The sequence below is a fragment of the Protopterus annectens genome, chromosome 14.part0, assembly GCF_019279795.1.
Source record: "Protopterus annectens isolate FY-2018-M chromosome 14.part0, PAN1.0, whole genome shotgun sequence".
Taxonomy (NCBI): domain Eukaryota; kingdom Metazoa; phylum Chordata; order Ceratodontiformes; family Protopteridae; genus Protopterus; species Protopterus annectens.
This window is the reverse complement of record NC_056748.1, coordinates 746,560,934-746,633,022: the sequence shown is the minus strand read 5'-3', so window position 1 is coordinate 746,633,022 and position 72,089 is coordinate 746,560,934.

The following is a 72,089-nucleotide window of genomic DNA, read 5'->3' as shown; positions in this document are numbered from 1 at the left end:
GTTTTATATCCATATTCAACAAAATATAAAGAAAACCCACCAAAAGTTAGGTATGCTTTACAGGAACAATCTCCTTCTCTCAAACTCTACTAGTCATACTCTGGCTACTACTTATCTTCTTCCCTCCTTATTATAAGGAGCCCCTCTTCTAACTAACCTGTCCTCCTCCTCCATCACCTCCAAACTAGAAAACTGCTATAATAAAATCTCCAAATTTGCCACCAAATCCAAAAATTCCACCCATCACTGCCTTACCTTTCAATCTCTGAATTGGCTAGAACTCACAAACTACCTAGACTACCTCCAACTCACCACTGCAGACAGACTTGTATTTCACCCAACAAAATGTCCTGCTCTAACAAACATCCTTCCCCCCTACACCCCTAACAGAACTCTCAGATCTGAACACCAAAACTTAATTACTATCCACAAACCTAAATGACCTGCTGGCCAACTTCTCCTCTCTTTCTCACTAGGCAAGAAATGGAATTCTCTCCCTTCCACACTAAGAACCATACCAAACTCAGAAAACTTCAAAATCCAGCTTTTCAAATTTCTGTCCACTAAATGGAAATGTACCTGCCTTCACCCTAACTAATTCTATGTAAGTATATGCCCCCAGGAGATTTTCTCCCAGGTTCCTAACCTCTATATAACTCTCACAGCTATTTTTCTAATGAATGGATCTGAGCTCTTTGCAATTCCTATAGCTACTAATCACACGATTCCAACTTTGTAAATATTGTAAATAGCATCTCACTTTAAATGAGTGCATGTTAAATGTTTCCATACTTACTTTAAATGTGTGTATGTAAAGTGTTTCCACACTTAAAATATAAGAATGTATGCTCAAATTAATCTGTACAGTACAACCCTTAAGAGCAACCACAATGACTTTTGTTGATCATGCATGACATTGAATGTACATATTTGTAAACTGTTCTATATACTGTATCTTTTATATTTTGTATCTCTACTGTAATATGTATCTTGGAGCTTTTCTCCCAGGGCCTCCATTGAAAACGGGACATTTGGGCCCAGTGGACTTCCCCGGTAATCAAACTGGAAATAAATAAATAAATACATATATTTATTATTTATTTTACATTTGTTAACTGCGAGTCTCTGACCGAGCCTAAAAGGCCCTTTTTCAGCAGAGGCCCTGGGAGAAAAGCTCCACATAGAAAAATTAAAGATACATTTAGATATTTAGACATGATCAGTCTACACACAAATTACAATTGACATGTTTTTACAGTGGTATGCAGCACATCAACAGTTACAATGGAGAGAACAAACAAGAAAATATTAAATTAAAAATAAAGGTAATTAATAGATTTGTTGTGTACAGCTGATATATATCTATATATATATATATATATATATATATATATATATATATATATATATATATATATATATATATACACACACATATACACACACACACATACACACACACACACACACACACACACACACACACACACACACACACACACACACACACACTTGTGCTTTGTTTTCCAGTCTCAAAGAACCTTTGCCTCATAACAGATAAAACCTGTTAGCAAAGGCCACTAACTGTTGCTTTTCATCCTTTACCTGATTCAGAGTTACTCCTAGGTCTACTTGTTATGACTTCTAGTGTTGTTCTGTTTTGTACATCAAAATGTAACATGGCTGTCACTGAACAAATTACTTTCTTTAACATCTTTTTCCTAAGCATTTTCAGTAGTGCAGTGATTAACTAAGGCATTTTCAAAAATCAAGAGTTGCCCAGACACACCTATTAACTTCTTTTGCATTTCTAGGTGATGATATGTTTTGCATGACCTTTAACAGGGTTGTCTGCCATTTTCTTGCCTGAGAATATGAAACTCTAAAATCCAAGCATATATTTGTCAAACTTCCTTTTCTTTCAGCATATTTCATTGACCATCTTCCAAACATTTAATAATTTTATCTTTATATATAGAATGTTCTAATCACTGTGCATGCTTGAATATATCTAATGTAGTGTTCAGAACAAATATCAGTTTTCTGTATCTCATTAGTTCTCTGGGTGTGCACACGTGTTTGTGTGTGTCTGTGTAGAAAGTTTAGCAATGATTCTGCTGTCTAAATACAAGTAAAGCTAATAATATCAAAAATTCAAATCCAGCTGCCGAATATCCATTATTTGCTCAATTGATATAACATCAACTACTTCTGGAGTCAAATGTTTCCATATCTTACTCTCTCTCTGTATAGCTTTGTCAGCTATCCTCTATTCCTTACTTATCTTAAGTTCTCCTGGCTTCCTTGGTATTGTGGCTGTAATATGAAGTGTATGATTAAATACTTTTTCAATTATATGTACCTTTTCTAACTCTCTAGATCCTACCCTATTTTTTTATCACGTAAAATGGACTCTTCTAAGTGTGTGGACTATGGGTCTTATACCAAGGTCTGTGTGTTACTTTATATGATGGCTCTTCAGCTTCCTAATCTATTCAAATAAGCTTCTGTATTCATTTAACAGATTACGTCTATTTTCTTACTGTCAGTGTATATGTTAATTGGTATCCATATCACCCATAATGATTATTTTGTAGCATAGCTTAAGAGATCTAACTTTGATCCTTAATGTGCAAAGAAAATGGCTTTAATCTCTTTTTTATTCACCTTCTCTTCAGCCTCAAAACAGACTTGAATGACTTGAAGCACTGCTGAGTTACATTACTGTACATATGTTTTGCAACTTAACCTGTGGCTTTAGGTTTTTATAGGTGTCATCAGTCGATTTGTTAAGCTATGCATATCTTTAAACATCTTGATCTCTATGTTTATTATCATTACCATTATGTTAATCACTTGGCCTCTTGTCATATTCATTGTGTTTGAGCAGGTATAGTAATAAAATAAAATAACATTTGAACTAGAAAACAATAGTAAAATAAATACAATCAGAAATAAACTGATGCAAAAATAAAATAAATTTAATGAACTTTACAGCAATATGTGTTTCCTGCAAGTAATATCCAAAAGTGATCTTTCGAGAAAAAAGTTCATCCACCCTACATCCATATTTAAATTATGAAATTAGAAACAGCACATGAACGAAATCAGTTTATTGCACTTTAATTATATAACTTAATCTTCCTCATATCCATCTTAAGAACTAATGAAAACTTTTCATTCGCATAACTGAAATGTGATGTTTTTTAAACATGAAATCAGTAATGAAAAAAAAAAACTTTTTTATTTTACTTTCTCAAAACATATGCTAGCATGGGTGCATTCTTATTGTTGCTCTCTTTTGACACATTTCATATCCATAACACTTTATTTTGCCTGACTCTTTCTCTCTCTCTCTGGTAATATTTTATCTTTGTACTGTGGACAACAACTTCTTCTGCAAAATCTTGCAAAAAAGTTTTGTTTTATGCACTTTACATATCTTTCCTTTTCCTGGATAAAGGCCTCAGTGTAGATATTTTCTTCTCTAACTTCTGCTTGTTACTTTGCTGCTTTCTATCTTATCTACTGTATTTGCATGTCTTTTCTTTCTCATTGTTTACTTTGTTGCTGTTAATTATTTTGTTTTGTACCCCTGCATTTTCTTTTCTAGCATTTCTGAAATTATAAGTGACCTCACAGAGTCATGAATGCTTTCTCCCATGTTAAGTTATGATGCTGCCATTTTTATAGGTTCATAGGTTGTACTAGGCTATCGGCCCTAGGTCCTATACAAGCCTAGCCATAACAATTCCCTGGATATTTCTTCCCACGATATTTACTTCTCCAGGCCCCTGTCTAGCAGGGCGACTGACATGATCCCTGGGGTGAATTTCCTATCTCCTATCCAATCATCAAGGTTCCTTTTGAAGAGGGCCAAGGAGGGGCTTTGCTTGACATGTATGGGCAGTCTATTCCAGAGTCTGGGGAGTCTCTGGGTCAGGAACCTATCCCTCCAGCATGTTGTGTTCATTGTGATGACAAGGTTTAGATCCCTGGAGCGTGTGGCTCTGAGAGATTGGGACTTCTTTAAGTGGAGCATGTCCAACAGCTCAGGGTTTGTCATGGACTTGTATGTTAAGTAGAAATCACCTCTGAGTAGACGATATGCCACAGAGTATAGCTGGAGTTTTTTTAGACAGTCAGCATAGGGCATCTGCTTTAGGCCTGTGATTCTTTTAGTGAGGTATTTCTGCGGCCTTTCCAGCTTTTGCAGATGTGTTGTGAGGTACATACCAAACTTATTTATTACTATTATTATTATCTTACTTATTCTGACTCAAGTATTTTGTCTATGTAAAAATATATATGGTTTCTTGCTTGATATGTTACCCCAACATACTATAAATTAATGAATTCCTTCTCACACTAAACAGTACTTCTGAATTCCTATATTTCAAAATGCACATTCTTCTTTGGCTGGAAATGGTTGTCCTTATTTTCTCACATTTAAGCTTATCATCCATGTCTGCCATAGCCTAATTTATTATTTTTTGTCAGGTATAGCAATAGTGTTTAGTCTTTCATCAAAGGTTATGTTGAGGGCAATAGCATAGTTGCTGAACTTAGCTACCCATTTCTTTTAGTTTAGCCATGTGCTGTATATATCATAGCCATCATCAAATATTGTCAGCTCAGGTACATGAAAATACAATTTTTATGTCTCTCATTAGTTTTACTAGTACTGACTGCCTTTAGTTTTACTCACTGTGCTCTCAAATGCAGTGTGTATCACTTTTCTCTTTGTGTTTTGCTTTTGTCTTGTTAAATTCAACTACATAGTTACATAACTGAAGTAGTTTTGCTTATTTTCATGTTCCTGTGCATATTTCTTTAAGAAAAGGTTTATTTTTTACTTTAAAATAACAAGCTGACACTGTTTCTTTAAAATGTTTAAAGATAAAACAATTTCCATGTTTTACCATCTAAATTCCTTTATTCCTTCAAACCAGTTTTATTGCTATCATATATGCATTTACATAAAGATATTTAGAGATCTTCAGTCGTAAGGTGAATTGCATGCCCCATAAATAATTCAAAGTAGTACCTCGGAAAGGGAAAAAAACAGTGCTCTCTCACTTCTAAAGTCTAAACTTTAATATAGGGTAATCCAGCACATAAATGCTTTACAGACACTGCATCTTCATCCCTATTACACAGACTTCCTTAGATGAGATGCAGACTTTACAACATCACCTAACTTTTATCCCCCTTCCAGTTAATCAATTACTTAACCAAAACCAATAAAAATGCATCCATAACCAACATGTGTTAATAGTTAAAAAGACTGATAAAAACATTGCTAAAAAACTTTTTCATAAAAAAACTACACTTTGAATTTTTTCTCACAGCACTGTAACATTTCTGTATGTTTATTTTAGAAAAAACAGAATGTAAATATGTATTTTTAATATGGCACGTATTGCACTTTATCTCAGTTTCTCAGCAAAAGTTTTTAATAAACTTTGTTTTAGGGTACATTTTAGATAATTTAAGATGTTTTAAATGTGTGTAATTTTCTAAAACAAAACACAACACACAAATGCTTTCTCTACCCCATTATGTAGAAATTATAGCCAGTTAAGAAATACTATGCTACAAATAAATTATGATGTTATGACAATCTGCATTGATGTATACTTACACGTTATCCTTTTTCCTTGTAATCACTGCAATCAGTGCTTTGTAACTGTGTATACTGTCTTTCAAAATATTTCTGTTTTACTACGCTTTGTGGTTGACATTTCATCTCAAAGCAGTTACTAAAATGAACCCCTATGCACAGGTCTATTACCCTAGTTAAACATTAAAATAAAAAAGAATGAAAAAATACACACAGCTGCTTGCTGGGCAGGAGAGAAAGTAAAGAGAAGGCCTTGATAAGACAACAGCTGAACAGCTTTACTTTTCTCCCTCTCACTTCAGGCCACATATTCAGAAATAATTTGCACTACTTAATGATAAATGGTACCTTATTATAAAGATTACTGAAGCAACCCTACAGAAGACCACATTAAAAGAATGATAGTCAAACTGCCACAGACTAAGAAATTATAACACAGAGATGAGTCAAATGTTCCAAGACTGTATCCCATACACACGTGTCACGATTACTCTCCTTAGCTACGTTCTCATATGATGGGACAGCAGCAAGTTCAGGCATGGAATGTAGAGCCACTGCAGAGGCAATGATTTTGCAGTTCTGTTACTGAAGTGATGGCGCAGAGTGTTATATGTGATAATGGATGAATAAGAGAGAACCTGGGATGTGTCTGGTAAAGAGATGCTTTACTTCAATCCCTGGAGAAATGCACGTCCGAGCTGGAAAAGGTATGCTAGAATGCTTATACCTGTAAACTGAAATGGAAAACTGAAATAGAAATGGAGAGGGAGTATGAAAGCTGCTCAGGGCAGCAAAATAAGGTGGCAAACCTTTAGAGGAGAAGGTAGTTAGATGAGCAGAGCCTGCTGGTTAAGGGACTTCACAAACCATGGCTGAAGGTAGTACAGATAGCTAAGGCATCTATTTGCCATTGCAACTCAGCCACCGCCAGCCCAGATCATGATGCCAGAAGATCATAGCAAACCACTCTAGGTTCTTCTAAGTAGATGACCCTTTGATAACTCCCAAATGTAGAGAAGAGGTCATGTTAAGCACCAGTGTGCCCTCCATATTAACTCCAGGAAGGGAACTTTTTGGCCACTGTTGACCCAGGGCAAGATGCTTCAACTGACATAGACAGAGGTGAGCATGGCATCACTTTCTCCTGCACCACAAATGAACCTGCAGGAAGATGACACAATAGTAAAAATGATTGCAGACACATGCTAACAACACAACTGCAACTGTCTAGGGCACTGGAATAGACCACATAAATGCAGCACCATTGAGAGAGTTGATGTTGTTTTCTGTGATATTTAGACGTGTTCAGTTCTTCTCTTCCACTACTTCAAATCAAAGTATGTATGGCAAAATATATGTGTAAAACAGATGAGATACTAAAATAAACTACTGTTGGAAGGAAATTAAAAGAAAATGATTACACTACATGTCTGTCACCCCTAACCCCTGCCTCCTATTTTTCAAGAAGGTCTGGGTCGGACATTCATCACCTCTTTGCATCAATGTCAGCACAGCTCATCAGAACTGGTGAAGAACGCGGTAAAATTCAGCATCCTAGCAAGTTAATTACAAGCACCTACCAGCTACAGTAGTTGATCCTATAGACTTATCTGCCAGTCCTGCGGTCCATCTGGAGGAAGAAAAAAAATCTTGCATTTTCTGGCACATCATGCCGAATATTTACACTCCACGGCATCAGATTTAGCCATGGCTAAAACTTCAGGACAGGATGAAGAACAAAAATAGTAGCTTATTTGGCATAGGCATGTTTTAGATCAAGTGCCATGAGCACAGCACTGCATAATCGAGAAATTATAGTGCTGCACTGTGGTGTGGATGAGCAAAACAGTCATATAACTTGTGGTCACTGTGACATTGATGGCTATCACTACCATGTCTGAGTAACACAGTGTGCTACAGCAGTGATTCAGAAACACTGGCACTAAACACTCAAATTAGCATACCTGCCATCTTAAGTGTATCTTGTTAGCATGATATATGAAACACCAACATCACCCTGTACAACCTCATTTAATACCATAGAACTGCAGAATACAGGAATTTTTAAGAAAGAGTCTGAATGCTTGCAGCAGAGTCAGGGAACAAGTTACAGAGTTTATGAAGGATTTCCCCTGGTAAAGCACATCAGCAAGACAACAAATGTTGTAGTGGATGTCAGTCTCATTTAAGCAGTTGCTGTGATGTACTTGTCTCATTTAAGCAGATATTGTGGTATACATATAACTGGCAGCCCAGGGCAGTAGCATGGAGCTGCAGTATTTACCTGTGGTTTTGGAAAGCAACCATGTACAATGGAAATACTGTGAAAGACATGACATGGGGGTGGGGGTGGGGATTCCAGGGACACACATTTGGGCATGGCTACAGTCTACAGTAGGAGGAAGCTTGTGTTGACAAACAGTTGCATAATGTTGGGGAACTGGTTCAGGATTTGAGAGAATGAGCTTTGCAATATCTCTAATGTGTCCCCAATAAGTTGATGAAAATTCCCTGCAGCTAAGATGGTAAAATGGCATAGACCTAATTAGTAGCCACAGGAATGGGCATCACATGCATCCTCATCAGCTCCACTTGCAGGTGACATAGTTTGACAACGTCCTATATAATCTCCCTATCAACACAGAAATGGTTTGCAATTTGCTGGTCATTCAGGAAGAGGTATGTCAAAGCTGTCTGTACTGCACTCTGTTGGTAGAGAATGGGTACAATGTGCATCCCTTGAGGTACCATATCTGAGTGCAGACATTAACATGTGCTGTTGGGCTGTAGCTGCTTCTACTGTAAACATAATTTCTCTCACATACGCCAAAAGTCTTAATGTAAAAAAGGGTATGCACCATAGTGCAATTTGCCTGTTTTATGTAGTAGTAGTATCTTTCAGCTTTTCCCTGTTAGGGGTCGCCACAGTGGAACTCCGGTCCGCTAATGATTGGCAGTAGATTTTTACGTACCGGGTTGCCAGACCTGATGCACAACCTTCAATGAAGGTACGCCCATTCACGCATGTCTACACACAGAAGACGCTTTAGCTGAGAATCAAACAGAGCAAAGTCTTACTGTGAGGTGACAATGCTACCACATTACCACAGTAATTTTCCTATTTCATACATTTTTGAATTGATCTACCATCTGAATGTGTGTATGTATGTATATCTATGTACAGATATATATAAATACATACATACACACATTGTTTGTGTGTGTGTGTGTGTGTGTGTGCATATGTATTTGATATTATATATATATGGTTCTACCTGACATAGTCGAAACCACACAACACCGACAACCACACTAACACCCGTTCACACCACCGTCGTCATACTACACCACACACTTTCCCCATCCCCGGCGTTGCATCCCGGTTGGTGTTGTCATGTCGGTCTTCTGCATCTTCGAGTGTTCTGCCACTCTTTCGCGATTCGCGTGGTCTTCTTCGATTCTTTTCTCTTGGAGCTCTGTTCGATGTCGGTCTTCTGCGCTGTCATGAGAGTCAGGTAGAACCATATATATATATATATATATATATATATATATATATATATATATATTGATTTTCACAAGTCAGAAATTAAAAACATGTTACCCATATCGCTTTACAGCAAGAGGCAAAACTAAACAATAAGCGAATAAAAAATACCTTTGAAAAATCAAACAAGACCTTGCAGTCTTAGTAGCTCCACACAAGCCTTTCATGTTGGAAGATCAGAATGCTGTGGGATCTATTCTCAACTAAGTAGGTGAATTATTTTCCAGTACTGACACTGCAGTGCAGTATGGGGGGTGCACGCCTGAGTGTGCATCTTTCAAGTGAAATGTTAAACCAAGACCCATCTACTTGAGCCAGTGGGAGATCAGGTGGGTGTAAAAAAGGAGGGGAACCTCTCCAATACCCTGGTCAAATTTCTCTTTGTTAGTATGAATAAGACCACAGGTCTCCACTGAAAAGAGGCATTTGGCCTAGTGGGACTAACCTGCGCAACAAAGTATAAATGAAATTAAATAGATTGCTTTAACCCAACATTCACTGTCCATACAGCTCACCAAAACACTGCCACTTGAGTTGGCATTAAGGTTGCAAATGTCTCAGACTAGGAGAACATAAGCTGTCATACACAATATGACTGAGGGGACCCCGCTGAGTGTGACCAACCTACTAGTGTCCAGCACAGGGGTAGATGACAATCTGAATGGGGATGTAAAATAGACACAGGCAGACTGTGAACTGAGCACCACTTATAGGGAAGGTGAGGTTGACAGATGTACTCATGTACAGGTAATACTGACTCTGGAACAACCTGGCTCAGAAGAGTGTACGAGGATGCACGGGGTTCATATGTACCATGTGACTCACAGAAATAGAAACTGTGAACAACATCAGTGGTGTGACCTGTCTCTGCAGAAATTTTATAAAGTCCAGTACAAAACTGCTAAGGGCAGGCAATGAAGGCTGGCTTAGTGTGGGAACACAAAGGCTATCCAAGGTGTGTCATGCATGACTGGCACATTACAGGATGATGTCCAGATAAATAAGTGCTTAGATGTACTGATCAGAAAAATCATGCAAGATAACACATGTACCATCCAGATAACCTTAGTGCTTATGATGATTCAAAGAGACAGCATCCTGACAGTTGCAGGCTATCCACAGCCACAACAAGCTTTTCTTAGCTTAGGTAGTGCCATCCAAGATCTATTGCCTGTCTTTGTATGGGTGTGTGTGTTTTGTATGTGTGTGGGGGGCATTTTTACAGCATTTCACAGAAAGACTGTGTTTCCAGGGCCATCTTCTGAGAGGAATGCACATAATGGATAACCCTTGTGATGCCAGACTGAGCCACCAATAGCCTACCCAGTACTGCAGATGTCTCCTGCAAGACCTGTGGCATCAAGACACAGACACTTCCCCAAGCTCCACACTGGACTTGTGCACACTGACACAGTTATCTCATAGTGAAGTATTCCATTGTACTACTCCTGTGTGACAGGGAGGTTCTGACACACAAGTATGTCATGCTGAAGGGGTGTATGTCTGTCATAAACCTTGACACATGAGTCCTACACAGTGTGGACTCTTCAATGTGTCATTTGTTGGTGCTGTACATGTGGTGCTGCCTTATGCTATGAAACATCTTATCAAATATGGTGATGCCTTATGAGTGGTGTACACAGCACATACTCTGATTATCTAACACTGTTCCTGTCATATCATTCCAACACCTCAGTTTTATACCTCATGGTGTTTCTAGATGCAGTCTGAACATATGGCCATTGATGTTGCCATAGTCATCTAATGTTTAACATATATCCCTACAACATCAAAAGCATCACCAATTAGAAACACGTGTGTGTGTGTGTGTGTGTGTGTGTGTGTGTGTGTGTGTGTGTGTGCGTGTGCATGTGTGTGTGTGTGTGTGTGTGTGTGTGTGTGTGTGTGTGTGTGTGTGTGCGTGCGCGTGTGTGTGAGTATACATATATATATATATATATATATATATATATATATATATATATATAATTATGTCATGAAAGGTAGAAAACTCAAAAAAGAGAGAATCACAAATGATAGAACAAAAAAAAAATCTCTGAATGACCCATAAGAGTAGATCACAAAACACTGAATATTTTTCTCACACTAAAAAAGTCTAATATCAGTAAACCCCAGCTACAAAACCAAGATCAAATAACATCTTGGCAGCGGTACAGTTGGGGAGAGGGTGTAGAGTTAAGGTTATTACAGTTAGATTTAGCAGATGGCAGTAAAACGATAGGCCAATTTACATATAAGCATGTACAGTTTGTGTCTGTCTTTTGGCTTATCCCGGTTAGGGGTCGCCACAGCGGAACTCCGGTCTGCTAATGATTGGCAGTAGATTTTTATGTACTGGCTTGCCGGGCCTAACGCACAACCTTCACACATGTCGCCACACAGAAGACGCTCTAACTGAGAATCGAATGGGCAATGTCTAACTGTGAGGCGACAACGCTACCACAGCACCACCATATAAACATGTTCAGTTTTCTATGGGAATCTATATCGTCATCAAACTAATTTCTTTGCAACTACAACTAACAAAAACACATAGTCAGGAAGTCTAATCAGCAAACCAATTTCAGTATTAAAAACACATAGTTGGCAATACATGTCATACACTAAAACAAACAAATGTTTTTGAAAGGGGGCAAACCCACTTGCCCTCAATACCTCCGCATTTCCAAATGTAGTAACTCTGAGGCTCACAGAATCATAGCAGGTTACTAGGCTAACGGCCCCAGGGCCCGTACAAGCCTAACCAAGTTCAACCTGTGTTCCCAAGGGTGTCTGGTTCAAGCAGACACTAAAATCAGCACCTATTGCCCCTGTCCAAGAGGGACATAGGTGGAACACCTGGGGTGAATTTCTGGTTACCCATCCTGTTGTCCAAATTACACATAAATAGGGCCAATGAGAGGCTTTGTTTAACATGAAAAGAAGGCTTGTTCCAAAGGTGGGGCAACCTCTGTGAGACAAATCTGTCTTTCCAGCAGGTTCTGTTGCTGTCACATACCTGGTTAAGGCGCTTTGAATGAGTGACCCATGTGCTATTTGGCTTGTGAATGGGTACTATTTCCATTAAAGCTGGGTCAGAGATTACTCTATATGCAAGGCACAGGTTTGTATGACACAGAGTAAAGTGGCAATGATTTCAGTCTGTCTGCATAAGATGGATCTCGAAGACCCTGAATTTTCTTTGTAAGGAACCTTTGTGGTATCTCCAATTGCTGCAGGTGTTTGGAAAGGAACATACCAAAGGGAGCATTGTACTCTATTATTGGGCTGGTGAGGGAAGAGTACAGGGGGATTATAAGCTCTTTTTTCTGGAGGCAATGCCCCTACTTATGAGATGAGCAATTTAAAATGCCCTTCTTACCACTGTGGAGACATGATGTTTGAAGTTCAGGTTTCTGTCGACCTGTGTGCCCAGATCTCTCACTACTGACTGTGTGCTTAGGGTATTTGTTATTGATGTGGTAGTTTGCAGGAATGTCACCCTTGCTGAAGGGGATGATAATGCATTTTTTGCATTAAGTTTAAGACCGTGACTTTGGCACCAGTTATTAGTCTATATAAGACCTTCTTGAAGGATGTTGACATCTCTAGAGGTTTCAATGATCACTCCCAGTGTGCAGTCATTAGCACACTTTGTCAACCACAGTCTTTAGTTGTAGCCTGCACTTCAGAGAAGTAGGTTCCTAACAGTAGGGGTCCCAGAACTGATCCTTGTGGAATACCACTGGTTACAGGTCTGCTTGAGGAGGTAGAATCCCCTATTGTAACCATATGAGCTCTATCAGTAAGCCAGTTCTCAACCCACCTGACAATATATGGGTTGATACCCACGTGGGTGAGTTTATCAATGATGCCTAAGTGGGGGATTGTATCAATGCCCTTGGCTAAATCTAGGTAGGTTGTATGCACAAATTTGCCCTCATCTATGGCTTTGGTGACTGTCTCAAATAAGTGCACCAAGTTTAGCCAAACTGTGTGGGGTCAAGCCTTTGAAGATTACCTATATCTTTGCTAATAAGGTCCATAGCCTTGTAAAGAAGACTGGTCAGGCTAATGGGTCTATAGTTCCTGGGATCTGTGGATGCACTGCCTCTGTGCAAAGGGATGACGGTAGCTGTTTTCCATTCCACTGGGACAAAACCAGTGCTTAGACTGTGTTTGAAACATGTGCCCAATGATGATGTTAATTCCTGTTTTAACCCATGTAGAACACAGCCCGTGATGCTGTCTGGTCCCATAGAGGCTGTATTTTTGGTCTTTGAGAGGGCGATTAAGACCTGGTCCTCGGAGATACTAGGTGGTGGATAGGTGTTAGGGATGCTTTGAGGTATATGTGGTGGGGACATGGGAGTGAAGTTTTCAATGAACCTGTCAGCCAGTACATTTGCTATATCCACAGGTTTTTCTCTCTTTTTAATTTCACCAAATCTTTTGGGCTTCTAATACCATGACTGGAATGGACCCCATTCCTAAATCAAAGTATGATTAAAGTTCATGAAATTAGTATTGTTTCAATGTTTATGTTAGCCAGAAGTGTTCTTTGCAGCACCCGCAATGTCCCCAGTAATGACTCCTTCTGCAATTCGTACAGTTACACATATCGGTAATATATCTAAATACGATTGTAGATTCTTCTTTATAAGACCTGTTGCTCCTGCTACTACTAGAATTGTCTGGGTATCTTTCTTCCATATTGCTCTCATTTCTGCCTGCAAATCCTGATATTTTATGACTTTGTGTCTCTCTGTTAGCAAGACACTGTAGTTGCTTGGTGTTTTGTCTTCTTTTCATGGGCCACTATATCTGGTTTTCTCACATCTATGTTTTGAACTGTTGGTAATGGATGATCCCATATGATGTAGACTTCATTAGTTTCTATGATGTTTTGTGGCTCATGTTTCAGTGTTTTTCAGCTACTTCAATATTAAAATGTTTGCGCAATCCCCAGTGCAACAGTCCTGCCACATTATTATGCCTTTCAGTATACAAGTCCTTCTGCCATTAGTATGTCACAACCAGCAACAAAGTGTGTGACTCTTGAAATTCTGTTTTACTAAACCTACATTTGTCTGTTTCTCCCACATATTCAATGGACTTTGTAAACCAATGTGCATGTAGTCCACTATCTTGGGCCACCAATATTAACATTTCATCTTTTGGTTTGAATTTGCCTCTTGTTAATCATTCCTGTGTTCGATCCTGATCAACATGAGGTTGTTCCAGGAGTTTTCTATATTTGCAACTATATTTATGCATTTTCCACATTTCTTGTCTTGTCATCTGATCCTTCACTTTATATTCTTTCTTTTGTTTTTTGGCATATTCAGTTGCTGCCTGACTTACATCTACTTCTGGTTTGATTTCCATTGATGCCAATATGTTTCTGCTAGACTAGGCTTGGAAGTCATCTTAGATTTATTCTCCTCATCTTTCAAAACTTTCACTACATTTGGTTCTTGTAAGGTCATCAGATATGTATGCAGACCCACAATTGCAGATCTATACATTTAATCCATTTCAAGGAGGCCAATACTGCCTTCAGAACGGGGAATATATAACCTAGGTATGCACTGATTTTTATAAATCATTTGATGAGCATGAAGCATCCTTCTTGTTTTCCTGTCTAATCTATCCAACACCTTTGGGGCCAGTCTATCAGTCCAAAACTGTAAGTTAGAACAGGAAGAGCAAATTGGTATATAGCTTGAACTTTGTTCCTAGATGTCAATGTTGTTTTCACTATTAAGTTTTCTAAAATATTCCTTACTGAGTTTTATTTGCATTTGTTCATGTTTTATTACTGATCCTTCATCAATTCCCAAATATTTATACATTCCCTCTTGCTCAAGTTCTTTTATATCATATTCTTGTCTTGTCTTTTGGCTTTTCCCAGTTAGGGGTCGCCACAGCAGAACTCCGGTCCGCTAATGATTGGCAGTGGATTTTTACAGTGCCGATGTTCTTGTCCCAAACTGATATTTTCTTGGTGCTGCAGCTTTTCTGCTTTAAAAGTTGCTTTTGTACATTTATCAAAAGACATTTTTATATTATGTGAAAAAGTTTTGATTACTTGCAGTTGTGATTTCAGTTCCTCATCTCATGTGCTGTACAGTTTTCAATCATCACAAAGAGAAGATGAGAAGTCTTTACACTTTGTTGCTTTCTGGGAGCCAGATTATACTCATAACCTATTTTATTAAGCAGACAGCTTAAAAGGTTTAGGGAAAGACAAAAGAGCAGCAGTGACAGACAGTCACCCTGGAATATCTCCTTTGGATTTTTATCCCCTGGAGTAATTTGTCCTTTATCATGGCTCAACTGCAAAGTAGTTTGCCACTGTTTTATGGCTGTTGTGATGTAGTTTATCAGTGTAGGGTGTATCTTATACATTTTAAGCACTCTTTTATCCATGAATGTGGGACATTGTCAAATGCTTTTTTGTAGTCTATCTATATGGGTCCATATTAGTTTGCCAAAAGATATTTTCAGTGAACACCTCTTCATTGACACCTAATCAGCAAAAATCACTTCTGCAATTCGCAGAATTTTCCTAGGGCAATGAAATAGTTAGCCAACTATACAACTTTGTCCCTTTCCCCACTGTAGTGCGATCTCAGAGTTGATAAATATAGTTAGGGGGGTGTGAGGGTGAAGCCCACACTTTGGTGGACTTGATTTAGTGAGTTGTGGGTTCTGTTGTGCTGCAGGGAAACTGTTTTGTTGCCCTGGGAAAATTCCGCAAATCATGGAAGTGATTTTCACTGATTAGGTGTTGATGAAAAGGTGTTTGCCGAGAATATCTTTCTGGCGAACTAATATAGATCCATCTATGCCATACTTAGATTCTTCCCCTTTTTACAGTTCTCCACTATGACTTTATTTAGCAACAAATGATCCTTTGTTTCATATGACTTTCTTTTATTACCATTTTGTTCTATTGCCATAATTGAGTTTTCTGCTAAATGAGTATAAACTCTGTTGGCATCAATTCCAGTGTATCGTTTATACATTGTCGGAAATCATCTTGGCCTGGGGTTTTCCAATTAGAGGCTTTTCTTAACTTTGTTTCAACCTCTCTGGCTGTTACTTCATCCCATTTCATATCCTGTACATTTGAACTTCTTATTCTTTCTTTTACTACTTCTGTCCATTTAGCATCTTTGTTATGTTCCGCAGGATCTTCATAAATACTTCTCCAAAATGTAGCTACTACTACTTTTTTGGTGGTCTTTCAATTCCTTTTACCCTGTTTCTTAATTCTCTATAAAACATTTTTGGGTCATCAATAAATTGCTTGTTTTATACTTTTCTTTTATACTTATCTGTGTATCTTCTAAGTTTTTCTGCCTGTGCTGATATTTTTAGTTTATCATTTGCGATAGTGCATGATAAAACCTGATCCATTATAATACTGCACATTGCTTTTATCACTTCTATCTTTCTGAGTATTTATGTTGATCTGTTCCCTCTTCTATACTCTTCTAACAGTGACACTTCTTGTCTTAATTGGTTTATAGTTTTCTCTATTCAATACTTTCATGATGGCATTCAGTTTTTCCCCATCCTTTCCCTTACTACCCTGTGTTCTTGTGGTAGGACTTTGTTATTAATTTGGCTGAACAGTAATGTATCCCATTTACTTCTGTTATATCGCATGAATCTCTATGGACAGTCCTAATTACGGTGTTCATTTGTTTTATCAAACTTCCAACTTTTTTGGTTTTATTGACCTACTGCAGTCTATTTCTTTCATTGATCTTAATATGTCTATCAATCGCTGTTAAATCAAGCAACTCTTCTTTTAGATCATTTTCTTCTAAACTGAGGGCACATTCTTTGTTCGCTATTTCTTGTGGGCATTATATAAAAAGTTCCAGAGCTTCTTCCTGTGCCATTTTCTCTTCAGTTTCACCCTGTGCCATCCATTGCTCTTTCATATGGGAATTCACTGGCCTATCACTCTACCACAATAACTGTGTCAGAGTTGCCACAGTTTCCTGTTCTTTCCCTTGCTGTATAGCTCCAGTTGAATCTTTGTACTGGTTTCCTATGGGAAGCTCTAAACTTTCCTCACATGTCAACTGATTAGATGCTTCTTAATCCACTGGTGTCTCCTTAATTTTGTGTGTCCATTGCTCTATACTGTTCTGTTGTTATCTGAATTAAATTTTCTACACTAAATCCTTCACTTTGTAGGTACTCCATAACCTCAGTTTCTGTTTCATTACTAAGCAATCCTCTTTTCTTCTTTGTTTTCTTATTTTTTTGTATTGTAAAATTTTCCATAACCGTATGTCTTTGCCTGTATGTCTTTTCAAATATCTTTGGTGCTGCTTTTTTGCATTGATTAGTTTTGCGTTCTCCTTTGCATAAATATTGCACCACATTAAATCTCTTTTTCTTTCCCATGTACATATTTCTTCTTCAGGTTTCTCCTGCTCCTCTCATTTCTTCTTACTTTGGAGGCTAGTTGTTCCATCATGCTGTGATATTTATTTATTTATTTATTTTATATTTGTTTACTAGGATAGCCCAGATAAGCCCATTTTCAGGAGAGGCCCAGGGAGAAAGAAATACATAGGCACCGATATAACAGTAACAAGTACATTTATAGAACAAGACAAGTGCAAATGTACATTAAAATCAGTGCTCTCATTAATATCAGAGGATTAAGTAACATTATAAATTGACATATATATTATCATAGGCATTACTTACATAGTACTGAGTGTTTTTTTCTCCATACTTTTTTTTACATAGTTGGTATTTGAGGGTTGTTAGATATATGCAAGAGGGTGATAGTAGCTTATGTTTATAGAGAGCATTTTTTGATGATATTAAAGACTATTGCAGGATCAGTTTTGTTAGTCTGATTAGTATAGAATAAGAAAGAGTAGAGGGGGGTTGAAGAGGGAGAGATGTCTAACATAGTAGTAGGTGTTTTCGGAAGGAGATAGTTCTAGGTGGAAAGAAACATATGGGTCGGGGATACATATGACCTGTGTTAGACTTTCTACACTGAATCCTTCACTTCACAAGTACTCCACAACTTCAGCTTCTATTATTTAATTTCTATTTGACAGATCTTCTATTCTACATTCCCTCTTTGTGGTCTTATTTTTTATTGTGAAATTTTCCATATCTGGATGCCTTTGCCTATATTTGTCTTCAAATATCTTTCAGGTTGGCTTTTTTGTGTTGATTAATTTAGCTTTCTCCTTTGCATAAATATTGCACCATATCAGATCTCTCTTTCTTTCCCATGACCATATTTCTTTTTTATACCCTTCAAACATCTCTAAATTTTGTTATTTTTATTTTCACACTTCCTGAGTGACTTCTTTTAACAAATGGCACAAGGTTTCTTGGTCTTTATAGTGTTTTTCATGGATCTGTTGTATTAATGAACACAATTTTTTATTTGAAGCTGACAGTTTTTCTTGGTGAAGTATTTTTCTTTCCTCTAATTTCTTAATCTTTTCATATATCTTTTGTCTGGAAATTCTGGGCTTCTTGAATAATAGTAGCAATACATAAATGCTTTCTTACCCTCAGTAGTCCACTCTATCATCTGTATGGGTCTTATATGGCCTATCAGTTTTTGTGATTATTGTGGACTGCTACTTCAGTCCACAATGGGGGGGGGGGGGGGCATTCTTCAACACGTTCTATATATGTAGTACCATTAATTAGGAGTTCAGCACAAATCTGTGCCTTACATTTGATGTAACTGAATAATACCTTGTGGTTATCTTTAGTTAGGGAAGCTAATTTGGATTCATAGTTAGATCTGGATGACTTCACTAGGAATCTTATTTGCTTGTTTAAGTTGAGGAGAGAGTGTTTCCAGTTCCGAGACCTTTCCTTCCTACTCTTAGACAGCAATTTCTTTCTCCTATTGCATAGCCTATTAATGGCAGGTGACCACCGGGCAGATTTTTTTTTCCTTGAAGAGCTTGCTTTGGTTCTATCAAGTATGGCAGAGTCAATACAATTGTACAGGTGCTCATATAAAGCTTTGTTGTATAACTCAGCACAGGTGTCTGTTCCATCAGTGGGGGGAGGGGCTGTGAAGCTATTCATGCTGTCATGTAAGATGTTGTAATTGGTCTTGGAGATGTTTTTTTAGTCTAGTTGTTGGTAAGTGGGGGGTCTTGTGTTATAGTTACTTCCAGCACGACTGATTTGTGGTCAGATCTTACCAGAGATGGTCAGACATTGGGGGTGGTGCAGCAGTCCTCCATATTGGTGAACACTTTATCCAGGATGTTTGAGTCCCTTGTGGGTGTGTTAAGCAGCTGGTTCTGGGCGTTGGAGTTAACCAAGTCCAGGAACCTTTGGGCAAGTGAGTTAGAACACACATAATCTACCCAGTCAATGGATGGGTAATTAAAGTCACCCAAAACCAGGGTGTTTGGTTGCATCTTAACTGACTCAAGTACATCCAAGTAGGCTGAGTGGATGTCCTGATTCATGGAGGGGGTCCTATAACTGTCAATGACCAGAAGAGAGGTCTTACCTACAGTCAATTGCACCTGAAGTAATTCAAGGGAATCGTGCTGTTTAATTAATCTAGAGAGGTATTTATCTTAAATGAATATTGATACACAACCTCCTTTAGTTCTCATGCCTTCAGTTTGTGGTCTGAATATCTGGAAGGAAATGTAACCTGGTAAAAGTTGGGGTGATCTCTGCAGGCTTAAACCAGGTCTCAGTGACTGCACAAATGTCAGTATCTTCTAATGTGAGAACTGCTTCCAGTGAGTGCAGTTTCTGGTTTAGACTCCTAGCATTTAGCAGCATAACCCTGAGGTTGTTTTAGAGGGTATTTTTAAGTCGGGAATTTTATTCTTGTGACATTGCTTAAAAAAGGCTCTATGGGGGCATGACGATAGCAGGTACTGCCAGCCATGCCAGGAGGAGTAGAGCAGTGGATGAATGACTAGTGAAAGCACAGCTAGCTGGAATTTTGTAAATAATTATATGTCATTTGTATAGCAAATTGATTTGTACAGATGCTTGTGCTGAAAACATATTTGTGAAGTTAGCTTGTGTTAAAATGTATCAGCAGTGCACCCTGCTTGAATGAAAAGAAATGTACATGTATTATTGTAACTTAATTAAATGTATATGTTTTAATAGAGGATACTGGGATAGCAGAGGTTAACCAGCTAGCCTACTTTAAGAAAAATAAGGGAAATGGAAATGAGCTTTTAAACCATTAAAATGGCACCCCACAGTGCTGAACAGGAATGAAGATGGTGGCACTGGAAGAAGCCTTTGTTCATTACCTCAGTTAAAAGAGTGGAAGCCCCAGGCACTGCCATAAACATTTAGATGTATATTGTAGCCGTCTATACTAAATTCCTGTCGCAGCTTCAAAGGGGGATACTGTGAGAACCTAGAGTCAAATGACCAGATGAGGACATTCTGCAAGCCATCTTGGATATTATATTTTACAAGGAGTAATCTCTGAGTACAGAGCATTCTGTTTTGGGGAACCTGACTTGAAAGACTGTTCATGTATTTCATTGTGCCTTACTCTATCAAGTAAGTCATTAGGGAATAGTAATTTTCCTAGATTCAGTCAAGAATATAGTGAAGCTTAGTTTAAGTATTGTTTTTCATTTGTCTGTCCATCAATGTTGTTTTCAATATCTCCTGTGATTTGAACTCTGTGGTACTGTATATATATATATATATAGTATTTTCTTGTTTGTTTATTATTTATTATTAAATATATTTAAACTTTTTATTCTGGCTTGTCCTTATAAAAAGTATCTAACCCTTGAGAGTGCTTGTATTTATTTGGTGACACTGTGTGGGCCACTCCAGAAGGCCTAGCTGTCTTGGTCAACTACCACCATTTGTATTAGTATTAATATTACACAGTAAAATGGAATACCCTTTATTAAGGGCCTTAGAGCAGCTGACTGTGGAGTGTATGGTGGCAGTGGTAACTACCTTATACTCTGGGAAGAAGGGGGTAAAGCAGGTAGATCTGTGCCAGCCTTTCCCAGGTGTGTTTGTGTGAAAAATCAAATCTCTCAGTGTGTGTATGTGTCATCTACTTGGGGCAGGGACATGAAGCACTGGGTTTACAGAGAGGGTGCTGGAGGACTTGGCTTGGACACTTGGCTGAGGAACTACCTCTACAGCTGTACCAGTGGAGGAGTCTTATTGGGGACCTGGAGGGTGACAGATATAGAGAAATCCAGATCCCAGACTGAGTTTGTTCTCCGTGTGTGCTTAAGGGAAATTGTGCTTCATGCAGAGAGTTCTGCATCTGGAATTACTGAGTGTATCCATTTGTATTCCAAGTGTATGTCTTTCTCCCGTGTCAGTGGTGAGGATTTAAGCTCCTTGATTACTGGCCTAGTGTGTGTGGGGACATCACAGGGGGTGGCAAGAGCCTTAGTCATTAATCAAAATCCCAGGGGTGGCAGATGGAGATCATCTCTGGCAAAGTATCGAGGTCTGTTGACCATATCATCCCAGGCTGACAGATACGGGATCCCCTTTGAATGACACCAGAAACTAAGCCAATTGTTGGAAGACTTTTGGGAAAAGGTGGCCATTCCTTAACACCCCATTTTTTTATCTCAAATTTAAAACAGCCAGTGCTTGACAGAACACAGGATTTGATGACAGCAGTTGGAGGATTCCCCATGTTGCCAAATACCAGCCAATGAACATCCAGAATTCCTGTCCATAGGGAATAAATGAGAGACAAAAGTTAGGAGAAATTATATGACTGGGAGGGAGGTTGGCATAAGGGAGTGGGAGGTTGACATAATGGTTAAGGTGTTCACCTTCCAGGCACAGGGTGCAGGGCTTGATTCTCACATGAGGTAATTGGTTATGCTTAAAAATGGCCCACAAGGGCAGTTAGCCTAGTACTAATCTATGAGCCTATGAACTACTAAAGTCAGGAGTCTGAACAGAGAATATCTGAGAGTTAGAGAAAGAAGGTATACTGAACGATTACAGGGGAGAGAGAGGTAGATGAATTAGATGCAGTAATGAATTAACAATATAAAAGTGAAGACCTTTTTTGTAACTAGTAGTCATGACAGTACTAGTTGTGAATGCAACTAAGAATATTAACCAATTTGATGCTTTTCAGCTACCAATAATCACATAAGGGAGTATGCCACATGACCATGCAACTGAACTACAGTGACATGGATGGAAAAGGTCATATATTAAATGTTATACTAGGCAAAGAAGAGAGTTTATCAAAAAAAGAAATTTCCTGATGTGTTCTACTGATTTTGTAAAATTATCACATGCTACAAAACACTATGTGCTGCTTAAACTAGAAACATAAATACCTGCTTTAATGTGGCACAGTCCTACTATATTTTCTGACTGCTATACTTATTTTATTTAAACAAGAAACATCTTTATTAAATTATCACGTATGACATAGGCAATCTTATATTTATATAAATTAAAATAAACTACCAACACAATTTCAGTTTCAAACATTATACATTACAAACCATGCTGACACAACTATAGTTGCAAACTTTATACATCACTTATAATATATCCAGTCATTGTCAGTCTATTTAATTGTTGTCTTTAAATATGTTAAAGAGAGAGAGTCATCAAACAACCATATTAAACTACACCAAAGACTATTTTGTGTGTGTGTGTGTGTGTGTGTGTGTGTGTGTGTGTGTGCATACACGTGTGACAGACCATGTATCTATTTATATTCTTAAATTTCAGTGACTGGGCACATCTCACTGGCCCATAAACATTTTTTTTCAGAAGACACAGGAAGCTGAGCTTAGACAAATATGTAGTCAATAAATGTATCAGTTTTATAGTTTATACATTTAATTATTATTCTGCCAGCATTTTACTGCTATCTGTTATAAAAATGCCCATCAAACTCTTGACTGTTTCATTCAGGATGCAATTGGGGTGGCTATGTCTGAAATGGCAAAAACAGCTTAAGATAGAATAGGACGAGCCTTAGATAAGCAGAAAGAAGACTCCAGTAGTGACATTAATATTTTCTGTCTTCAGTGGTTCCTTTCTTTTGTGTGGATTAAATATGTCTTTGCTAAACTTAATGAAAATTGATTCGAATGATTCAGCAGTGCCTCATGGAAATACAATTTCTGAACTGTAGACTAGCTGATACAATGTTAGTTTCTTATTATAATAAAAAAAAATCAGATTCAGGAATATTATTTAGGAATGTTAAATAAATATGCCATAACTGCATGTTAAGGCATGCTAACAGTACATGTTTAGCTAACAAAATGTAACACATTTATGTCAGGGTATGTTTCTACTGCTTTCCGCAATTAGGTAGATGGGAATTTTCAGATGTTAAGCATCTTGTCAAGTGTTAAACAACATTTGGTCTAGCAGGGTTTGACGGAATTGTAATGTTTTGCAAGAATAAATAGTTAAATATGCATTTTGTAGACTGTTTATGGACAACTCTGTCAGCCTGTGTTATCAGTTGAAGAGCACACACGTTTAGACAGCAGCTGAAACTACTAATTTAAATAATGTGCCACACCTACTTGTGTGCCTCAGTGAAAACCTGCAAACCAGTCCTGCCTTTCATTTTGCTGTTATTATTCAGTGATCGCAATCTAAACGTTGTTTAACAGCAAGAGAACAAAAATATTGTAGTTAAGAAAGAATACCATGTATATTATATATAACAGCCTTTTAAGTGTTGAGACTACATGACAGCTGGTGTTTTGGAGGTTCTCTGACAGCAAGATCTCTTGTAGTGACGTGATGGCATAATGCCAGCTTGAAAGTGATTATTTATACAGTTTCTGCCAGTCATGAATTAATTATTTTCTATTTTAAATAACAGCATGCTTTTCTTTAGATATTTTTAGGTATTTTTCTGTCTGCATTCTATTAATTATATGTCCTTAAATCTTCACTACTTTCGAATCAGTAGTCATTTTAATAAGTTGCTTTACATATTTAGTCTTTTTTATAAGCTAACTTCATTTACAAGCTTCTTCTTTTATGTTTAATTTGCCCTTGACTGCAACAACTAGAGTTATAAAGACTCATTATAGCCATTTCTGGATTTTAAATCTGCCATGATATTGTCCTTCATAGGATCATAGGTAAGTACTAGGCTAAGTGCCTCTGTGGGCTTTTTTAAGGCTAGCCAGTTTTCCTCAAAGTTGGGAATCAAACCTTGTACAATATATATGTGTGTGTGTGTGTGTGTGTGTGTGTGTGTGTGTGTGTGTGTGTGTGTGTGTGTGTGCGTGTGTGTGCGTGTGAAGAAAACACAATAAGCACTATGCCGCTCCCCTGGCCTTCTGTACTATCAATGGCAAAACATTTTTTTAATACTACTTTATTGAGTTTACAGTTTTCCAAACAATATGCATTCATAGTCATTGTCAGTATGATATTGCAGTCCTATATTTACCACATTTACATATTTGCTATTTTCATAAATATTTCATCATTTAGAAATGCTGACGTTTTTCTATCCAATCGACTTGCATGCCATTCTCTACATGCTTATGTTTGCATCATTTCCCCCGATAGTTGTCTACATCACTCTGGTCACCATTCTGAAGGTAATGGTCTCATACATTTCATTTAAGGGTATACATCTTGTTCTTCCCCATCTGCTAGAGTTACATTGTGGTAGCATGCAACCTTAAGCTATCTTTTTGTGTTTTTACATTAGGAAGACTGGGATATTCCCTCTATTGGTAGTAGGTGATGGCCTGGTCTATTTGAGTTGAAAAATGTAGAAGTTAACCCTATTTGTTTGTTCTGCAAAGACTATCACAGAATACTTGTAATATTTATTTAAGTGCTTTAGTGTCATTTTATTATTTTTCTGGAAATAGTATCTCAGCTTTTCGACTGCTCTCTCCACTTTTTGCTTCCTTAGCCCCTGCACCAAAAGTGCTTGCGTTTATGGTTACTGTCACAGAGTAAGTGTCTAAGTGTTACTTAACTCTCATACAGCTTGTCCAAATATTCATTGATACTGTTCTTGGCACCTCTCAGTCACTTCTCTTCCTTATCGTGAGGTTCTGTAAATTGTTCCACTGTATGTTAACCCTCACTAATCATAATGATATTTTCTAATACAGTTTTCCCATATTTTTCTTTATTTTATTTCAACAGCTCCAATGTCACCTTTCACAGCTTACCAAGCACCAACAATCTTCTCTGACCTTTTAACATCTTACCTCTACTTCAAGAATCTTATCTGCTACTCACTCCTTAAATACCTGACTTTTTAACAAATAAGTAGAGAAGCACTAACGCCCATATCTTTTCCCATTACACTCAGTCATTACCCTAACTTTTGTAGGAGCACAATCTGATACTGTAATCAGATGTACCTCTATTCCCAGTAGATGAGTACGCTCTTATGTTGTATATTTTCTATCCAATCTGGTCCAGGTCTTATACATATGTAAATCCTAAATAAATTCAACTTAAGCTCCTAGAGTTACTACTGAATCCTCCATCCTGAATACTTTCACACATTTCCTTAAGAATCTACCCTTTATAGTAGTGTCGCCTATACTACTAATGGACAGAGGCAGCCCCCAAATGATTTAGATAGGACCTTAGGTTTGATGCCTATTTATTCTAATATACACTTTTTATATATTAGTTGGATTTTAGATTATCTGATTTATTTTATTGTCATACACATGCATTATGAAAGTTTCTTTATAAACAGAATAGGAATAGAAATATGACATAAGCTATATGAAGTATAAGAAGTATATGAGAATGAATAATGAGTAAATGAATGGAAAACTATGCATAACAGATATTAGAATCTCCATAAAGTTGAATAAGTTTTTAATATTTTCAACAATATCTTTTAAACAACTTAGGAATAATAGTTAGCATATGAAATGTGACAATTAAAGACTTTGCTAGGATTTTGAAATAAACTGGTATTGTGTTTGCACAGAAGAAATGAGCTACATCTTTAAAGTCCTGTTTGACGTATTACTTAACAAGCTGTTAATTGATATGATTAAGAACTATCTAAATTGTATAAAATGGTCTCAGTGACTTGTGTTAGTAGATCTGATGAAGCGTGCGTTCCAGCACGTGAAAGCGCTTATCTTCTGCAGTTTTATGGAATAAAAGAATTTTATTGAATATTTTGGACTTCTCGTGGTGTATCCTGACTACTGTTCTACTTACTTGAGAATGAATAATGAGTAAATGAATGGAAAACTATGCATAACAGATATTAGAATCTCCATAAAGTTGAATAAGTTTTTAATATTTTCAACAATATCTTTTAAACAACTTAGGAATAATAGTTAGCATATGAAATGTGACAATTAAAGACTTTGCTAGGATTTTGAAATAAACTGGTATTGTGTTTGCACAGAAGAAATGAGCTACATCTTTAAAGTCCTGTTTGACGTATTACTTAACAAGCTGTTAATTGATATGATTAAGAACTATCTAAATTGTATAAAATGGTCTCAGTGACTTGTGTTAGTAGATCTGATGAAGCGTGCGTTCCAGCACGTGAAAGCGCTTATCTTCTGCAGTTTTATGGAATAAAAGAATTTTATTGAATATTTTGGACTTCTCGTGGTGTATCCTGACTACTGTTCTACTTACTTGAGTTAATCTACCCTTTATAGTAGTGTCGCCTATACTACTAATGGACAGAGGCAGCCCCCAAATGTTTTATCCCATGTATGTTGCCCCCTCAAGGGATAGATTAATTCAAGCACAAAAGAGAAATTGATTAGACCTAAAATGGCAGACATGGTAGCTAGCCTAGTACATACATTTGAACCTATAATGGTCTCCCTCATCGGGCCTCCTGACACTTCCTCATTATTATTGACCTTATTCCAATCTCCCCCTATAACTAAGATGTCTGCTAATGTTAATAAACAACAACCATGCCAATCTTCTTCTTCTAGATCATAGTAATTAAATCAATAAAAATACAATCATATCTACATCCTTTCAAAACTGAATTGTAGTTATGCATGCATTATTATTCAAAATAGCCCATTCTATTTAATTTCCAAATCCACAAAATGATACTGATGTACTGCAGTTTCCCCACTTAATTTACAACTCTACCTCTGCTTTAATCCTCCTCCGACGGTTCACCTTTGATCTTCACCAGCACCCGATTTGATCAAAATTATCAGCCAATTTTCCTGGTCAGCTCCTGTGCTGCCCTTTGTTTTTCCTACATCTTTTGGAACAAAGACAATTATTAAACTAGAATCTTTTCTCTTGGATTATCATTGCTTGCAGATGGCTTTGAAGCTGAACCCCCATCGCCATGTTTAATCAGTTGCTGCTAGTAAAATTCCTTAATTCATTCCTTTCACTAGTCACCCTCCATAAATAAGTTTGAGCATCCAAGGGGAAAAGTGTCTTGAATACCACAAGATACAGCAGTTTAAACCTCAGTTAAACCTGATGATTCTCCTTCATGACTGAAATAAATTTGTTCCAATTCTGTCTAAACTAAGATAAGTAGTAATGTTCTACAACCCCTCCGGTATCTCAACATCTATCCTTTCTGCCACATTTTTTCAGCATCTCCTGTTATTGGTATGTTTGCATCTTCATAACTACTGGTCTCAGCTACTTTCTTAGAAGACTTCTCGGGAATATGTCCTCTTTTTAGAACTGTCCCACTGTAAGACATGAGTCCAGGTGCTAATATTAGTTTTCATTAAAGTTTCTTCAATCTGTTCTTTCCAACTTCTCATGGATTGCTGTAAACCTCAGATTTTTCCTCTTCACTTCATATTCTAAAGTAAGTATTTTTTTGAAACAGTTCCAGTTGAGATGCCTCATTTTCACTGAATACCTTTGTAAGTTCCGCTTCTGACTTTTGCATCTTGACCAATACACCAGGATTGATTATTCAGTGTTTCCTGCATTTGTTTTAATTCTCTCCTCATTTGATTTTTATGTACTCCTCTAGTGTCCTACTTATTTTCAAGATCTCAGAGTACCTCTGAGAATTCTCCTCCTCAAAGTTGTTGAAAGCCATAACTTGCATCTGCACTGCACACTGGTAATCTTCCCACTGAGTATCTGTGGAGTCCCTGACCAGCACAACTTTCAACTCTCCCTTTTGATTCAATTTATCTTTATTTATCCAAGATTTTATTAGTTGACATCCATGCAAAATAATATGCAGCTATTAACTGAATTTAAACCAAATTGATTTATTTTAATATCTTTTTTTTTTTTTTTTTTTTTTTTAGCAATTTTAAGTTTTCCTGCTGGGAGAGCTCCAGTTAACATGATTCTCAGTTGGAAGCCACTTGGGAAATCAGCACACCATTCTATGTGAAATGTGTTTACCAAAATGTTACCTTTTTCAGTTTATAGACAGCCTTACCATAGTGCTTCCCCCCAAAAAACAAAGCAGCACCATGGTGGGCTCTCTCAATGGCCATGCTGGATGTTAATGAGGTAAACCAGGGAGAGTGTCATGCTAGTAAGCCATGTGTTCTCCCCTGTACTGCCTCTAGGAAGGCATCTATGTGCTGAGTGACTCATAGAAGCACTCAGCTGTGTAGATTAGCATGGCCACAACGTGCATCTCATGGTTTTAGACCATTTTCATCCATTATGGTAGAGGGAAGTGCTGGGGAGTTTAGTGGTAAGATAGGGTTAGGAGGTGTGTGCATGAGTGCATGTAAGGGGCTGCATGTCTGAGTGCATGTGTGTGTGTGTGTGTGTGTGTGTGAGTCTGCCTAGCAGATAGCAGTAAGGGGGTAAGTTAGTCAGGTGTGTGTGTGTAGATTATCAAGCAGAGTCTGTAACATTGGGTAGGGGGAACCACTAGCTACCAGGGATTCTCAATATGATTTGCCTTAAAGGCACATATTTACAAACAAAGGTGTGAGGAATCACTAGACATCAGGGTTAACTTGTGTGCCTTAAAAGCCTCTAAACAGAATTTAAAAAAATAAATAAATAAAAAGCAGAGTACACGGGGAAAAGGGGTGGACCCCTTGACACAAGAAACCTCTGCATTATCTTGCTGCACCATATGACAAGTTAGTGCAGCAAGGTTTGTTACTGGTGATCTTGGGCATTATTCCATGCCTGCAAAATTTTGTGACATACGAGACCATGAGGTAGGAAACATTTTGCATACCTCTCAACCTTGGAGGATAACAGCTTTTGCCCTATCATGCATTACTGAAAGATACAAAGTGCGAAACTTGAACATCTGGCATTAAGAACTGACTGTAATCATCCTTGAATTATCAGGGCAGGAAAACATATTAATCATGGATGTTCTAATAACAGGGACAGGTACATGGTACCTGGTGTGTGTGTGTGTGTGTGTGTGTGTGTGTGTGTGTGTGTGTGTGTGTGTGTGTGTGTGTGTGTGTGTGTGTGTGTGTATACAATTTGTTTTGCTATGTGCTTTGAGTGTGGGAGAGTGCCTGCAGGGGTAAGAGATGCCTGTGTTAACAAAATGCAGCCACCACTGTTAACTACTGCAGAAAATGCTGATTTGCATAATGAGGTCTTTCCTGATTGTAGCTAACATTTTTATGAATCGCAATATACCTCATTGGAGGAACATGGCCATTATAGCCCACAGTGGGAGGTTGTTTATGAATCCTCAGGTCTATCTTGGCCTAAAATTTTAAACTGTCCTGCAGTAAAAATTTATTCAGATATTTTTGTACCATCACAGGGCTAACAATGATGTCATCAGGAACAGCAACCTTCATATTGCAAACAGGAGACCAGTCTAACAGATAACCCCAATCTCTTTTCCTTCTAGAGACATTAGAATTCCAGTCTGAATTCACTTCTTTTAAACTAGTAATCAATTGCAGTACATCTTGGTGTACTGTGTGCTATACTTTGAAGGGGAAGACTTGACTCAAGTTTTTCACTGACTGACAGAAAAATAGTAACATCTACATTCAAGATGGTAAGATATCATAAAGCAATAAAAGAAAATTAAAAATGCAAAAAAGAGTGGCTTTAAAATCTAAGTTCTATAAAGGTCAACATATTCAAAGATTTTAGAATATAATTTGTTTACTCAATTACATATTTTACAGATGGGTATGCTAGCCATGAAGGTTCATTTTCAGCCACTGCTTGTTGAAAGAAGAATTACAGAAGGACAATAGCCATACTAAGAATGACAAAATGTAATCAATGTTTACTAAACTTTACATTTCTTTCCTCATCTATCTATGTCAGAACTAATAACTATGAGAAATTTCTGCAGACTTAGGAAGAGGTCTAAGTAACTCAAATATAACAAACACATGCAGTCAACAATGAGGAGTTCAGCTGCAAAGTTTTAGTTTCATAAAAAAGGTTGGGACTGAATTCCAAACCATTGTATCATTTAGAGAAAAGAAGAAGGGAACTGGTACTGCAGGGGATACTGAAAAGCAATCATAGGTCTGCTGGAGGAGATGAAACTTCATAAGGTCACAGAGAAGTTTCTATAGTGGAGTGTGCTGCATACGGCAGAGCAGTGGTCAAAATATAACAATTTAAAAAACAGAGATCAAATAGCCACTTCGAGTCAAGGTTCATCCCAAAATCAAACAAGGTGGAACATATCCAAGTAATGTTTATTGTTATTAAGTGCTTTCATCTAAAAATCACAGACTTCCTCAGAATAACAAATAACTTGTTCCTATTCCTTAAATACTTTATACTTGATGAGCATCAATAAAAAATGTAATAATCAGTTACATCACTTACACATAAAACTAAACCCACAGTACAATTTAAATATGACAGTTTGAATAAAACATATTTTTAAACCCAGCAACTAACCTAAAACTACATGTATTCATATTGCTATCTGCAGCATTTAATAACCATATCATTACTAGAATCAAAACTTTTAAATAATAACTTGTGAATTTTATAATTAGTATCCATGTGGGTTTCTTATAGGTGCTCTGGTTTTCCCCCATGTTACAAAGACATGCATCTAGAGTGTTTCTCCCCAGGCCTCCGCTGAAAGTTGGCTTTGTTCCAAGTTGGACTTTCCCATTTAACAAATGTTAAATAAATAAATAAAAATATATAAATAAAAAAATAAATAGTATCCCTGGGTAAGGCATATTATAACTTTGCAGCCCTCATTTTCAAAATGGGACCCAACGAGATATACCCATTTAAACCTGAAGGGGTACCTACATCAGGTCTTATCTACCAAACTAAGTCTCGGTACTCCAACAGAGTCTTCCATTGTCTGCCTCTAGGTTTGGGCTCCACCTGTTCAACTACCCAGAATAAAAATAAACTGTTAGCACAACTTTTGGTATGTTTGTATAGTGCATTAGTTTCAGTTTGTCTAGAAATAACCTAATAGTGCTCATACACCTGAATTTTCAAAGTCCTTTCTGTTTTGCCCACATAGTAGCAAAAACATTTTTGGCAGTAGGCAAGATATACCGCTCCTTTAGACTGACAATTAAAATACCCTTTTGCAGTCACAGGAGTACTAATATTAGGAACACTTAAATCCCCACAGTTAGCTATATATTTACATTGGTGACACCCACCACACTTGTGATAATATTAGGTAGACAGGTACTTACAAATTTGTTCTTTATTTTGACCCTGATTCTAGCATGTTGTTAATGCTAAAACCTTTTCTATAGCTATATAACAGAGTTTGAGAAAACACTTCAAGGCCATTTGCCACCTTTGAAAAAAATGTCCCAATATTTTTGGACTATTTTACAGATTCTATTACGGTAGATAAACTGAAGAGCTACTTTGCTGGGAGGATGGCACACAATGTAGAAAGTGCGTACTGTGATTTGGTTAAAACAGTGGAAGAATGACACAAGGTCCCTAAGCACATAAATGGAAATTCACAGTGAACAAGACCTATGTGCATGCTCTGGGGATACAGTCAGCTGACAGACCAGTGAATATTCAGGGATGGCCATCTGGCTTTAGTGACACATAGCTCAAAACAGCAGTGCTGCTCTCACTGGATATGAAGACAAAACTTATTCAACAAATCAGTAAGCAAATTCTCCACAAGCACAGTCTATCTTTAATGCAGGAGATAAATAACAATTCCTTGCATTCACTTTGAGCTAAGCAATGAGGTTGGAGAATCAATTCAAATTTTATTCAGAGCCAATCCCATTAATGACCAGTATCAGTGAGCGAATGAGTCAACAATTTTGGTGAATCAAGAATACAGCAAATGGTGATGATCTTCCAGTTGAGATTTAATAGGCCTCAGAATCAAGAAACATAGAAATCTGCCTTGTTCTTTTATATTCCTTTAATAACTGTGTCTGTGTGTGTTTTCTTTCAGCTTTTCCTGGTAAGGGGTCACCACAGCGGAACTCCAGTCTGCTAATGATTGGCAGTGGATTTTTACGTATTGGCTTGCCAGGCCTAACACACAACCTTCAATGAAGGAATGCCCATTCATGCATGTCGCCACACAGAAGACGCTCTAACTGAGAATCAAACAGGCAACGTCTAACTTTCTGGCAACAACGCTACCGCAGCACCACCACCGCAGTTTATTCCTTTAATAACTATGAAAGCAATAAAGATCAGAGCCCTTCTCTAGTTTAGTTCAAACAAAAAAGTCCATATGAAGGTGATATCTTGTAAATGTTCCATCCAAAACCCCTTCTCTGTAAATAAATTCCATAATAAATAATAAAACAATTAATAGCAGTTGGAAAACAATATCAACAAAGCACATTTTGAATGTAAGCAGACAGAAAATAAAGCAAGAGTTATGCTGATTAGCAGTCATGAAAAATTCATGTTACTTTATTACTGCTGTCAAAACTAAGCAGAAACACAATAGTAAATAAAAGCTAGCAGTGGATTTGAGCACACATGAATCTGTCTATTCATCTTAAATTTAAATTTAATTGCATGTAAATTAAGGGGATTATGCTCCATAGCATATAGTGTATTCTGCAGTGGTACAGCAGTAGCGTTGTTACCTCACAGCAAGAGGTTCTCCCATTCGATTCTCGGCTTGGCTTGGTAGTGCCTTCTGTGTGGAGTCTGCATGTCATCCCCACGGTTGGGTAACGTTCAAAAGACATGCATGCGTAAATGGGTGTGCCTTCGTTGAAGGTTGGCACCTCGGTGTTTCGTAAAAATGTACTGACAATCATTAGCGGACTGGAGTTCCACTGTGGTGACCCCTTACCGGGAAAAAGCTGAAAGACAAACATGCTCCATAGCATATAGTGTGGGGGTCAGAGTACTGACACGGTACTATCCTTTGTGAGCCCGTGAAGACTTGGGAAATGCTCATGAAGCAGTACACAGAAGCAAAAGCCTCATTATTGGTAACATCTATACTCAACTACATTATAGAATGAAAGCAAATAGAACAGAGTCCAGCATTACCAAGCAGGTAAAGTGACACTCAGACCAACTATACTAGAAGGAACTGATGGCAAAAGGCCACCCATCCCATTCTAAGAAGAGGTACCTGCCACAGCTGTGTAAGCCAGGCCTGTCTGTGAGCCAAAATGCACACTTATTTTTGGAGTAAAATAAAAGCAGTACTATATATATTACAGCTCAGGAGGCCATGGTGGTGCAGCGGTTAGCGTTGTCGCCTCACAGCAAGAAGTTTTCCGGATCGATTTTGGGCTGGAGTGCCTTCTGTGTAGAGTCTGCATGTCCTCACCATGGTTGAATGACATTTAAAGACATGCAGGTAGGTGCGTGCTTGAATGGGTGTGCCTGCGTTGAAGGTTGGGCATCGGGCTGGCACCACGGCACCATAAAAATCTACTGCCAATCATAAGCGGACCGGCGTTCCGCTGTGGTGACCCCTAACTGGGAAAAGCCGAAAGGCATTACTTACTATATATTACAGGTCTACAGTAGAAAACTTAGCATGAACTAGAACTAATACTTATAATAAATACGAGAAGCTATATACACTGCTTGAAACTGGGACCAGATAGAACAAAAGTCAATTATTTCAATAGACAGTAGCCAATATGAAATGTCTAAATTCAGAAAACTCACTGTTAAGAGGGGAAACAGTGTTCAGATATTGAAGGCATAGATGATTATGATTGGTTCACTCAGTGTAAGTGTATTATTATGTGCTTGAGACATGGATGCAAAAAAATTCACCTCGCGAGTAAAGTTCAGAAAGTGAATCTTGGTATTCAAGTCGATAACTCATAATTAACACAATTGTAGCTTAGGATCAGACAGCCAGTCATAATAATTTGTAGTACATGGAGCTTTACAAGGAAAAAAAAGTATTTCTCTGGTTTTCAAAGTCAGTAAATCATTTAGTGAGCACTGTCAAATAGATGGCAACACATATCTTAGGTCAGATCAAGATTTTGGGACAAAGTCAGGGATGGATTACAGGTACTGACAGCATGCAGAAACTAAGCTGTTTTAACTTCTGTCTTCATTTGCTGGCCAGTACTGTCAGTTCTTGGTGCCTGGTTCAAAACTAGATCATAACAACCCTATCCTATCAGCACTTATGGAGGTGTTTAACAATTGTTAAGATTGAGTCTCGCTCTAAAGAAATGCTTAATTAGTTTATCTTTTTCCTGATATCGGAGTGTAATCATGTACTACAGCTGATTTGTTCGCAGCAGCTGGGATGATCAAAACTAGGAACATTTACGTAGTTTAAGTGACCTCAGTTAAATTAGAGGTGCATATAGTCCAGCAAAGGCAGCAATTATATACAATCCAAAACTAATAATACCACAACACCTGCGGTAAAAATGCAGAGCCGTTCCACTGGAAGAAGTAATACAAAGCCGATGCAGGAAGGGTATACTGTATTCCAGTAGAGATGGAAGGGGAAGCCTGAATCAAGTTTCCTAAACCAGTTTCCTCAGGCAAGTTAATAAGCACTGTTCATTTATTCCATTTTATGTTTTTTTTTTCATAGTATTTTTTAGGAATAAAAATAGAGAATTATAAATGTGGTTCATTCCTAGGTGTCCTGTCATGAGACGTTGCAGTGTAAAATAAAGCAAGCAAGAGATCACAGTGCTCAGAGCCAACAACAATAGTATAGGACCTTAGGCTATACCTAGACATATTACAAAAATGCCCACAAATTCTTTGATTTCAAGTAAAAGAATTACAAACAATCAATCAGTAAAGAAAAAATGTCAAATTGAAGGGACACAGAATGTTGTATGACATTTGTTTCATGTACAGGTTATCTGGTAAGTTGCAACTTATATCACTGTTTTGATCTGTTTCTTCACTTACTTAGTAAACTTTGTCAGTCAATATCTACTTTTTATTTTATTTTATTTTAGTTATTTATTACCCAGGCACAAACCCCTTTCAGCCATAACATGAGCCATTAGGTAAAAACAGCTTTACAAATGGTTCACATAAACAATAACGTGTGTTGTACAAATACTAGCAAGTAAATACATATGCACATACAAGCATTAGTGAAGAGAAATGCATACACATTTTCAAACAACATGCAAGACTGCGTTTCAATAAAGTTTTACAATGAAAAAAAGAAATATTAAAGTTTAACTACAGTGGCTAACAACAGGAGGACAGTTTCAGTGGTTTAGCATTCTGATAAAATAATAAAGGTTGTACTTGTGTGTAGTCTACATTTCCTCTTTTTAGATTTACAAAACTGATAGGTCATCTTAAAAGCCCTTGAGCTCCAGACATTCAATTTTATCTTAGCCTTTAAGGGTGGAGACAGATGGTTAAAGTAAATAATATAATGTAAGTCCTAAGAGTAGGAAAAACTATTTAGGAAACTTTGGTTACATATTTTAGTACATAGACAAAAACAAGAAGACCAAAATGTGTGCATAAATGTTATTTTATGAAAATAATTGAGCAGTTAAAATAATTGTTTTGATTTTAGCTAAGCTGAGAGACCAGATGTAGACATACACTGCACTGTTATTATCCATTCAAACCTAGAAAGCTGTTTATTGTATTTTTAGGTGGTAAAATTAAATCTGTTCAGGAAACTAAAAAAGTTCTTTGAATCTTTTTGAAGTATACCATAGTATGTTTAACAGCCATCTAAAGAAGCGCAAGGCAGAAAAAAATGCAACTTTAGACCTCACGTAAGTCATGACACTTTAACTGGATGGCCCTATCTTTATCTTCTTTGTGCCAGCATCTGAATTTAACTATACCTTTCTAGCTGAGAAATGGACTTAAACCTCCAGCCATTTGCCGTCTGCTGATATTGCCTGAAACATGGAATTATAGCAGATATATGGAACATAAATGCACAATACTTTGGCATAAACAAGGGGGAAACGTCGCTCTAGTCTGAGTATGATAGTCTTCAGTGGGTAGTGCTGTGCTCCCAGCATACAGCCTGTCCACAATGGATGGAAAACATGCTTCCTACTGGTAGCAGTGAATACATTTTGAATAGTTTGTGCTATTTAATGATCAGTTTTCTGCCACCCACTGATACCCCATTTTCTGGCCTGGTTGGAATGAGGGCTGTCGGGATGCTTTGGGCTGGCAGTTTGCTTACAATAGAAAAGTTAAACAAAAAAAATTGGTGGGGCAGACAGTGGAAGGGCAAAGGGGAATGGAAGTTTATCCTCTGTTTGATCTTTGATGACTCAGCAAGTAATTAAAGATGAAAGAAGAGGGAAGCTACCGTTGAATAAGCAGAGAAAAGGGGGCTAATTTCTGACTGACAAGAAATGGACAGATACATGAGAAGACCCTCTGATTCATCTGCCAGAATTGCACACGAGGCGCCCCTTTCCACAGCAGGATTCTTCTGAAAGATCAGCAGAGGTGCTTGTTCCTCTTTTTTTATTAATAAATGTACACTCCTTTCAAGCCATGCTCCTTCTGTATAACATCTGAAAGGCAAGGGGCCAAGAGGCTGAGAACAGTATTTGTCATCTGGAATCTTGGTTCATGGCGTTACAGCCTCAGTGTACCACAAGACGAAAAAGTGACTAATACAAAGGAAGATTTGTTAAGTCAAGTCAATTTAAATGAAAAATATCTGCAATATAGCATTACTTTTTTTAAAATGATTCACAATCTTCCTACTTGCCCACTGTCATCTAGCACCTAACAAACTTCAGGTAAACAAATAAGTGACAGTTATTCAATAAATATTCATGAGGCCATTCTCTCAGCAAGTCCTTTGACAAACTACAGACAGCTGGAAAATAAAGAACCTTTGTAACCTCCCCCAAATATAAGCAACTCACTTGCTGTAATATTAGTATAAATCAAGTGGAAAATAAGGTAGAAACATTACGTGTACTGCCTCTTCTGACAAAACTGGACATAGAAAAAACACATTTCATACTTTAAATAGTCTGCGTTTCCTGCTAAGGATGTGAGAGAAAAATATTTGTGATTATATTTTGTATATTTTTTAATCAGGCTTCACAATCTAGTAGTTCAGTAGCAGTGCTATTATTGTTACACGGCACACACATACACGTATGCAAGTTACTGATAATTTGACGTATTCTGAGTGTAATTTTTGTTGCATATTTGTCACAATGCATATCAAATCAGTATGGGATTCTTACCACAGGATATCTGCTGACAGAATTATGTTTTACCTTGACTGTATTTTCTTTGCCATACTCTGGAAGACGGTTTTATTTTATTTCCTTGTATTAGTTTATTTCATGACACTTATGATTGTATTGCATTCTAATGGTGATACATGAAATAACATAATTAATAAAAGAATTTCAGCGTCACTGAAAAATAAAGTTAAGAATAAAAGCAGAAATGCGGCGATCTCTACTAGATCAGTTACTGTAAGGCAAACAAGTTGTGCTCCCCGATGTTTCATGATAATTTGATAGTGTTTATAACAAGTTAAGTACACACTAGTAATTATACAATGACAGTTCATTAGTATTCAAAAATATGCACACTGATGGTCAGCCCAACCAGCATGCCTGTTGTAAATCGAGCATATACCAATATAAAAAAGGTATGGTCACTGAAGTACCATTTAGCGGCCAGACTTTTTTCTATTAATATATGATACAGAAGCATACGTCTGAATTATCCAGACTTTTGCTTCGTATTTTTGGTCTGTTCCTCATATAATTTGTGTTTTTCCAGCAAATCACAAAGGAATGAAGCCAGCAAACAGTGACATGCATTTCAGTTTCAGACTTCATATCCTTCAGACAATGCACAATAACACAAATCTTATTACTCTCACAGCTTTCTAAGTTTGTAAGAGCAACATTTACAATCGGTCCTAATCTTGGAGCCTTTCTCCCCCTCTATTTATGGCTGTGTCCACATTTCTTGAGCTAAGAGGTGAGAGGTACAGCTGGAGAGCAGAGCAAATACAATGAAAATCAGGTAGATTCTGCATTATGTATTTCTGCCCTGTCTCTCTCGTACTTCTAAACTGTCCAGATTTTAGAAATAAAAAAAAAAGCAATGGAGATCTTCTTTTCTCTATTGCTTGCTATCCAGAGCACTGATGTACTGTGTAAGAGTAGGAACGTAAGTCCCATATGCAAGTGCAGTACATCAACAAACATGGAATAATGCAGACTCAATGTGGAGGAACACCACAGCACTATTATACAAAGACATTATTTAAGGAAAGTAATTTATTTCTTAAATAATGTCATTGTATAATAGCAATAACTGGCTTATGGGTGTGGGTATATGAGGATATATCTAAAGTTGGCTTTGTTTACTCACTTAGGCTTCAATCTCGGTGATCAAATCACGACACCTGTGGGTAAATCCTCAATATACCCACACCCACTCATTGGTTATTGCTTATATACAAACCATATCTAAATGTTGTGTGTTCAGCAGACAAAAATAAATCTTTTTTGTAAAGGTTGATATGGGTGACATTCACTAACAAATAGAAAATGTGCTAAATGAATGCTCTTGTGAGTGAAAATAGTAGATGGTACTTAAATCTGACTAGAGCATAGGCGGCTTTAGGCACCAGTGAACCCTGTGGTCACTGGGGGCACCTGATCCTGTGGTGCCCCAACCACATAGAATTATCTTATTTTGTTACATGTTTGTCAAACCAATAAAAGCTAGTACAGCAATCCTGTGCATGTAATAAACCAGAAGGTAATAATAACACTTATTTATATTTTTTTTAATTCAAAGATATCTCTGGTTATATTAATAGTGTTTTGTCAAGTAACTGGTATCACAATTTCATTAAATGTTTTACCACTGATAAAGTGCCCATAACATTAAATTCTCTCTAGTAAAACTAACATCATGGCCAGCTTTAGGCACCTGAAATAACCATGGCTGCAAAGCATGAGGGGGACCTCTTAATAATCCGTGACTGTGTGGGGGCCCCACAAAAGCTGCTGATGACTAGGAAAAATGATGAGGAAAAATTATTAATTTTTCAACTACACACTTTACCTGAACCAGGGTTGTGATATAAGCCAGTGAAGACAATGCTGATAATCAGTGAATGAACATGGCCAAGGTAAGCGCTACAGATCAGCAGCCCAGAGTGGCCAAACTGAGTTCATATCTTAGATATTAATAAGAGTTGATGCTGAGCATCTTCAGGGATGGTTTTCTTCTTCAGGGAGTTTATAAATACTGGCAGAACACCAGATACTATAACTTTGAACGTCTTTGTTGAAGAATTCAGGGGAAAGCCAAAAATAATAGCAGAATAAAGGCTCAAAACCAGGAACATTTTTAAAATATTATTCTAATTCACATAAACATTTATTAGAATAACACATTTCACATCAACATCCAATATGTATGAATCTCTGATATCTGGATTTACTGTCAGTAATCTTGACTGACTTGCCAGCAAATTAAACCTTTTTACGAGAGATAGAGAAAAATTATGAGGCAAAATCAGGGACAGTGACATGTATGTATTATTCCTCAATGAGGTAAACAAAAATGACTTACCCTACTGTTGTTTGACAACTGCTAAACAACAGTCACTGAACAGGTATGGCAGTATAAGTATTGCACAATGTATTGCTGTTTGCTGAAATAAGTGCAAAACTAGCATTACTATGACTTCTGTGTGTGTGTGTGTGTGTGTGTGTGTGTGTGTGTGTGTGTGTGTGTGTGTGTGTGTGTGTGTGAGGGTATGTGTGTGCATGTATGTGTGCACGTGTATGTGTGTGTTTGGTTAAAATGAATTGCAGTGTATTTAAGACTAACAAGCTGGCCATATTATATTTCACTTCCTATCACAATCGTAGGCCTTACACATGATAGGTGGCTATATTTGGTGGTTTGGTAGGAAGATGATGTGTGTGAAAGCAATTGTTCTTTGCCACTGCCATTTCACAGTGTTTTCCTCTGACTGAGTTCTTGGCAGTTTTTTTTTCTATGTGGAGTCTGCAAACCCACCCTGTCTGTATGTGCATCTATCCATGTGCTCTGGTTAACTCCAGCACTTCAGAAACAAGCAGCAGGTGAGATGGTATTCCTCCCTTTTGCCTAAAGGAGAATGTGCAGTGTGTGTGTGTGTGTGTGTGTGTGTGTGTGTGTGTGTGTGTGTGTGTGTGTGTGTGTGTGTGTGTGTGTGTGTGTGTGTGTGTGTGCTTGTTTGTGTGTGCTTGTGTGTGTGTGTGTGCATGTCTATGCAAAAAAGTCACTGATTCCCATCTGTGCACACACACACAAGGTTGGTCATATACATAACTCTTCTGAGTAGCAGTAAAAAATGCAATTAACAAGCAGTTATATCTCAAACATAAGGCATAAAGTACATCACAGAACATTCAGACACATAGAGCATCTTGGAGTCTAGTTACCCCCACACCCCAGACTCTATAAACGGATTTTGTGGTGGCCTCTGCTCTCACCTGTACCTGTTCTAAAACCATCCCTGCTTAGAGGTGTGTACCAAAGGTTGCTGCAGGTTGTGTGGGGAACTGAGGATGGTATGGTCATTACTTCTTTAATTTACATCACAATCAGACCTTAAACGTGTGCACAAAAGGTCATTATAGCTTCTATTTGGATGGGAGACAATGTTGTCATGGTTTCTTTTATTTTTCTCAAGGACTAATGTCTTCCTTGAAAGAAGGAAAGCAAGACAAAAATTATTTTCTTACTCTTGATTTTTGTTTGGGCCACCATTGGATTAAAAAGTTGGGAGAATGGTTTAAAATGCATCCCAGGGCATGTATAACCCTATTGTTTCTGGAGACCCCATCTTAATTGAATTATTTCTTCAATGGTTATTATTGTTATGTCTTGGTCAGGAAGGGTGTTTAGAAAGGATGCAAGAAAAATTAAAGTTGAACAGTAACACTGAATTTCTTTTGTTAATCATAATTTCTGCTCATGTCATCACTGGATGAAAAGGTTGTTTAAAAAGAAAAAAATGTTAAAATGCACTTCAAAGTACATATAAAGTCATGGCGGGGAATCTGAGATAGGGAAAAACAGAGAGCAACACTGGGGGAAGTATGTGGGGGCTACGGGGTGGGGTGAAGCAGTAGGCAGTGCTTAGACCATCATTTCACTTCAGTACAGCCCTGTACTTAAGAGATGTTGCAGTGTATCACAGATACAAGTTAATGCCAGTAACTGTGATGTCCCTCTGTGAGCCATGCCAGCATAGTGTGGTGCACAGGTCTGTCCTTATGTAAGTGCATTGCAGCTTCTGTTCAGTCTGTACTTTCTACTCCTAAAACTCTGCAGCATGAATTAAAACGTTGCTTAAGAGTGGTAGCAGTGACAGGGTGATACTTAGACTGAAGTATCCAGGGGGGCCCCCAACTTTACATTTGCTAGGGTTCCCCGAAATGCTAATGCCAACTCTGGACTAGAGTGTCAGTTGCTTTAGCAACAGACAACAATCTTGGCTGCTAATTGTTTTCAAAACCAGGCTTTATTCTTAGCTACTGGTATGCACAAATATTACTATAAATGTTACCACATCAGTGTAATATAAGCTAATTGAAGGATAAACTGCTTTCATAGGTTCATAGCTCACAGGCAGTTATTAGGCAGGCAGTCTAGGAGACAGTAGCCTAGCCCAAATTCCCATTGGCCCCACAGCATTGTCTGGTTAAGCAAATTGGTCAAGGTCACACAGTAAGCAAATGAAAGCTAAGGTATTCAAACCATATACACAGGAAGTAGCTCATAGCTTTATCCCTTTGTGCCAACTGGAAGACTGTTAAAAAATATGATGCTTTATAGAGTTAAATTCAATAGGTATGTCACATCTTAACTGTGTTCTCTTTAGTCTCCATAATTATGATTACACGGTACAATCATCCTAGCAAAGACTCTATATGCTATGTATTCTGCATTATAATTAGCCATTAAGATGCCTGCTTTTTTCATAATGATAATCACTGTGGGAACCATGATGTATACAGATCTGCCAACAATTGGAGATGTTCACTGATGAGGATAAAGCTTGAATGTTGTATCTTTCAGCTTTTCCCGGTTAGGGGTCGCCACAGCGAAACTCTGGTCCGTTAATGATTGGCAGTAGATTTTTACATGCCGAGTTGCCGGCTCTGGTGCACAACCTTCAATGAAAGTACGCCTATTCACGCATGTCTCCACACAGAAGACGCTCTAGTGGAAAATCGAACAGGACAACGTGAATAATTATTGCTGTTTTACAATAGGTTTATTAAACAAGCTACATCTTACCATTTTAAAAGTGCAATTGTATGGTACCTCTCTTGCTGTCTTGTCTCTGTGAACTGAACTGCAACAGTGCCATAAAATCATTGATATACTATGAATGTATACATTCATATATTTACACACAAACACACACACACACACACACACACACACACACACACACACACACACACACACACACACACACACAAACAGTAATGTGGAAAATTCCACTTAATGTTTGTTATGTTCTGGCTATTTACATGTCAAAAATTAATTTAAAATATGAAATCAAGTCCTTAGCAATATATTTTAGACAGTGGTGTGCATTTTTATGCATAATGCACTTTGGAATTTGTATTTTTCACCATTGTTTTATAGAATGTGCTCATTTGATAACAGTTTGATTAGTTCTGTTTTGTGTTTGGATGAGTAGATCTTTTTGTGGTGGAAATTGCAGTTTAACACCAGTAAAAAGACCCCATTTAATAAACCAAATCACCACTTTGAAGACTATTTTTTGAACTGCTGTATAAGTTATTGCATGTTTATTAATTTATTTAATTATTAAACACCCTCCTCCCACTGTACCAGATGCAGACACAGGGTGTCTCAGTCATTCTAATGACAAATATAAAATTCAAAAACAGAATCACTGGAATCATCTCAGTAAGTCTTATGGAAAATGTGCAAATCATACAGAACCATGCACTCTTCTATATGTGTTAGAAGGACTGCAGTACAAAATATAAATTGCACTAAAGAGGACCTCAGTACACCATTCACATTTTAATGGAATTGTGGGAAGCTACAAAACAGTAAGGCAAAGTGCACTGCATATTCCAGTAATTGTGTTAGGGCTTGTGCGAAAGGTTACTAAAGAGAAAAGATAGACAACATCACGACCAGTACAGTCTGCTTTGTAAGATGGAATGCAGAACTTTTTTACAGAAGGACATGAGGAAAGGGGCACAAATCACAACCCATATATCTTCTTTTGTAAGAACGTATGTAGGGAAAGTGCAAAAGGGCATATAGCATCACAGCCTATATACCTTTTAGTATAATGGAGCATTCAATAAGCTTGGCGTGCATATGTTTTCCACATGTATGATGTATATTGTATGGGTGGGAAAAGATAATATTTATCCTTAATGCTTACAGGGCTACCCATACTCACATGCACAATGTGTGTGTTTGTGCATGTGAGAGCATGTGTTTGTTGTGGAACAGTCCTTATATTCATCTTGGACACTGACTGATGCCTCTGTCCTGTTATATTAATAATCTGCATTGAAGGAAGTGCAGCACATGTGTACATACTTACTTGCCAGTTCAAATGCATGACTGTAGAAACAGTTGCACACTGTCCCATATATAGTGTTTTGTGTGTGTGTGTGTGTGTTTGTATGTATACACACACACTTACAAACATATATATATGTTATGTGCGGTGTGCAAATAAGTGTAATCTGTAACTATGCATTAATGTAGATATGAGTTTGTGTGTATGCATTTGTGTGTGTGTCTGTGTGCACATGTTCATATGGGTGCTCGTGTGTATGTTTAGTTTGCCTGAATTGAACTGTCTTGCACTGTAGATTTAGAAATTCACACAGTTTATAAGACAGACTTAGTCCATGGTCTATAACTTTTTTGCCAATATCCACCATCATAGACCCCCTCCTGCCTTCAGGAGGCAAAAGAAATCAAAACCAGAATTTCTTTGTTTAAATGCTACGGTTTGCAATAAAGAAAGTGAGGGTATGACTTTGTTTCATATACAACAAAAAAGATTATTCCAGAGATGGGAAAAGCAATGACTAATAAATCTGTCTATAATACAAGCTGATTTCAACCTTTATTTACCAATGGTGACAGTACTACACTTCTTCTCATTTACTTTGTCTGTTTCTAATACACCACTGATTTGCATAATTTAGCCCTCATTGTATAAATGCAGTATTGAATACTGAGTGAATAAAAACACTCGGCTTGCAGTCATCAGCAAATACAGTTAACCATGTGTCTAGAAGCTGATGCTGAACAGGAGGAGTCCCAGAACTGAGCCCTAAGGAAAGCCATTAGTCACCTTTCTGAGGTGGCACCTATTACATAAACCGCATCGATTTTGTCACCTAGTTTGTTAATCATCTTACAACATAAGTGTTGATATTTATGTCTTTAAGCTTATTTACAACGCCACCATGGAGAATAGTGACAAAGTCCTTGGTCAGATCTAGGGACACTGCATGAAATGCATGGGTGCTACCTACAGCTTCAGCGGTTTTCTTGACGTTTACTAAATGAAGTAGAAATTATCTCCGTTTCACAAAACCATTTTGCCATTGGTCAGTGGAATGTGATTCTTTATATTGAAGCTTATAAAATCAGATATAAAACATTCCGTGGTTTTGCAAGTTAGGCACATTACGTTGATGGATCTATAGTTCCCAGAAATGCATGGACAATTTGTCAAAGTGGCAAAGCTAATTTTGGTGAATGTAAAATGTCTGAACGCCATTCACTAAAACTAACTTTGGTGACAGTGGAGTTTGCCTATTTCCTCCGATATTGTATGACCTTGGGGATATTATATATAAGTCTTGGGGGTATGGGGTGACCCTTGAATAGAAACTGTTTGTGTTATGTTCACTGAAGTTAGTCTTGGTGAGAAGTTTTTGAATTTTTTTACCCTCACAAATCTACCTTTGGTGAGTTGATATGATTCTAATTTCACATGGATCCTCAGTTTTGGAGTGACATGACAGTCATTTTCAATAACTAAGCAACATATCCTGCTGTTGTGCTTAAGATGAACAGTTTCAGGTGGATTCAGAGATGGAGTGGTTGTCAGTGTTGATTAAGCAGCTAGATAAATTGTCAGAGCACATAATGTGGTATGTCTAGCTTCTAACAGTACACTTAGGGCATGTTACATGATAATCATGGGGACACTCAAAGGAATTTGTGGAACATCAATGACTGTTTCTGGTATGATATTGGCAGTGAATATATCTTCAAGTGTATTACCAATATATTTATGGTTTCAGTGCATAATATCATCATGGATTAATTCAGGCAATGGCTGTTATTTTTTGATCATATGATATAGTTAAAGAAGACTTTGTTTGGGATGCTAACTTTTTTGATTTCCTCTTTGATCTTCCTTATAATAACTTTCACGATTTTTGCTTTTGACAAAGTCTTTAAATGTGGGTAGATTTTGATCTATATTAGGCCTTAAAAGGCTTATTTTTATTACAGATCTTATTAATGATGATAGCCTACTTAGGTGGCTTATTTACATTCCCCAATATATCTGGTTCTGTTTGGGACAGAATGGTTTACGTTATTTTCTAGATGAGAGCAAAATGCATTGGAGTAAGTGACAAATGAGACTACAAGGAGACTGGAAGTCTTGCATATGAAATGTAAGTGTTCAGCATAGAGTTTTAGTTTGCCTTTTTAAAGTCACTGAATTCAGAGGTGTCTTTTGTAGTAGATTTAAATGCCCTGAAGGAGAAATTTTATGATTTTTTTCAGATTTGCCAACAGGTAAGGATACCATAGGAGTACTGCAGGTAGGTACAATGCTACTGAGGATGAGTTCATGAATATTATGAATGCTAGTGGGTTAGTTAGGTATTTGTACAAAGGAGTTATCATTAACAAAGTCTAGGAATCTTTGGGCATACCTGACCTTTGTATTTTGGGTGCTCCAGTTAATCCATCGATAGTTAAAGTCACCCATCAAAAAGGTATTTTTATTTATGGACAGTTCAGAGAACCCACTTCAAAGTCTTTCATGTCCTCTGAACATGGAAGGCTGTCTTACTTTGAAAAATTTAAAGTTCATTAAGTTATGTTTGTGGGTTCATAGGAAATCTGTTTTCTGGAAATTGGGTCTCTGACAAACACTGATATTTCCCTGCAGTTTTCATTAGGTTTAAATGCATGACCAACACTGTAACCTGATAACAAGGAAGCACTATCTTTACATTGAAACTAAGTGTCTCTCTCATAACACAGATAATGATGTGTTCAAAGTTGCAAGAGAGTTCTGATATCTGTCAATCACTTAATTGTTCTGGCATTTTTTGGCAAAGCAACCTTGAAGTGATCCTGACTGGAACTTAATACAGGCATTTTTGTTATGTTGGAATGAACATAGTGTGGTATTTGCCTAAAAAAGGATTTATGGGGTCTGCAAGTGCTTTTGCAAGTATCTAAAATTCATGGAATGAAAGGTGCAGGCCATCCCTGGTGCAACAAGTTGGGCTGTTGATCATTTTGTCTTAAGATGGCACACACTGGACCCCTAGAATGGCAGCAGCTATAGGCAATTATTGAAGCCATTTATCTTCTTTTTGTATCTGGCCACCATTCTAGGTGAGAGTAGGATTCCACTCATAACCAGAGTAACTTATCTGCAAGTGGCACATGCATAATAAGCTTCAATATATCTTTCTGCCTGTCCTTCTGGGTTGAGAGCCTCAGGTCATTCACAGCTATAGGTGCCACCAAAAGGTCATAGATAAATCTGTGGTGTGAAGGAGACTGTAAGACCATCATGACACCATGGGTTTTAGCACCACAAAGGCAGCTAGCTCTCTTCATTTCTTTGTAATGCCTACTAATTATACAGTCAATGTGCCCGATGATGTAGTCACCAACTGTTATGATTTTTTTATTTGGAAGTACAGATTTAGTGGCAGTGAGGTGTTTGCCATCCACAGCCTAAAGACTCGTTGAAGTATGTCAGTTTGTTGAAGTTGTGTTTATGAATTGCTGCTGAAGTCCTTTTATCTTGATTCATGGAGATTTGGGGATTGATTTTTAAATCATCAGCATATGATCTTGTGGAAGTTTGTGTGAGTTTATGTGTTTCTTATAGCCTGTCTAAATAAGAAGGGTGACCCTTGGTTATTTAGATAATTGCCCTTCTCAGAAATGATCTTACACTAGGCCAGTAGTAGTCAGTTATCATTGAGCATTAGCATGTTCTTGCACTGTGCAAGGAGTCTAGCTAGAGGAGAGAAAGAGGTAGACTGTACTTCTGTGTTTGCCATGTGGGTTAACTAATCTTGGTTAGGAAGGACGCAGTGAACCAATTTAGCAGAGAAGATATGTTAGGTGGTAAAACATTCTGTAGGGGAGCTGTACTAGGTGAGGTAAAAATGTACCACTCAAACTGTCAGGAAATAAATTATGCACTAAGAAATACTGTTTAATCTCTGACTAATACACTATTAAGAGTTTGATACAGCATACTGATTCAATTTAATAGTAATAGTATGAGTGCAGATGATGTAGTACAAACTAACCACTGTAAGACCATACAGTAGCACACTACTGCAGACTGGTTGTTGTTGTTTGTCTTTCAGCTTTTTCCCGGTTAGGAGTCGCCACAGGGGAACTCTGGTCCGCTAATGATTGGCAGTAGATTTTCATGAATGCTGAGGTGCCAGCTCGATGTCCAACCTTCAACTAAGGCACGCCCATTTATGCATGTCTTTCGAATGCCACCCAACCGCGAGGAGGACATGCAGACTCCACACAGAAGGCACTCCCCACACTCCAGCCAAGAATCGAATGGGAGAACCTTTTGCTGTGAGGCAACAATGCTACCACTGCACCACTGGTAGTGAACACAATTAAAGTAGTGAAGGAGCAGCACCCAAGTTATGTACAATAATAATGGGATAAGGGCTGAACAGTCAGGAAAAATTACACACAGTATGCTACAGAGTAGCAGGCCCAAATGCCATCAAGAGTAAAACTGGAGACTGGCTCAGGAGTCCCACCTTATAAAGCCCCACCAATAGAATGAAGGCAGGCTGGCTCAAATACCACAAAACACATACTAGTCAGAAGGCTTGGGTGTCATACAATGACAGCTTCTAGAATGTTACAAAATCCATGCTTCTAGAGGCAAGAGATTCAGTTGCTATAAAGTGATTGATTTTAGAACTTATCACTCTCCAATGTCATAGTTCTGAGTGCAGCCAAATATAATTAATGTTAAAAACTAGCCTAAGAACAAAGGGAAATGTAAATACTAATAGCTGTTCGTGATGATGATTGACTGGTCAGGGAGCAGCAAGGAGTTATTAAAACAACAAAAATATGAGCAGCTGACCTACAGACAACAAAACATGTTACAAACATCAGTGTGCAAGGAACTGTAGTTGAGCTAGATGCAACAAGGAGTACAAATGAACAAACAGCAGCTTGCAACTCATTACTGGTTAGAGTCAAGTTGCCCTACAATCTGCAGTCTTTAGCAACCATAAAAAAGGCCAAGAATAATGTAGGAAACATTAGATAATAGCTATAAGTACTTAAAAAATATAATTTGTGCCTATACAATACAACATATCCAACTTCTGCAAACAGTTGGAATTGCTCATTTCAGTAGACGTGTAGTAAACAGCAACATAACCTAATATTGCAGTAGTTCCCAGACTACCAGCAAACAATTTCCTACTCCAAGAAAGAAAAAGCAAAAAACTGTCCCATAGGAACAAAACTTTTGCATAATAAGCAATACAAACCCATAAACAGTAAAAGCACTTTTAAAGCTCACAGATGAAATTTGGGAAAGTGAACAGTTCTCTGATTTTGGAGTTGTGGCAAGATCAAATCCATTTGTGATGAGTTAAATATATTCCCCACTCCATTTGTCACTTAAGCAGACTTCCCTTACTCTGGATGAAGGTGTTTCATTTGTATTACTGTTATCCCATTCATTAGAATGGAATGTGATACATTCATAACTTGTCTATGCAAAAGGCTTTTACTTAAGGTTACATTTTTTAAGAATGGGTTGTCTTGTAAGTGGGTTTCTGCTCTAAATCTGTTTAGGTGTTAAGCAACTTTATGGCTATATGACTATATTGGTAGTACTGCAAGAGTTGCAGTTTGTGTTTTGTTGATTCTGGTTATTTAGAAAACCTTTATGAGGTTGCCCTACTACTTAGGCAACTACAACTGGTTCTCCAATTATGTGGCCGAGTTGCATTCACCTAGAGGTATGTGCAGTCCCAAAGGGGTAACCATTTGAAATGTTGGGACTCACTAGTGTGAGTCCTAAACCACAGAGACTGGACTGTAGAAAAACAAACTTACATATACTAAGTCTGAAATAGCCATGGAATACTCCATTTTCTCTGCGGTATGGCGATCTTGGAGTTACTATATATTGAGTTTGGGGGTGATGAAAGGCTTGCCCCCACATCCACGGGTGCACTGGGCCCTGCAAAAAAGAAGTTTAAAGGAAAAGACCGATGTTCAAAATTCACTCTTCTTTTGCAGTTTTGGTCTATTTGTGTTGACACACTGCATTATGAGTTCCAACATTTCAGTAAGGACCTGTCAATTGGCGATACACTGAACTGCAGTGCACAAGAGAAAGTACAGTTGTGTAAGATCTTACCATAATAGTAGACATCCTACTTCTCACTGTTGCAGAATTCTTTACTCTTGGGATATCCTGCGCAGGATAGCCTAACATCCAGCCAGTATAACAAAGCTTTTACATCTTCAAGGCATTGTACATCAGATGTATGTCCTATGTGCAAGGTGTAAGGAACACATGACATATGGACACCTACTCATGAGAACTGAAGTGCCCCCAAAGAACCAGAGCAATCCTAGAGAAAACAATAACATGCATATCCAGAAAGGTAATAAAAGGAGATAAGGCTGAAAGAGGGAGCCCTTGGAGAGAAGTAGGGCATCAGAAAATAATAGGAGGCAGGACGGAGGGACAGAATACTGCAACAGTAAAGAGAAGAACATCTACTGTTATGGCAAGATCTTACACAAGTGTACTATGTCCTTCCTCATCGCTGATGCAGTATTCTTTACTATTAGGAAACTGCAAAAGCTGTTGGAGGAAAGCAGAGAAGACCTCTCCACAAACCCATGAAGGACGGCCCTAACAAAACCCGCCATGGCCCTGAAAATTACATCCAACTTGTAATGTTTGGCAAAAGTGTGAACAAAAGACCAAGAAGTAGCTTCCAAGATAGATCAAGTATCCAGACCCTTGCAAAAAGCAACAGAAGAGACCACTGACCTGGTAGAATGAGCACATACAGAAGAGGAAAACTGCTTGCTTAGAAAAGAATAGCAAAATGAAATGGTCTCAGAAATCCAAGAGGAGATGCTTTGCTTAGACATTAGGAAACCCAATTTCCTTATTTGAAAGAAAACAAAAATTTGCTCAGATGTTCTGATGCATTTTGTCTTATCCAAGTAATACCTGTGCTGTTTATGTAAATCCAGGGTACGTAGTACACTCTCACTAGAAGTCCTTGGAGTAGGGGGAAAAGTAGGATGATGACTGGACCAATTCAAGGGCAATCATTAACCATCCACCTTCATCATAAAAGAAGGACTGGTAGAACGAGATAGCCTATCTTTGTGAAAAACCAAACAAAGGGAACCACAATGAGTGCTTGAAGTTCATAGGTGTTTACTAGGCTAATGACCACAAGTGCATTTTTAAGCCTTGCCATGTATCACAAATCTCTGACAAGTTCTGGTACCCTTGTAATGTGTAAGCAAGAACTTGGGAGAAGAAACATTTACAGGGTGCTTCTGTCCATTAGAGACATAGTTGCAAGCCAGGAATGAATTTCATGTTCTCCATCCAACTGTCCAAGTTATACTTGCATTGGGTTAGGGAGGAACTCTGTTTCACATGGATGGGGACCCTGTTCCACAGATGGGGTAGTTTCTGAGATACCTACCTGTCCATCAGGTCATATTTATAACACAGGCAAGATTTACTTTTTTAGAATCGGTAATTCTGGTGCTGTTTGTTTTGTGGACATGCAGGAGGTCCATCAGAGTGGGGTCTGACAATGCCCTGTATGCCAGGCATAGATCTCACCTCAACAGCCCATAGGGAACAGAATACAGGGATAGGGCCTTGAGGTGGTCTGCATAGGACATTTTATTTACTCCCTGTATTCTTTTAGTGAGAAATCTCTGTGGACTTACCATTTGTTGGATATGCCTGGTTAGGTGCATACCAAAGGGGGCACTATACTCGATGATGGGTCTGACGAATGTTGAATATAGTGGAACAATGACTTCCTTGGACCTAGATGCCATACCTTTGTTTATAAGTTGAGCAACACAGAATGATTTCCTCTCTAATGTAGACATGTGATGGTCAAAGGCTAATTTACTGTCTATGTGTGTCCCTAAGTCCCTGACTACTGGGGTCAACTCTATGGGGTGTGTTGTCAGTATGATAGTTATCAGGGGTGCATGACATCCCAAAGGAAACTGTTTTGCATGTCTTGGCATTTAGTTTTAGTCCATGGCTCTCTGACACCATCTGTTTGTCTGTGTCAGCACTTCCTGGAGGACATTTGTGTCAGTGTGGGATTTAATGACTGCTCCTAATTTGCAATCATATGCAAATATAGTCAGCCAGAGACCACTGACATTGGACTTGACTTCAGAGAAATAAATTCTAAAAAATACTGATCTCTGAGGGACTCCATTTGTGACTGGCCTCTTTTTAGAGGTGGAGTCTCCAATTCTAACTTCCTGTGCCCTGTTTGTGAGGCAGTTGTCAATCCACAAGGTGACATATAGGTTTGTACTTAACCTCCCAAGTTTGTCAACAATGCCCAAGTGTGGTATATTGTCAAATGCCCTGGTCAGGTCAAGGTAGACAGTGTGAACCATTTTGTCCATGTTGAGATATAAGATACAAAATAACATGTGTGTACATAAGCTATGTTAAAGGTAGTAAGTATATTCAAAATTTTGATATATATATATATATATATATATATATATATATATATATATATATATATATATATATAGTTATAGTCAAGGATAAAAGGTTAATTGGGAAAATGTTAAAATATCTTAGTGATTTGGGTTTACAACTGAGTAAAGAAAAAAGCAGTTGGATAGGGGGTTAAAGTCAGAAGGTGTTCATTTTTTCTAAGAATGGAAGTAGTTCATTGAGAATATGATTTCAAAAAATGATGTAGGTGAGGAGCAACAGGATAAAATGATAAATAAAATTAAGGGGATTTGGAAGTTATGGGAAGCTTTTAGGTTTACATATACAAACCTCATTGGTGAGATCTGATCATAAACTAATCTCACTGGAAATCCACATCCCGCCCCCACCCCAAGCAAAAAAGACCATAGTGAAGAACTTCTCTAAAGCAAACTTCACACTACTCAAGACTGGTGTGGTATCCTTCAAGGCCCCTGAGCCAGAGGAAACCACAACCCAAGCTGCGGAAGCCCTTACAAATGCCTTCTATGAACACCTCCAGGACTGCATGGATCAGGCAATCCCAAATAAAACCAAGACTCTTTCCACAAAGGGCAAACGTCCAGTCTGGTGGACCCCAGCCATTAACAAACTTTACAATAAGAGAAGAAAGCTATTACATGATAGAACAAAATCCATAAAAGGGAAGTCACCCCTGATCATTATTAGTAAAAAATACGAGCACTCATAAAATCAACTAAGGCCAATTTTGAGAGAAAAATTGCCATGGATTCAAAGGACAATCATAAGGCCTTTTTCAGCTATGTTAGGAACCTGGGTGGAAACTCCCAGATATGCTCAGAATTAGTCCAAAATGATACAAAAATCACTGAACCCACAGACATTGCCAACATACTGGCAGACAGGTTCAGTGCAAACTTCACCCCCCTCCCCTAAAGGAGAGATAACTATCCCAGCCGAGTGTAGCCTCCCGGACATCTCAAATGCGCAGGTGAAAGCTGCTCTCTCTAAAGCTAAAAACACAGCATCAATGGGACCGGATGGTGTCCCCGGCTGTGTGCTACGAGCTAAATGAGGAATTAAACCCGCACATAAGGCAGCTGTTTAATCTCAGCCTTACCACAGGATACGTGCCCAAGGAGTGGCGACGGCAACTGTGGTCCCACTCCACAAAGGCGGTGCCTCACGGACCCTGGTAATTACCGCCCATAAGCTTAACAAGTCTAGTCTGCAAAGCTATGGAGAGGATCATAATGGAGCTCATAAACAAAGATATAGGGACTTGCAGACATTGGACCCGACCCAGTTTGGCTTTGTCAAGGGAAGATCATGCCTTTTGAACTTGGTTGACTTCTTGAAACAGTCACCAAGGCCATTGATGAGGAAAGGCAGTCCATACAGCCTACCTTGACCTTGCAAAGGCTTCGACACAATACCCCACTCGGGTATTGTAGAAAAACTTACCAGCTTAAATGTAAACCCATATGTCACAAGATGGGTTGCAAACTGGCTTAAGGACAGAACCCACAGGGTTAGAGTTGCTGGCGCTGTGTCAGACTCCAAGCCGGTCACAAGTGGTGTCCCACAGGGCTCGGTCCTTGGCCCCTATTGTTTGGCATCTACTTCTCAGAAGTGCAGGCCAACATGGGAGGACTTTGGCTGACAAAGTTTGCAGACGACTGCAAACTGGGCCATAGTGGAAAGTGCATCGGACACGGATATCCTTCAGAAGGGACTCACGGAAACAGATAGCTGGTGCCAGAGCCATGGCCTGAAGTTAAACGCCAAAAATGTATAGTCATACCCTTCGGGAAAAACAAGGTAACCCCAAGCTACCATATAGGTGGCAATCCACTAAGCACAGAAGAGGTTATCAGGGACCTGGGGACCCAGGTTGACAGTGGCCTTTCTTTTGACACTCACATTGCTAAAGTGGTTAGAAAGACCTTCTACATTGCCCACCTGATCATGAAGGGATTCACATCCAGATCTAGTGAGGTCATTGTTCCCCTGTACTCTTCACTTATCAGACCAATGATCGAGTATAATGCCCCATTCGGGATGTATCTCACCCGACATCTGCAGCAATTGGAGAGACCCCAAAAGTTCCTCACCAAAAGGATAAAGGGACTCCAAAATCTGTCATATGCTGCCAGATTGAAGAAACTCCAGCTCTATTCAGTCGCATACCGTCTGCTCAGAGGTGACATGTGCCTGACATACAAGGCCATGTCCAACCCGGAATTAATGGACATGCTCCACCTCAAAAATCCAAATCCACCAAAACCACTAGAGCAAGCGACTTAAACCTTAGCACGGATATAAATAGGACGTGCTGGAGGGATAGATTTATCACTCAGAGACTCCCTATGCTGTGGAATAAAATCCCGGTCCATGTGAGGCAGAGCACCTCGCTGACTCTGTTCAAGAGAAATCTAGACCTGTGGATGGGAGATCGTAGGTTTACCCCAGGAATCATCTCTGTGTCACTGCTGGACAGAGGCACAACAAACTAATGGGCACAGTATTTTTTCATATAAGGGGTGGCGTAAGCCACAATAATTTGGGCTAGGCTTATAAATGCCTTAGGGCAGATAGCCTAGTATAAACCTATGAACCTATGAACCTATAAAAAGGTGTATATGGATAATTCAGTAATTTTTGGGAAAACTGGATATTTAACTAGGGTATATATGATTCTAAGCAAAAAGGAAGTACTACAAGCTATTTTTCTTGTTTTTGAAGTTCTCTGTTGAACCCAATGAAAAGAGATGTTTTATATATGAAAAATCATGTTAGGTTTAATTAATCTCATAGTGTATGCTACATCTATGAGTTTATATGAGGTTTTAGTAGATAAAGAAAGTTAAGAAAGGAACTGCGATACAGATTTTTGAGTAGAAATATGTAGAGTGATGGGGGATATAAAAGAAAAATGAAGACAAAAGGAGTTATGAGAATAGAGAAATAATGGAATATAAGACTATGGGATTTGGAAATAAAAAGTTTGCAGGGTTCATGAAAAGACTGATATAATGATATAGTACAGATGGTATGGTGTTAACTCTTAGGAAGGGTTAAGTAAAAAATATTGTTGATGCTGTCAATGCAAGAAAAAGTACATCTTTTATTTTTTTTAGAATGTAAATATGTCTTGAAATAAGATGCTAATGAAGTAAATTATGCTATATAAAATAATGTTTCAAAGACTTTGTTTTGTAAACACTTAGACCTACAAAGCATGTATTTTTGTTTTATGAAAGGGATAAAAGATTATAGAGAAGGGTTTTAAAGAAATTATTGTGTGTGATATAAAAATGTTTGAAGGATTTAATTATGAATATGATTCTGTATGGCTATTATGGGGATAGAAATAGGCAAAGTGTATAAGAAATGGATAAAATTTGTTTGGGGTGGTTTGGAATATTTGGAAAGACAGACTTAAAGAGGTTTTAATTAAAACATTTTGGAGTTTGATAGAATTACTTAATAATGTAAGATTGTGGTTGTGGCAACAAGAGTGTAGGGGATAATGATTCTGTGTTTTGCACATTTTCTTTTGTTTTCTTGTAATGATTTCCTTTTTGTTACTTATTTCTAATTTGTAAGTAGTGTAAAAGAATAAACATATTAAATAGTTTAAAATAAGAGAATCCTACTCTTTCTGTAGGTGCCATGGGATCTTTTTCATCCACCTGAACTACCACTTACTCAAGAAGATGGGACCTCTTTTTAATTTGTCATCTGAAGGGCAACACACTTAGGAGAGCAGCACTCTCTAATAATGTTAATCATTATTATACATTATCAGTGATCCAATTTCCCGAGTGGGGAGTAGACTCCATAGCCTTTTAGTCTTCCAGCACCAAAGTTCGGAGACCTTCTTGACAGAAGTAAGAACCACCAAAAATACAGTCTTAAAAGTACAATGCTGTAGGGAAGAAGAAAAGGCAGACTCAAAAGGGGACTGAATCAATTTTTCAAGAAAAAAATTAAGGTCTCAAGAAGTAGGAATAGACTTTCATATAGGCTTAATATGAAGGATGCCTTTTTAGAAATTGCTTGAAGTAAAAAATAAGCCAAAGGTAAACTCAGAGGTAGACATGCAGAAATGGCTGTCAAATGAACTTTAACAGAAGAATATGTCAAACCTGCACTGAGCAATTCACACAAATAAAAAAGGATTATTGGGCTTCCCACAGAAAAAGGGAATGTGTCATGTCTGAGACACCAAACAGAACATTTCTCCCATTTAGGCACATAGGATATTCTAGTGGTGACTTTTCTGGCACTCTGAAAAACCCAAAGCATGCCCTCATAAAATTCATGCCTGAAAGGAATCAAAACCCTATCACCATGAGTAAACATCAACTGAAGTGTGAATAAGTGAAGGTGAATGAGAGACCTTGTTTTGTGTGAGAAGATCCATCCTGTGAGGTAACTTGTGATGATTACCTGGCCAGGTGAAATAGAAGGAAGAAACAGTGCTGTTTGTGCCAAAAGGGAGTCAGAGAAAGATTTTGTGTGCATCCCACATGATCTTGTACAGGATCCTGAGAAGTACAGGAAGAGGAGGATAGAAATACAGAAACATCCCTTACAAGAAAAATACATGGTGTCCACTCTGAAACCCAGAGAACTTGGCACTTTGAAACAGAATTGGCAATGTTGTCTGTTCAGACTGAAAGCAAAAAGATCTATCTGAGGAATAGCCCACTGATGAACAATGTCCAGAAACACTTCCCTGTGAAGCATCCATTCGTGAGAATGAGTTCTTGACCTGCTCAAAGAGTCTGCCACTAGATTGTGCTCTGAAAAGATGTCAACCACCTGAAGAACCAGATGAAGATGGACTGTAAAATCTCAAGCCTAAAGAGCCAGCCTACAAAGAATGCAAGATTTTGTGCCTTCTTGCTTGTTGATGTGGTATTGTCTGTAAAAATCTTTAGAGGACCTGGAATCCAAACAGAGTAAAAGGCCTGCAGACCTAGGAGCAGAGCCCTCATCTCTTTGATACTGATATGGTCTGTCATCTGGTGATGGGACCAAAGACCTTGGACTTTCAGGTTGTTGGAGAAGGCTCTCCAACCATGAATGGAAGCATCTGTATATGCTCTTAGGTAGTAAGCGGAACCTGAAAAGGCAGTTGTGAATTTAGGCAAATCCACCAGTGGAGCTTGAGGATCAGACAACGTAGGACAGGGACCTGATACTCCAGAGTTTGGTAGTGCTGGAGACAAATAGCCATGAGATACAGATAGCATTTCCTTATGTGGAGTTTAACAAAAAGAACCCTGGAAATGGTGGATGCCATGTATCCCAGGGGTCAGAGAAATTGTCTTCGAAAAAGGACTGGAAAAGGAAGAAGACACTAGGAATAAGCAGTCAAAGAGAGGACCATGGGAGGCAGGAGACAAGTCAACACCAGGATGATCCTAATTCTGCAACCCAAAAAATTTAGTCCTGAGACGGAATCAACACAGACTTTTTGAGATTGAGGGTGAACCCCAAACTGTGCAGAAGAAGCATAGCGAAGTGTAAATTTTGAAGAAAGAGCTGCTGAGAGAGGACTTGAATTAGAAAGTAGTCTAAATAATGGAATATTTGAATTCCCTGAAGTCTGCAAAAAGCTGCCACAGGGATTAGACATTTAGGAAATACCACTGGAACTGTAGAAAGATCAAAAGGCAATGCAAAGAACTGCTAATGAGAAGAAGAAACAGAGAAACTTAAGAACTTCCTCAAGAGAGGGTGAATGGAAATATGGTGAGCAACCTTCAAATCCAGAGATATCAGAAAGGCTTGAAGAATTAAAAGAGAGAAAAGTGTTGAAAAAGGCAACATCCTGAAGGAAGGAACCTTAAGAAAGGTGTTGAGAAAGAATAGGTATAGAATGGGCCTACATGACCCCTCCTTTCTGGGAACCAGAAACATTCTGGAATAAAGCAGTTGCTTGCTAAGACAATTGAACAGGTTGGTTGCCTGAGCCACCAAATCTCACAGAACCAAGGGAAAAATGAGGAAGCCAGTGAGGAGGAGGTTGAGGAAGGATACAAAATGGAGGAAGGGAAATCCAAACCATAAAATAACAATGCTGGATGTTGGAAAGAATGAAGGCATCTGTGGTTATCTGTTGCCAAACAGGAAAAGAAAGGGTTACCTTGAGGGATGTAGAAATCTGGCTGAGGGGAATGGGATGCTGGATGTCAGATATTGGCAGATTTGCCAGGAAAAAAATGTTTTTATTCTCTAGAATTCTGAGTCAGTTTGTCTTGGAAAATCCACTTAGTAACACTGTCTTTCCTAGCATGTCATCTAGGCTGCCTATGGACAAAAAGATTTGGATGGATATCTCACCCGGAACTTAGGTACATCGAAAAGAAACAATTGGTCTTGCATAACCTTTTCCTTAACCTGAAGGGATTTAAACAATTCTGCAGCAGCAGTGCCAAAAAGATTCTGGTTGTCTAAGGGAGAATCTAATAGTTTTACATTAATGTCCTCCGGTAAGGTTTCAAGGCACAATTAAGGGTATCTCCTCATGACAGAACCAGATGCAGCTGATATAGAAGAGACATCAGCTGCATCATAGCTGCATTTAATGGAATCGTGAGCTACATGAGAGGCAGAACCTAAGAGAAAAAGCATAAATCTTATTGTCTGAATCAGGCATATCATGCAATCCCCCCCATTGGGAAAGAAAAGCCAAGGCATATCTAGTCATGTGGGTCTGATAATTAATGTCCCTAAAAATGAAAGTACTAGAAGTGTACACTTTTTTCCCATACCTCTCCATAGCATGGCTATTCTTATCAGAAGGTAAAAGCTTGGAAAATGAAAGTAACTGTGGACATGGAAACAACAGCAAGATCAGATGAAGGACTTTTATGCAAGTATTTCTGATAGTCTGGTACTTTATAAAATCTGTCTATTTTCTTATAGGCCAGAGGTTGAGAGTCAGGAGCCTGAGAAGCTGCTGCAAATGTATCCAAAAAAGCAAGTAAGACAGAAGGACCTGCACTGGGTCTGGGAAAGTCAATTTGCAAGAGTTTATAATATCTCTCTTAAACCTCAGAAACCTGGGAACAGTCCCACTTAATCCATTCTAGTATACTGACCACTGCATCCCGATAATTCTCCAAAAAGAAAGTCAGAGGAAAAATAATCTTCTTCTTCAGACTCCAGGGCCAGACGATACTGGATCTGGGAAGAGCACACCAAAGATTCTTTACCAGAATCCAACTCTTCATCAGAAGAATCAGAATCCCTAGGTCTCTTTGAAGGGGTAGAAAATCAGGGAGCACAGGTAGGAATAGACAGGGGTTCCTGGCCATCAGGACATTAAACAGTCCTTGAGTAATGTCTTGCCACTCTTTGTGAGGATCCTTATCCACAGAAGCACATGCTTTGTTTTCTTTTTTAAAAGAGTATCTGCTTTAACAAATCTTGGAGGTTCAGACCCCTCCCTAGAGTCTATGAGGGTACTGGGCACCTCTTACCCAACTAAAATTTGTGGAATTTCCCCAAGGTCTTTAGATAAAATCAGCCATGGTTCCTCCTCTACATCTGTACAGAATCAGCCAATGTGTAAGTAGATAACTCCATGTTAGCCTCCAACTAGGTCATGGCAGAGGAAAATTGTGTCAGCACCAGACCACCAAATTCTTCATCCAAAATGAGGCAGATGCTTGGTTGAGGTTGGACAGAAGGAGGTTCAGTACATGCCAGGAATATAACAATAAAGTTGCCTGTCCTATTCCTAACAGTAAAAAGGCTGATGTTAATTTTCAGCAGTGTTCAACAATCCAGCCAATTTACATAAACAGGTGAATTCTCAGGTGACAAGTAACAACAATAATTCTTCATTTTGAGACTGATAATGGTATTAACAACATTTTTATATCTTCTGGCTCTTTAAATATTGGAGAGATCAGCCAATCAGGGTAAATAATGTCAGAATAGAGCCCAGTATCACTGGACCAGTGACATGTATCATTGCTCAAATCAGTGGAATCAAAAGCAGCATTGAACATGCCTGCTGTAGAACATTTTATTAATGAATTTATTAATGAATTATTAGGTTGGATTTCAAGTCCTAAGGACCAGGTATGTGTCAAACATCAGACTTTTGCTAAGTTTGAGATTTTTAATTTTAGAAATTTAGTTATTACTGAGGTACATATTACTTTGCTTTGGAAGGAGTTTATATTATTATAGTTACTGCCAAATGGGCATCTCCTGTAGACACATTAATTAGATTGAAAACATTTTATTACTAAGGTGGACTTTTTTGTAATGTTTTCTGACAATGGCATTGTATGTTTGTTTATCTATTTATTTATTTACTGACACGTTTACTGGGAAAGTCTGACTGGATAATTTCTCTGCTTTCAGCAAAGGCCTGGGGAGAAAAGCTCCACAAATTCTTTGCTGTAATCTGGCCTGGCTAAAACAGGAGGTCCTCCCAAAGCATCTTTAAGCTTTTATAATGCCTGCTCACAGACTGGAGTCCACACTACCTTATTTGGCCTGTTTTTCCTCTTCAGGTCTGAGATTACCAGATCTCCTCCTGCCATCCACTGCAAATATTCACCACTAGAGCCTCACTATCATTTATTTATTTTTGATTTATTTATTTAAAATTTGTTTACCGGGAGAGTCTGACTTGGAATTAAGACAATTTTCAGCGGAGGCCTGGGGAGAAATGCTCCAGATGCATGTCTTTGAATTGTGGAAAGAAACGGAGCACTCAGAGGAAACCCACACGAATGCAGGGAGGCCATGCAGACTCTGCACAGAAGGCACCCCAGCCAAGAATCGAACCAGAAAACCTCTTGCTGTGAGGTGACAATGCTACCGCTGCACCACTGGTAAGTGGTTAGTGGTCATGGTAAGGCTTCATCATGTTAACCATTACAGCCGAGTGACGTCTCCAGGCGTTTCTGCAGTTACATCCTACTGTTCCTCTAGGCGTCTAATATTGCCTGTTCATATTTGCATTAATAATTCCAAAATCATGTTACATACAAGGTATCAGAAAATTTTATCTTGAAACATACATGTCGGCAGACACAACTGTATTGATATATGACCTCACTCAATGGATATTTGTTAAAAATGTAAGGTGATAACTTCAATTTTTAAATGCTGAAGCCACACCCACTAGGAGTTAAAGGTACTCACTCAAAAGAGCTCTACTGGAGGGAAGGAGTTAACATGGTACAATTTGTACCACTTCCTCCTGCCTAGCAGGTTTACCATGTAATTAGCATCACTGATCTTCCTTACCACTTTGAAGGGTCCCTCCCAAGCTGCCTGCAGCTTATTGTGTCTGACACAGGAATGAGCACCATAACCTGCTGTCCCATAGCATACATTTGGGCTCAAGCATTCCTGTTATACCAGACCTTTTTCTGCTGTTGGACTCCTGCCAGGTTCTCCTGGGTCAAGCCCATGAGCTCCCTTTGTCCTGAGGTTTAGGACATATGCCACAACAGACTCCTTGTGGGATTCACACTCACCCTCCCACTCATCACTAATCAAATCTAAAGGCCTCCTCACCCTATGCCCATGCAGCAACTTAAAGGGTGAAAAACCTCTGGGTTCCTGGGGTACCTCTCTGTACGAAAACAGCAGATGGGGCAAATATTTCTTCCACTCTCTCTTAAACTGGCATTCAAATGTCTGTAACATGGTCTTTAATGTAGAGTTTAACCCCTCCACAAGACCATGGGGGTGGTATGGGGTGGTCTTTTGGTGCTTCACCCCACAGCACTTCCACAGACAAGCCGGCAGTTCTGACATGAAATTGGCACCTCTGTCAGTCAGTATTTCTCTTGGGAAACCTACCCTGCTGAAAATCTCTAACAAAGCATTTGCCATATTCTCTGCCTCGATAGAGGATAGAGCCACTGCCTCGAGGTTATCTAGTAGCATTATCAACTACCACCTGGATATACTTCCCTGCGGAATTCCGGGTACTCAGAGGCCAGGCAATATCCATAGCTACCCTCTGAAGCAGCTCCTCAATCTCAGGCAAAGGCATCAAAATGAGCCTTGACCTTGTCTCCTGTCTTGCCTACCTTTTGGCACTGCTCACAGGTCCTGCAGTATCCTGTTGCATCTCTTGCAATCCCAGGCCAATAAAAGTTCTGCATAATATGTCGCTTGGTATGCGTTATGCCCATATGACCTGAAAAAGGAATGTCATGGGCTATGGCTAAAAGTGCCAGATGGTAGGCTACTGTTGTATTACCTCACCCTCTAGCCCTCCCTCAGGGTTCCACTCTCTATACAGCAACCCTTTGTTCCAGTATACAGCCCCCTCTTTTCTTTAAGAATCAGGTGCCTCCTTAGCTACATCCCTCAAGCCTCGCAATGTAGGGTCACAAACCTGAGCTTGTCTCAATTCTACCTTTACAACAAAACCAAGGGAAGGTGCCCGAATAGATCAGGAAACCAATTTCAAAACCAAAACAGGTACCAATAGAAGTGGAATAAATGAATGAAAAAAACTTTTAGTGGAAGCGACAGCTGATTTATTCAATACATGAACGCACAAACATCACAGCGTTTTCATCCACTGGACTTCATCAGATGTATTAAATATTTTAAGCTGTAGCTTACCTATTTATAACCCTTCCCACCATTAATTAATTAACCATTTAATAGTTTAATTCAACAACTAATTAAAAACAATTAAAATAAACTCATCTAACATAATTTGTTCCTATGTTACACTTGCTTTAGAATGTAATATTATAATATACACCAAGTGTATAAAAACTTTCCACTTAAAAACCATTATAAACAATCATACAAATTAATAGGAAATTGATGAACACATAAAAGTACTAACAAAAAAATAATGAAAAACTGATGCATTTAAAATGTCCATAAATATTCATTTGAAAGTTGGTTTAAAACAATTAAAAATAATTTCGTACAGGAAAACTTATAAAAAACATATTCTTGTTAATATGCTTGTCCATAGAAATATGTATAAAATATTAATATTTAAAACCTGTTGGTGTAAACAATAAATAGAAGGAATAGAAGGTCTTTCCAACATAAAACGCACCACGTGTTTTGCATAGCGCTAAGTATATCAAACCTTCACTGTTGCAGTTTTTTCATTCGTTTATTCCACTTCTATTGGTGCCTGTTTTGGTTTTGAAATTGGTTTCCTGATCTATTCGGGCACCTTCCCTTGGTTTTGTTGTAAAGGTAGAATTGAGACAGGCTCAGGTTTGTGACCCTACATTGCAAGGCTTGAGGTATTGTCAAAGGACAATTCATTCGTAGTAGCAGGATGACATCTAAGGAGGTGGATTTTGAACAGGAAAGCCAGAAGGTGAGGGATATGTTTTTGGCTAGGAAATATCCTGCACAAATGGTGGACGAGGTTATGGTGGAAGTAAAAAAATGCTAGAACCTCTAGATTTGCCCCAATTTTGGGATGTGAACAGGTTGAGGTACAACAAGGATGGAAGACCGAGGGGATATTTAGGTGTAACTATGTTTTGTATTATAATCAGAAAACCCCTAAGATTAGAAATATTATTACACAACATTGGGACAGGTTTAGCTGCTACTCAGAAATGGAGAATTTATTTAAAAATCCATTATGATTCACTTAAAAAAGCTAAAAATCTTAAGGAACTGTTGGAGAAAAATTACAAAAGACCTACCGGAAAAAAGTTAGGTACGTTTAAAGTGTGGAACATGTGCCCAATGTCCATATATTTTGAGACAGGACTGGATATACATCCCAGATAGGCAATACATGATTAGGAGTGGCAGATAATCCAATTGCAACCGTGAAGGTTTGATATACTTAGCCCTATGCAAAACACGTGGTGCGTTTTATGTTGGAAAGACCACCCAGAAACTGAAAAGAAGAATATATGAACATTTAAAGGCCATCAGGACACATGATGGCAACAATGCAATATACAAACACGCTTTGACATGTGCTGGAGCAAAATGTTTTTTTTTTTGTTATTGAAATGGTGCATCAAGACAATAGGGGGGGACCTTGGGAGACTAGGATAAAAGTTAGGGAAGTATATTGGCAGTTACTGCTGGAAGCTAACAGACTCCCAGGTCTTAATGAGCATATATCTATTACTCCCATTTTAAGGATGAGGGCAGCTAAATTATAGGGTTTGTTACATAAACTTGATTTAAAGCATTCCTTCTATTCATTGTTTACATCAACAGGTTTTAAATATTAATATTTTGTACATATTTCTATGGACAAGCATATTAACAAGAATGTTTTTTACAAGTTTTCCTGTATGAAATTATTTTTAATTATTTTAAACCAACTTTCAAGGGAATATTTATGGACATTTTAAATGCATCAGTTTTTCATTATTTTTTTTGTTAGTACTTTTATGTGTTCATCAATTTCCTATTAATTTATATGATTGGTTATAATTGTTTTTAAGTGGAAAGTGTTTATACACTCGGTTTATATTATAATATTACATTCTAAAGCAAGTGTAACATAGGAACAAATGATGTTAGATGAGTTTATTTTAATTGTTTTTAATTAGTTGTTGAATTAAACTATTAAATGGTTAATTAATTAATGGTGGGAAGGGTTATAAATAGGTAAGCTACAGCTTAAAATATTTGATACATCTGATGAAGGCCGGTAGATGAAAACGCTATGAAGTTTGTGCGCTCATGTATTGAATAAATCAGCTGTCGCTTCCACTAAAAAGTTTTTTTCATTCGTTTATTCCACTTCTATTGGTGCCTCTTTTGGTTTGGAAATTCAATTCTACCTTTGTGACCCTTCACAGCTCCCTTTCTACGGGAAGCCCGGTCTCTTCTGACAGCATAGCAACTCCTAGCTACTCTTGGTAATGAACACGGGCAAAAGGCCTTGTTCATCCAACCCAGGAAAGGTGACTAGTAGGAGGTTCAGTAGTCCAGGTATTGCTGGGGAGTGTGTGTATGTGTGTGTGTGTGTGTGTGTGTGTGTGTGTGTGTGTGTGTGTGTGTGTGTGTGTGTGTGTGTGTGTGTGTTTTTCCTGGGAGGTCACGGGGGGGGGGGAGTTAATAAGGATTAGGTTTTGTGTGTGTGTGTGTGTGTGTGTGTGTGTGTGTGTGTGTGTGTGTGTGTGTGTGTGTGTGTGTGTGTGTGGCTGGGTTTGGGTGGCTTTCATTCTTCCACAAACACCTAGTCTAATGAGCAAAGCCTGCAGCACTGAGTTAGGCAGACCACTAACTACCATATATTATTCCATGGGTTGGGGGAATATCAGCCACCAAGGTATAAGTCTGAAGACATGGATTGGAGAACCTCTAGCTGTCAGGGAGAACACTAAAGATATGGGTCAAGGGAACATTAGACACCATGGATAATTCTTTACTGCCGTGCCTCAATGGCATTTATGCAAGACATGGACATGGAAAGGGGGAAACAGTAGGCACAAGGAAATCTCAATATATATGCATATGTGTGTGTGTGTGTGTGTGTGTGTGTGTGTGTGTGTGTGTGTGTATATGTATATATATATATATATATATATATATATATATATATATATATATACACAAACATATATATGTACATGTATACGCGTGCCTTGTAGGCACCTTGCTTTAAACAAAACAATAAAAAAGCAATGCAGAATGGGGAACCAGTAGACACTGAGGATACAGTAAGTAGCATGCCTTAAAGGCACGAAAAGGGATTCCAGCCTTCTACTCTGCCATCTCCCATAGAAAATATTAGTGCGTGTGTGTATGTCTGTGTGTATCTCTCTGTATATCTGTACAGAGGGTATAGTTCTCAGACATACCAGCTGATTTTTTCCCCTCATATTTATGGACTGTTCCTTATTTGGTGAAGTCTTGTGGACTTCAGTCACTAAATAATGACAAGCAGTGTGAGTTTCAGACTTCACAACCTTCAGAAAATGCTCAATAATGCAAAACAGGATGCACTAGCAAATGTTTACATGTATAAGACCAATATTTAAAATATGTTCCTGAACTTTGGTGCTTGTCTCTGATACTTGAGATAAGATGTTGGGAGGACATGAAGGGAGCAATTTATGGCTCTCACAGCAGCAAGCTGAATTACCCTTAAAGGTAATTATTAATGCATTTGTTAATTTGTTTCACTGCAAGCAACCACCGATTAATTTATAAAAGTGGCTATAATTTATGGTCACATGTGTGTGTGTGTGTGTGTGTGTGTGTGTGTGTGTGTGTGTGTGTGTGTGTTTGTGTGTTTAAATACTTGGTACCTTCATCCCAGAATAGTTATGGTGTTAAGAAAGGAATCAAATGTAGTAAACAACATTATCATCATATGAACCATGTTGTTTGGGTGTGATCCTTGATTTCCTTGTTTTGATGACTGTTGACAGTATGCTTATTATTGGCTGTGAATTAACTGGACAACAAGACATCTATGGGGTTAATGTTAATATTTTAATTATGACTACATTTTAATTGAGTTTTTTTTTTTTTTTACAGGTATGTGGGTGTGAAATTCAGTGATTTCTGTGAGTCTGACCAAGTCACTTCACCAGACAGTGTGCCTGGGATGCTCCTAAAGAGGCACACTTGCATCCAGTGGGCTGTCCTAGACTGTTAGCAAATGCATCACACAGCTGTTTTTGAACTCCTGCACCCTTCAAATAGCCACTGATTAATGCTCCACTATGTGCTGTTTGACTATGGATACCAGCATATCTCTCACAGTTTAATAAGCCGCCAAGTGCATTTTCAATAAGTGTGAATTTTAAGGTAGAGAAGTTTTACTATTGCTCATGCCAAGTCTGTTTTTGATGTGAGAATGTTTTGTTTTGCAAATGGCTGTTAGTGATTTTTCTCTAAAATCTAAATAAAAAAGTTTTAAATTAATCCCTGTGATCAATGTGAAATGAAAGAAGAAAATAGTAAACACACTGACAGGTTTAAACACTGTTTATGGTAATTTGGGAGAGGTAGCCAAGTAATGCATTTGGTATGGCTGGGGGGGGGGGCATTTGACCACGATCCGGTACTAATGTAGCTGACAACAATGACCTGAAATAAGTCACTGGTGATATTATTTATGCAATTCTTTGTTTTATCACAGTAAGACATCTCATCTGTGCACTGTAATAAGGGGTTGAATACAATTACTGTGTGCTTAAGTATGTGTGGGGGAGGGAAGAGTTTTAATATTTGCATTCATACCTATCAACCTGCAGACAGTGAAAACAGGAACAAAAGTCTAGAAAAGTAGGAACAACCAGGCAAAAATATGGACATCCAGTTAAAATAAAATGTGAATACCAATTAGCACATAACACTTCTCACTTCCAGCAGGAATGTGGGACACTGCTCAGAAACACATTTAAACCTAAAGTGACAACAATTACGTAAGTATATATGCACACCATCAAACAGACAAGGTAGAATCTGCAGACTTGATTGAACTGTGTTGCAAAATTCGACCACACAAGGTTATTTATTTAGCTTCTAAAAAAGAAAGATGAAAGTTGTGTGTCCACTTTAATTTGTTGATACCACTGTCATGTTGGTCATGGAATGAGGTTTTCTGCATATCATACAGTTTCAAAAATCATGCGTGATGAAGGGGAGATTAAGAAAATTATGTGAAGGGGTAAACCAAGCCTGAAAATAGGGCTATACCTCTAAAAATAGGACAGTCATTTGTATGGATAAAATCAGGCCTGAAAACAAAATCGTTCCTCCAAAGCAGGGACAGTAGAGATGCCAGTTTGCATATTACGAAACTGATGACAATGACCTGAAATGAATTACTGGGTCTATTATTTATGCATTTTCTCATTTGACCACAGTAAGACATTTGGGTTAAGCACAGGCAGTAAAGTGCTGGTCCAGTTTACTCTGTTTATGTCTCTGCATCTGGATCTGGCACATGTGTACAGGAGTCTACCTTGTTTGATTGAAGTTTCAAAACTTTGAAACCCATATGGCCGAGACCATATGATCAAAGTTTTGAAACTTTGAATTGAGATCACCGTACAGCTTGGAATTGGAAATTTACTATTTTCCTCACTGCAGTGTGATCTCGGAGTTGGTATATTTAAGTAGCAGGGAGAGGTGGGTGGTGAGGGGGGCTTGAACCCCTGCAAACACGTAAAGGTGAAATTTTTTATTTAGGTTTTGTGTTTTTGTTGTATTGTTGAAATTTCAAAACTTTGATCACATAGTCTTGGGCATATGGGTTTCGAAGTTTTGAAATTTCGATCAAACAACATAGACCCATATACAGACATTATTAAATACCTACATAACATATTTTGTATGTAAAATACTTCCTTCAACAACATTTATATATGCCACAGCAACTTTGAAACATTTAAGTGAAGGAACTATTTTACAAGTATATATGGAGGCCATGGTGGTGCAGCGGTTAGCATTGTCGACTCACAGCAAGAGGTTCTCCGGTTCGATTCTCGGCTGGGGTGCCTTCTGTGCGGAGTCTGCATGTACTCCCTGTGGTCGCATGGGTTTTCTCCAGGTGCTCTGGTTTCCTCCCACATCCCAAAGGCATGCTGTAGGTGGATTGGACACTCTAAATTGGCCCTAGGTGTGAGTGTGTACCTTCTGTGGAAGGTTGGGCGCCGGGCTGGCAACTCGACACCGTAAAACTCCACTGCCAATCATGAGCGGACAGATGATCCACTGTGGCGACCCCTAACCGGGAAAAGCCGAAAGAAGAAGAAGATATACTGATAAATATATAAAACGGTTTACCAGACAGCCCATTATCTAACTGCAATAATGCCCTCCAGAATAGGTGTTACAGGGAAATGGACCTTCCAAATGTGGTGAGGCCATCTCCTTGTAGCACTGGACTTCAAAACACCAGTGGGCAGTCCATTATTTCCCCGTAATGCTCACCCTGTCAGGCATTACTGGTTGCTTATATATGCACGAACATATCTGTTCTGTCCCTTGATAATGATGAGCACATGTGCTCATCTGTACACAGACAGCCTCGCTAGAAAAAATTAACTTCCCAGATGACCTGCAGGTGCCTGCCATAACCTCTTTCTTTCTTTCTTTCTTTCTTTCTTTCTTTCTTTCTTTCTTTCTTTCATTTGCATTGCTTTCTTGTTTTTAGGCTGCTTGTTATTATATTTGAAATTTTTTTCATATACATCATATTAATACACACACGCACATATATTATTACAGATGAATAGATGTATAAATGTTTGAACTTCTTGGAATCAGTGTTTCTGACTGCTACTGTAATATATCTAGTAAAAAAAACAGGAAGATAATCCAGGCTAAACGAGTTAGAATCCATTCAACAACATACAAATATTTCTGCTTTGTACTTCCTTAATTCAAGGGGTAGTGCACACTTCTGAAAAATAAATTAGTTTAAAAAGAGTTTTATTATTCAGGCAGCTAAAATGTTTTCCTAAAAGTGCATTTCTTTACAAACAGAAATCAAGTTGTTAGTGAAAGAAAAAACATAAAAATCTGGGTCTAAAGCCAGATGCAGAAGCAAAGAAATGAGCAGAACTGAGTGTAATATTTAAAGTTTCCCCTGGGTATTAGTTCTTGAAGGCTAAAATGCACTAAAAGCACAAAAGTAAATAACTTGCTGATCTCAAGTGTGTAATCTTTGTAAACCAGTCATCAAAGAAAATGAAGATTTCAGCTACTCCTTTGCTTGAAGTGCAGGCTAGCATCTGCCAAGATCAGCAGAAGTAGGCTTATGGAGCCTCTGACGAGCAATTCAAGAGATCACCCCCAATCCTCTACCTACTCATTTCTTAAAGTGGTAGCTTGTTTCTTTTTTGTTTTGCTTGTGAGTCTTCTGTAGATGTAGTAGACTGTTAGGACTAATTTAGTTCCTTATCAGTGATCTCTGTGTTTACGCAACATAGAAAAGTACTCTAAACTATTATAATAAAAACATATTTGCTCTTAAAGATATCCGTGTAATTACTTACGCTAGCTTTCGTACTGAATCAATGAAATAATATACAAATTAAAGTAAATTTTCTGACAGGCACTGGCTGCATTTATACCAGGTATGTTAGCTGGCATTATGACCGTTTATAGATGCTAACTATAAAATGTACAGAGAATAATTTTAAACAATATGTATCAATTTCATATGTGAACATGTACAGTAATACTGTGACTATTATGTAAAAGAAATAATTTGATTGATGTGGAAAATGAAACGAGTTACTCTGAAAATCATTTAGATTAAAAGTGAACTTTAACAAGGAATGAGATTAAATCAACTTAGAAAACATAAAACAAATGAGTCTCGGGGTTTGGACAGCATATATGCATAATTTTAAAACAAAAATATCAAAAACCTCATTAAAACTGTAGTCAGCATTTCAGAGTTTCCTTTTGTGCAAGTATATAGGTGAATAAATATAAAATGGAGTTTAAATATATTTTAAACTGGTCTCAAATATTGGCAGGGTACAAACAGCAGAGTAGAAGATAAATCTAACTTTTTGACACTAAATAAATGAATAAATTAGATCAAAAGTAGTTTGGACTTGGACATTTCAATATTACTTTTGCAGGTTCAGCATGATCTGCTTTGAGATTTAGACCTTGCAATGCTCCTGAGAGTAGACAAGGCATGTGTACCCAGGCACTTCAACATTAGGATAAAGTCGTATTGTTTTATTGTGCTGAACAACTATTCTCTCTCCAGCTTCTGTTAATTAGTGCACTAATATTTTGTTTTGTGGGATGGTGGTATTTGGCACAGATGTGGTAATGCAGAAAAACTAAAGATGTAGCAAAGTTTCAAAAACATCATAGCTGGAGGTATAGAGAAGAGCACATAAAATAAAACTATCAAGCCACTTAGTATTTACATACGCAAAGTAAAAGGTTCCTTTTCATACTGACTGTGTGAGAGGCACAATATGTGCTAACAGTATAGTTCAAGATTTCCAAACTGTAGAGTGAAGACTGTTTTCATCCACGGTGGTGGTGCTGCGGTAGCATTGTTGCCTCACAGTAAGACGCTGTCCGGTTCAATTCTCAGCTAAAGCGTCTTCTGCGTGGAGACATGCTTGAATGGGCGTAACTTTGTTGAAGGTTGTGCGTCAGGGCTGGTAACTCGGCACGTAAAAATCAACTACCAATCATTTAGTGGACTGGAGATCCGCTGTGGTGACCCCTAACCGGGAAAAGCCGAAAGACACAACAACAAGAGTGAAGACTGTTTTCACAGCTTGAAACAAACTGTTGTGCAAAGGTTAAAAAGATAGTGTTACACTTAATATTTACAATACCTCATGAAAATAATACACGGGTCTTGTCCTGCATTAAAGTGAAACAATGATTTTTTTATCCATTTCTCTATATTCCAGTAATCATGGTTACATTTTATGAAAAATGTAAGCATAGAACCGACAGCAGAAGAGAGGGAAAAACTGTCAGTACATAACTAAGTTGAAAGCATTTGCAGCATGCTGGCTCACCTCTGAAAAACAGAGACTACA